At 30.7% G+C, this 72,089-nt stretch overlaps 1 protein-coding gene across 1 annotated transcript; it reads right to left on the bottom strand.

Moving 5' to 3' along the window:
* Nucleotides 1–11,947: 11,947 nt before the first annotated feature.
* LOC121126197 (uncharacterized) lies at nucleotides 11,948–70,046 on the bottom strand. Its single transcript, XM_040721505.2, has 3 exons — nucleotides 69,672–70,046; nucleotides 30,581–30,742; nucleotides 11,948–14,301 (listed from the first exon to the last, which is right to left on the bottom strand). Exons 1-3 carry the CDS (start codon nucleotides 69,942–69,944, stop codon nucleotides 14,041–14,043), a joined length of 696 nt encoding a protein of 231 aa, XP_040577439.1. The 5' UTR covers nucleotides 69,945–70,046; the 3' UTR covers nucleotides 11,948–14,040.
* Nucleotides 70,047–72,089: the final 2,043 nt, after the last annotated feature.

Below are 72,089 nucleotides of genomic sequence, written 5' to 3'. Positions count from 1 at the left end.
CGAAAATTTCTATAAAATATTCAAAAAATTATTTTCTTAAATAACACACTACAAAAAAATTAGTGAGGGGGGTAACAAAATGACTAGGAGTTAACATCAAATTTTTACCTTAAAACCACTCACCAAATTAAATTAAAAAAAGAAAACTTATGTAAAAGTATTTTTTATGATTATGAAGTGTTTCTATTGATACTCTATCTTGTTTAAAACTCAATATATCTCCATTTTTCAAATAATAAATGACACCCTTCTCCAGACTATTATAATTTATTCATCATAAATAGTGATAAGGAATATCATAGCTTATATTATAAAAAAATGTTTACTTTATAATTGAAAAAAGGATATATTTTAAAATGATGCATTTCCAGGGGTTTTGTTCGATTTAGTATTTTTTAAGTGATCACATTTTTTATGGGGGCATACAAGGAAATAGGTAACATTATCATGATATTGTCTGAGATTTCAATGCCAATTTCATGACGTCATATGCTATAACAAATAATAATAATTAATATCACGTGACTGCGCTTTATACACATTCAAATAAAATAATTATTAACTATATTTGAAATATTAAAATTCCCTAATCATTGTGATTTAATCTTTTCAATTGATTCTTCAACGTCACCTACATTTCTAGAAGAGATACATATGTTCGTAGTGGAATTTCATCGGAAATGGGTCTCGTCGCTGAAAACTGATTTAGATGAAGTTAATTTTATTTCGTAAATACAAATATTTTTACGAGACAGATATAACAATCAAAGGAATGATCCTTTGATTCTCAACAAACTATAGGTACACCAAACGTCATTTAGTTTCATTTTCCAATGATCCATTCACATAATTTTTTTTTACGAGAGTCATACAATTTGTAAGGTGCCCATGGTTTTGTTTAATTTCCAATTGGTACTGAAATAGGACAAGAAAGCTATCTTATTTAACTAATTGATATCACTATCCAACATAATCACACTTTTTTTTAATACAGCATTTGCTCAATTTAATATAGTTTGATCCCCTGATTCCGAATATAGCCTTATTTTTTTTCAATACTAGTCTTGTGGACTTTAGAAATAGGTCATATATATATATTTTGTTGCTTTTTTTTAGGTTTGAAGCATATGTAAGCGCTTGGTGTTGAAGATAGGGATACATTTTTGTTAATATATTGCACAGCCCAATGTCAAATGTAAAAATAGTAATAGAACTATATGCTCTTGATTGAGGATGGAATTGAATTAAAACGAAAACTGCCATATTGAAAGCTGGATAGTTTTACAAAAAACGGAGCTTGTAGAGTTGTAGAGAATGTTAACATCTTAGGTATCAAATTGAGTCGCAAGAGGTAATTGGGTACGATTAAATATGATGGTCTACAAGCAGATCCAAAAATGGAGTCATTTATCTGTACAAAAACGCATTGATTTATATAATATGCAAATTGTTTCTCTTGCATTATACAAAGCTACCTCAATTCCTTCTCTAGCAGAATCTGCAATGATGCAATAAGATGCATGGTTTCAGGGTATCATTCATAAAAACTATATTCCTGCTTTAAATCGTCCTAAGCACAAGTAGGTAGTGTGCTTTGCTCATGATCTTGTATAATCCCAAAATGTGACAAAAAGTTTGTGGTCCTTTACATATTATGAATGGATCCAAACTAATCGGGGTTTGGAAGTTTTTTTACCACTTTTAGCGTCTATTCAGTTAATTTTATGGAAAGGAAGGCCTACCTATAGTTCAGATTCAACAATTGATTTACATCATTCACGAAAATAGGACTAAAATGCCTTTTGTTAACAAGTTTGGGAATCCGTTTTTATGAGAGAAGATTGCTCACCATCATAAAATTTTACATTACCATTACTTAAGCCCGGAATCTATCTTTTGGGGAAGGAGATTACGTTTTCTTCTTGAACGGTCAGGAGTAATATTTTACTCCTTCGAAACTATGGTTTTTAAAAATGAGCTTTTATCTAAAGTTGTCGGTGGAAGTGAAGTCTGTGTTAGATAAATATATGGAAGTACTCAATATTCCTCCTTCAAACGAAGTATTTACGGATAAGAGAAATCAAATTACTTCTCCGGTCACAAAGCCATGGACTTTGCTTTATAAAAATATTAAATCATTGATTGCTAAAAAATAAACTATTGACTCTTCCTTACATGTGGAAGAATTAAGAGCTATAACGATAAGTGGAGTTGCTCGATATTCAGCACTTTCTATCAAAATCCTTCTGTCATCATCTTCATCGTATACATGGGTCGGAAATATCCTCTAATTTGTTCCATCGAGGTCTGTACAATAGTTTAATCTCATCAAGTCTCATAAGTAGACATCGTCGTGTTTTATGAACTTTAGTTGATGTGTAGACTTTAATTTAACTATAATATCCATTTATGTTTTTTTTAAACGTAATTGTCCCGTTGTTTTTTATTTATATGATGTGTATTCATTATATATATAATATAATTATTTTAGCCAAAAAAAAAATGAGGCGATTTTAAACAACTTAAACTTAAAAAGCTTAATTACAATCCCTCTTGAGAAAAGGATACAGAATTCAGAAATAGATGCATTTGCTTTTAGGGTCATAAGTAAAGTCCATATTTAATATATTTTGACCATGATATAAGGTTTTTATGTTATTTTCTCAGCAGGGCATGATTGTAGAAGAATAAAAGTATTGCAAAATTAAACTGAATTTGTGCACAAATGTTTCTATGACACGTTTCTTGACTGCAAGGTTCATATTGTAATCATATACATATGTCTTTCAGTATAAATATAAGTGGACATTAAGGTTATTTAGAAATTTATAATATGCATGTCAGATTGAATTATCTAGGTAAACATGGATAATCTGAAAGGGTAAAGGTATGGTATAGCTATCGTATTAGACATAATTAAAACTCTTGTTGATACGAATATTAACAAAATTAGTTTACCCAATATCTTACACCATAAACCCCTTCTAAATTAAGCAACATTAAGTACAATAATTCAGATTATAGCAACTTTCATTAATTTATTAACGTAGATGCTAACTAGGATATATATTTAGACCAAACGAAATTCACACCTTCTGAATAAACATGAATCGAAAAATGATTGCCAAGAAATTCAGGTTGACGAAATATTGATAGGGTAAAATCTCTAGGAATAGCTTGTTACGATCGACACAATTCATGCATTAGGTATGGCAATCACAGTGTTGATGAAATTAATAAAAAAAAAATTAATTAATCTATAATTGCAAAGCTATATTAAATAAATATGCCTTAAAATCAATATTATATTGACTCAGTATGTTATGCAGGTGTATGAAAAATATGACTTTCCATGCACTTTGGAAAATAGCTAAGTCTAGATCAAAACAACATTTTTTTTCGTGTCAAAACAAATGTTTTAATCTAGATTTATTGATGCAGGTTGATAAATGAACCAAATATTAATTACAAATTATATAAAATATCTTTATTAGCATTTAAACAATTACATTTTATTGACAATTATTATACATTTACAATATAAAATAAACATATTTATAGCTCAATGGCTTGAAAATTCCACAATTATCACATTTACCATAGGTAAGCATATATTCGTCAATATCTAAAACTATGATAAGTAGTGATGCATCCAGATAATTAAAGTAATTTATGCAAATCATAGAACAAAGATTCAAAACACAAAGAAACTTTTCTTCAGGATAATGATCATCCCTCATCCAGACATACATTCATAATGTCTCGATTTCATATATTCATGAACTCACACATCTTTATTTCAAGCTTCATAGACACAAAATGACTTGTTGCAGACCCGTAGGGAGTGAGGGATTCCTAGAAACAGACTTTCAAAAGAATCTTTAGAGCAGACCCTCACAAAATAAAATTTTATGGGGACAGAGAGAGCTCAAATGCACACTTCTTTGTTGATAAATAATGTTCCCAAATTTTGGATCTTACTGTAAAGAGAGATTGTTTTATAACTTTTAAAGTTAAAATCACCTTGTTTCTGTTTCTCTTTCCTTCTTTCCCTCTCTTTCTTTTCTTCTCTTCTTGCTAGGGCATACAAATATATTATCACCTTGAATATTTACAGGTATAAGATTGTCTACTTGAGACCAGGACTGTCAGTAAGCTTTTCAAAAAAAAAAAAAAAAAAAAAACTCTAGACGTAGCTACATAAAACCCATAATTGAAAAAATCAAAAACTAATAGAACGTTAATATATTGTGTGAGTTTCTTACATTCATTGAAGAATTATAGCAACTGTATCCATTGTTACCATTGTAGCTAGAGGTGTACTGATGGATGGAAATCCATATCAGAATCGGAGTTAATCGGATGGTAAATAATAAAAAGTTTGATGGTAAAAAATATTTTAATTCCGTTAAATCATTTATTTCATAGATTCGGTCTTTATTGAAGTATTAGAGTTGGATAGCGGATAATATGACTTGTTGGAGCTCATTTTTGGAGACGAAGTTACAGTTACAAAAAAAATAAAAAATAAGTAGACTTGACAAACTTGTACAGAAAAGCTCAAAAGAAAAGAAGGGAAGGGGAGAAAGTACAGAGAGGGATTATACAAATTTGCAGGTATGTACAGTAAATGTACTTGAAAGTCAAAACTTAGAAATAAACACATTTTTTGTGCCCCATACCTTTAAATTATATCATGAGTTCTTCAAAAAGTTTGTGGGAGTAGTAGTTGGTTTGAGCGGTTTACTCTCCAACCATTATGTATGTTTTTCACTAAATGTTATTTTTGTTTGTTTGACGTTTTTTTAATAATATTGTTCATAGCAAAACTGAAGTGGAGTCCATATTTTCTAAGTCAAATTTGTGTCATCAGTATCTTTCCCGGGTCCATTAAAAAAACCCACACAATTCATGACTCGAGCATAGGCTTATACATATTTCAATTCCCATGGGAAGCCTGGAAAACTCAGTTAGGAACTATCGACAGTTCAAACCCATTTGATCTCATTTTGTCGGAACCAGTAAAAATTGAAAATAAACTTTTGTCACTGACGCAACAATTTTTTCATGTATGAGACTGTTGAAATTAGATCAAAGGCCGAGGGCAAGGAGGCCTACTTTAAATATTTAGAGGGGCGTGAGATTCCCTTAAATGAGTCGACCAAAAATTGTTTCCTAAGCACAGAGAGTAATTAACTTTTAAAAGTTTAAATTTATTAACAATAAATCAGAATACATTTTTTTCACATCCGTAATTATTAAAAAGTTACAATAAAGTAACCATTTTTTTTAGATATGATGCATTTATTAAATCTTATTAAGCATAAAATTATTTACTTTTAAAATAACAATTTAATTATGTTAATTATTGACATTTAAACCTACAAAAAACAAATATTTATGTACATATTTTTTAATAAATAAATTAATAGTTCAGTGGAGTATAACTACAACTACTCCATGATTATAATCAAGGTGTACATGCAGCTTTAGATTTTAGGGGGAATAATCCCGTTCGGGTGCTTTATCGCGTAGAACATTTACAGGACAATGGAATAATGTTCTCTATTTTGAGGCACTCATCATATGAAGGTGACGTGACAACAAACCAATCCAGCTGGGTGATTCTCACTTCAAATGGTGCCATACTATGTCCTCCGCCACTCTCAACATGGGAACAACCATTTGTTAAAAGTAAATAAATGAAATGATGTATCCATCTCCTTCATACAGAAGGAACGCTTTCTATCCTCCGGACACACTTTCGATATATTGGTTTAAAATGAGGACGTTGCTAACCTCCACCCACGCCACTTTTGGTGAGAATTGCTGCAGATATTTTTAAAATTACTAATTTGTTTACTTTTTTCATGTCTCTTTCTGGGTTCAGTCTATCCATTCTTCTCTAAACTCTAAACTAAAGTGGAGTTTGCTTCCACAGAATGGCCGTTGGAGAAGGTTCTATTATTTTTTTAATTGAGATAGTTTCTATAAAGAGTTGGAGGCCCTGAATTATTATTATCCACCTTTGACTCCGGAACAGAGTTTTGGACCTTAGCACCAGTATGAAATTGTTCAAAACGATGTCATTTTAGTGGAACTGACCAATGGGCGTTATCCCTTGGTGTTTGAAATACTCATCACGACTTCTCAGACAAGCATTAAAAATACTAGGCTCATCGGGCTCCAAAAGTGGGAGTAATTTGGTTATTTGTGGATGAAATTCCTTTGAGCATAAACAGGAATCGGGATCGTTTACAAAAACAGTATTTGAATCGGAACTGGACTTGGGTAAAAATGTGGTATCGGTACATCCCCAATTGTAAATGTCATTGATTTGTTATTCTATAACAATGTCAATTTTAGCCTTAATTTTTGTATCCAAAAATATATTATTACATTATAGAAACCTCAAAATTACATTGCCTTATATGTAATTGATTATTTTAGCAAATTTTAGAGTAATTTTATAGCTCTGTTTCGAAATATTAAGCATGTATTTATACTGACGAAAATAAAGTTTTTCTATTCCATTAATAAATTTAGCAATGTTCACATTTTTTTAAATAACAAGAGTAGACTAAATACTGAATGTCTTAAATGAGTGGGGGGAATGTGAACATAGCGGTAAGCCGTTTTAAACAATACACATTTGAAAATATTTCATTGAATGTTACACCGTTTCAAGGCATGCACGTTTGAAATTTTAGCTAAGGTGTATTTAACATAATATACAAGAGTGCATCCACTATATACACTTGAATTAAAAAGTAATTGTAAAAATATTTTCTTATAAAATAAAATAAATTAGTAGTCCTTGTATGTATTCTATAAACATTTCTTCTCCCTTGACATTTTTTTATCGAGGCTGTGTGATTGAGTGAAGATAATTAAGGTACATGTTTTTCCTTCAAGATTAGTAGAAAGTAATTTTTTTGAAAAATTACTGAATAATGATAACAGTTTTCTAAAATAAAAACAAAGCATTTTTCTCTTTGCTAACTAACGAGATATGTCACCCGCGTTCAGGTCATATTTAATACAACTCTAACCACATGTCCATTTTCAGTTTTCTTTTTTTCTACAAACCAACAGTTTCAAAGAAATTACAAGTATAAGCTATACGAACAATGGTTAAATTTATATTATAGATTCATTCTTTTGTTCGGTAAAAGAGTGTAATGACTGGTAATAATATTTAAAATGCAATAAAATGAAAAAAAACCAAGAACAACATACCTTTTTATGGTTTTAGTGTGCTTATAAATGAGGATGTAAACTAATTAAAAAAACTTGTTAATGATCGATAAATTACATGTAACGATGTGTCATTAAATAAATTCCTCAAATAAGATATATCACACTAAATACAAAAACATAATTGAAAATCAAAATGGTAATCATATCAATTTGAAGACTGTTTTGAAGCAGAGAAGCTTAGAGTTCTTACCGTCTAATTATATCAACTACAATCAGCTGTGATAAAGGAGGAGAGGGCAAATGAATAAACAAGGACATTAGAAATAATTACTCCGATATCAATGCTCATTTCTACTCTGAGTCCAAATAGGACTTTCAATTTTAACTCCGCAAAAAGTCGTCAAAATTACTCTCTTCTTTTATGATATAGTTCAATCAAGTTTTGAATATAATTAAATGTTAAGGAATAGAAAGTTCACTATCAGAGTCGTCTAGAGGATTATATATGGTTTGTTTTTTGGAATTTTTTGGAAAAAAAAAAAAAAAATCATACAAATAACTTTTTATGGACAAAATTTGAAATAGTAAATTTCTTTAATTTTATCGAAAAAAAATTTCAATATATATTCGAATATTAAATTTTTTGGAAAAAAAATTTCAAAAATTAAATATTTGGAAAAAAAAATTCACAGCCATTTATACAATTTTTTTTTTTTTTTTTTAGAGGGGCATACAACCCCTTCAGTACACAATCTGCAGGCACCCGTAGTTGAATATCAAATAGGAGGTGGGGAAAAAATGTTGTCGGATGTAATTTAAAACGTTAGGAAACTTAATAATAATGGCGTCTAATTGTATAATACAGAAATAAGATTAATAGTTTGGTTTCTCTCAGAGTAAAGCCTGATCGGATCAACTAGCTGAGGCTATGAATATGACCAATTATATTCAAAAGGTCATAACAGGGTTAATTAAAGTCACATTTATTAATAGAAGGCTTAAATTATAGCTAATATTCTAGAATATATCAATCCATCCCTCAAATCTGAACATAAATCCCTTAAAGGAACAAATAAAACTATTTGCCGGTTAATATTTATTAACTTTTGCTTCTGTATTCGAAACTGCCTTAATTTGACCAATAATCTTTTTTTCAGTAATTACATCCTTTAATACTATTTGACTATTTTAATTTTATCAATCCCATTTATTTTAATTCCAGCAAATCCTTTATCATCTATTTGGGATTGCCAAACTCTTTGATAATGTCCTATTCTTCTATATCGATTACACTTATTTCCATATGCCGGATATTTACCTCCTTCTCCGTGATTATTACCCCCACAATAAGAATATCCCATGTATTTTAGAATTCTTACCTTTTTAACATTTAGTTGCTTCATATTAGATATAAATCCTAATAGTTTTCAAGCCAATGACTTATCCCTGACTTTTCCTTTCTCTTCAATGCGGCAGATCAAAAATACTTCTGCAAATTATCATTCCAGAGGGATTATGATAATAACTATTTCTTCGTACTTGATCAGTATTATAATTAAATTTGACATCCAAGCATCTAACGTCATCCCACGTAACGCAGCGTTTTTAGCATGACAACATAATTAAGTGTAGAATGAATACAGATTTTTATTCTCTATTTGTCTTCTTTACAATAATTTTATTCGTTCCAATACCATATCTGTATATAGCCTAAGATAATTTTCTTTAAGTACCATGATCTCAACTAGTCGAAAAAAAAACAACATTCCAAAACTAAACTAGATTATAAAACAAATGGTAACGTTAGTTGGAATAACTTACTCTACTTTTTATAAAGTTGTGTAAATATACTTTATCTATAACCTCATAATGAAGTTATAATTCATTTTCTTTATAACTTGTGGTCTACTTCAACATGTCATCAAGTAGTAATGTTTAAAACACTAACATAAATTTAAAAGTAACTTCATTAATATATTAATGTAAAGAAAAAAGGTATATTTTACTAATATACCTTTGCTAATTTGATTTAAACAATATAATATATAATTACATATATTTTGTTTATAAAAACACTTAAACATGTTATATAAATTTCAAAAACAAAATAAAGAGATATGAAACACAAAATAAGGAAATTTAAAATGAAAGAAATAATTATTTTAAAGTGCATCTATAGTTGAGACTAGAAGACATAGAAAATATACAATATGTAAATATATATGTAAAGGAATCAAGAGTATTTACCCTAGTAATATACCTAGGATGAACATGCTGTGTTAAGTATTTAAGTTTCAAGATCAATAATTATAAATCCTTTGTATATCCTGGGAGTAGAAGGTTGGGTATTTTATCCAAGCAAAGAGATAGTTGTATTGGAAATACAAATAGTTCTGGAGTGACGAATGTATTCATTCTTGAGATGGATTAGAAGTCACTATCACGATCCTTGATATAAATTTGTTTCTTTGTAAAAAATTAATTATGATTCTTTTAATTTTTTTGGTTTTTTTAACAAAAAAAATGCAAAATTAAATAAGTAACATATTGTATTTTACAAATATGGATAATTTGTTTATTAAGTAATTAAAACTTGACAATTCTGCGAAAATCTTAATATTGTTGAATAAATATGATTCTAATTATTTCGTTTCAACAAACAGTAATAATGTAGAATTCCTACAAAACTATATATCTGATGGTACGAATAAAAACTCTTTAGCACAATTACATTTGAAAATAATTGAATAAGTTTGAAGATTTCAAATTATGAAAATAAATTAAAGAAATTAACTTTTTTAGAACGAATAAAAACTAAGGAACTATATTTTGTAGCATACAATTTATATAAGTAATAAGTGAAATTGTATTATCCTAAAGATCATGAATTTAAACTAGCCTCATATATGAGAACTTTTAAAGGTTAAAGAAATATCGGACTTTTTTCCCTGATCTTAAAATCGTATAGTTTTGTTTAATACTTAATTCCACTCCAAAAATCAATATCTATATTGAACGTATAATCTATTTATCTTGATTCGTGAATGGAACGACACATGCAACAGAGGGGTTATTCTGCAAAGGGTTATCTCATACGTCTTTAGGTAGCTAACCAATTCTTCTCAACTATAGACCTATTATTTTATGATTATTGACATTACAGCTTAAAAGGAGATAATTATAATTCAAGGAATCAACGTTCAGAATACTAATTTGGAGAAAGGAAGCAAAATCATCGACAGCTGACAACAAAATACACTTTATATGGTTGTGATGGCGAGGTAACACCGTTTACACAAACACAGAATTGTACAATGTATTTGGTTGTCAACTGTTGAAGTGTCTTCTTCTTTTCCTCTAACCAGTGTTCTTAACATAGATTGGTTGGATACAAATTAGTGATTATTAACGAGTGAGCAGTTTTCAAGTATTATTCAATAATAATTCCGTAGTTGGAGAACATGGCCAACTACTAATTGACGGATGACCTTTGTCTGTTTCTTTTCAGAGGAGAGTTTGCAAGATAGAAATTAACACAACTATTTACGTATAAAAATCTGAAAGGACTCAGATCCATCATATCTTAACATAAAACTGGACAATCACAATTAATCTTTTTTCTTTTCTTTTATTTCCTTACTTTTATTCTCTTCTCTCTAATTTAGAGTGTAGTATCAACCCTCTGTTGGCTTCGTGACGCAAAAGTTCATCTCGTTTATTTAATTCAACCCAGAGAAGAAGAAATTTCTCGAATATCTCTGGACTAGAATATCCTCTGTTCGGTCGATAAACTCGATCACATCAAATCTCATCTTCCTTAAAAGCGTCTAAAATAAAAAATAACTTCCTCATGAGTTTATCCAGGCCCATGGATTTATTGAATTTGCAACTTCTGCCCACGTAAAGTACAAAAAGACTTTTGTTATAATAGCTTCTTGTTGATAGTGATTTTTATGACTCAGAAAATGCTTTACCAGTCACTCATCTCTATGAGATTGGAAACCCATATCTCCATGGATCAACTCAGAGGATAAAGCTAAAAAAATGAGAGACTCTCGGGGAATCATTAAATTGATGCCTCGAGATTTTTATTGCCACGCTCCTAAAGGAACACATTATCTTCTCTTCAACTTCCACAAAATGACGAGGGTGGTCTATAAAGTTTCCAACATAAACGTAAAGATGACAGAATTCGTAAATAAAGGCTAGTCACATCTATAAGGCATCTTGAGACAGTTACTCAACAAAGTTTTCGACATTTAGGACGCGCATCCCCTACGCAACATTTTTTTGATTGAGGTGATGTTATTATTTTTTGTAAAAATAAACAAAATCTGTTGGTGCAATGATTTTGACGCAATCAACCCAAGTTTTTGGACCGATTAATAATTGTAGTTGAAAATTGGCCTGAAACACAAATACAGTCCAAACTGTGGACTACAATTATTTTCATCAAATAAAAAAGTAAATCACCTTCTTAGACAATTTTTTTGCAGAAAAGAAAGCCGAGAACTATTTGGATGGGTTACAGATAAAGGAGCATTACTCGGAGAAATGTTACAAGAAGACTATGATGAAAAATAAAACTTCGAAAAATATGTTTTCTATCTTTGTTAAATTGGAAACTTTTCTGACCGCCCTCAGAAGGATATTTCATATAGGGACATAAAAGGTCAAGTCTCTTTATTTGGTTCATTTGAAAGTATACAATATATTTTTGTTGGTAATTAAATAATGGACGTATATAGAATAATATACATATATTTTATACGAAAATAAAACTGTATTTACAAAATAAAATAATTTGATAAATGATAAAATAAATTAAATACATTGTGATACAAAATGGGTTAAAAAACTCATACAAAAAATAAAAGTTATTATTACATTTAATACATACGAGGTCGGATAAAAAATCGTTCTTTTCTATTTCTAGATTCAATTTGTTATTATATTATTTTTATAAAAAAAGGTTTTCTTTGTTAGTTTTTATTGATCTTTAAATAGTTTAGATATCTTTTGGTTTGCTTCGCCATTTTCCATTATTGAAAAACAGAGAAAAATAATAATTAAGAGGAAAATTCTTTTTGATTCTTCAAAATTTAGCACATTGTATAAAATAACTATTTGATACAAATTAATCAATCTTTCTAAAGTTTTTGATAAATATTACAGTGAGTTGAGTACTTCTTTCCATTTAGTAAAGCATACTTAATGCCGTCTAATCTATTTTAACTGTCGAAAACAAACTAACTGTAAAAAATAACTGTATTGCCAACATATAGAATTACAAAAAAAAATTGATTTCCGAATGAGCAAATTATAATTTCTTTTGTATCAGTGAAGTATATGTTTAATTTTAAGAGTAGGCTCACATACCAATGATCATCTTGTAAAATTGCGCATAATTTCACTTATTAGGCTTATGAATAAACAAAAATAGGTAGGAAATAATTAGGAGTAATAATATAGGATGGTTATCAATTTTGCTCACAAGTCAAAATTACTTTTCTATCTCGAAATTGGAGACTGTGTATTTGGAACGTAGAACTTCGATTATCACAACTTTTTTAATAGTAAGGGAATTACTTTTCTTAGCGATGTCAAATTATATATATCATTGGAGTAAAAAGAGAAGTCACTCCATAATTACGGGAGTTTTTGAACTTCCTTTCGCAAACTCGATGTACTAATAGGATAGAACAAAATTTTTGCGAAAAAAACAAACATATCTTAGATAGTCTTTTGTAATTTTTCTTATCGCCAACTGTGAATTACATTAATTATGTACTGTTTTGTAATCACTAAGAAAGAAATATTACTTTATCGATGGATATTATATACCATTAAATTGAATTGAAATCCTGCATTAAAATTTAATTAGTGGGAAAATCAAAGCCTATGTTATATCCTTTTTGAGCTGATAGTACGTAGAGTAAACTGCTTTAAACCATATCAACAAATGAAAACAGCTGAACAGAAAAAATAAAATAGTTTGATTTAACTTCAATTTTGTTGGTTATCGATTTATTAGAAGAAAAATGTCGCAAGAAATTGAGAAAAACAGATTTGCACGCAAAATTTCCTTGAGATAACAAAACTTTCCACTTGCACTTTCTACAAACTTCCCCATGGAGCAAGAAAATATTCTTTGTGTGCAAAATTCTTAACATACCTCAAGCAGGTATTAAAGGAAAGAAATAAATACAAATCCCACTTCATATCTTGCAGAAGCTCGTGTCTAAGGGTGCTACCCACACTTAACTTAAGGCTTGTAGTTTAATTTGTTGAAGACTAGGGTTTTTATTATATTTCTTAATTTATGTAACAATTTTTAAACCAAGAATTTCCAGTAATTTTTATCATATTTAAGAAAAAAAGAAATGCTCAGAAAACTTACTATACAAACTTCAAATAAAAAAAAAATTTTTTTTTTGTGTATTTTGAAAAAATTTAATCCGTGGGCAAAACTGTCAACCATACATTAATAGTTTTTGAGTCGACGTTTAATATTACACAACGCTCCCCAAGGTGTGAATCTAAAATAACTAAAATATTTCAACATATTTTTATATAAGAGCGATATTTCCCCATATAAAACAGTCAGATATATACAAAAATAACTTTTTTATTATTATTTGTAATAGCATATATCAATTCGTTTGAATTAAAATTTCATTATTATTGTTAAGTTTTTTTTTTGATAAATTAATATTTTTTACAATAATACTATATATATTTTTTTTTTAAACGTTTATTTGTACATTAATAATCAATTTAATCCAGGAAAAATCCTGCCAGTCTTTCAGGTCTGCTTAGACCTACATATGTAGAGTATTTTCACATTTCTATTCCCTTATTAGATACGTATTGAAATCCAACTTTGATCCAGTAGATAATAAAATCAAAAAATTTACTCCAGGCTGTCCGAATTTCTGCGTAGTCTGGATACTCATTAAATGGCAACATGAAGGACTCCATAAAAAGCTTCCCAAGGAGCTCAATATTACTTCGGGAGGCACCATAGGAAAAGTGCTTCTGTCCAAGATCTTGAAGAGTCTGAATAAGCTCTGGATCACATTTTTCGGGCGGAAAGTTCAGCTAAGAAAAAAAAAGTTGCTATAAAACATTAAAAAAGTTTAATATATTTAATGGTTAATTCAAACCAGATATCATATTATATATACAAGAAAAGATTTACCTCGGATTGCCCAGACATCAAGAAATTAAAATTAATTAAGAACTCTTCCTTTGGATATATAGAAATAAAGTTTCAAGAATTATTCTTACTGCATGTTGGTATGTATCTTTGCACCCTTTCTTATAAAATAGATGGATTAAATTTGCCGGGGTTTGCCCGGGACATTAATAAATTGAAGTTTTTGCTTTTTTCATAGAAGATTATAAAGTTTGGAGAAGAAAAAATATTCAATTTGAATTATGCTATTGAAAGACTTCCATGCCCGTTAATATTAAAAAAAAAAAATTCCAGAATCGGTTGTGGAGCCATGAGAAGCTATATGAAAAACTTCAGCAAAAATCCATTTAATAGTATGGGGTTAATTTCCGGACAAACATACCAACACAAACAGTCATTGTTGCTTAATATATAGATAGAAAAATTGAAGGTGTTTATTTTTTTTTTTTTAGAGCCATGACTTCACCTTTGAACATACCAATATATCAATCGTTTCAACAGTTGATATGGTCATTTAATGTTAATTTTTTTTCATTTGAAATAAACTTGATTATATTTTCCCTCTTTCTAATCTAAGATAAGATTTTTTTTCCGCTCAAGCCTCCAGATTTTATAGCATCAGTGGAAGGTGCTTGATTCATCTAGCAAAGGACTTCATTCCAAGATCTTTCATAGGTCTTTAATTTTTGTGTTCTTATTTTGATTATAATCGTTAATATGGACAAGAAATTATGAATCATATCGATTATATAATTTACTTATGTACAATGTACAGAAGAGAGAGAATAAATAAAACACTCCTTATCTGACAACTCTGTATTTATGTGTCAACAATTTGGCATTTATTGTTTGTATTGGTTATTTAAATCTACTAATGTTAATACATTTATTTCTAGTGATATCCCCCCATATTATAAAGTTAGTTTTGATTCAGGTTAATTCCAATCTAATAGGATGCAAGTCATTTATACTTTGATTAATTCGTCAACTTGTATCAATTAATGATATTTTCAAATGTCTTTTAATTTAAATAATATTACTACAAGTATATTTTTTGTCTAATTGTAACTGTTTTATAAATATAAAATACAGCCTGCTAAGAATATTTTGATAAGACCTGAATAACCAGCATTTATTTTGAGTAGAATATATGTGAAAACTAACGAATAGTGAATGTCTAAAGGAATTGAAATACATTTTTTGGGGTATTTATTAGACGAGGTACCCGGCAATTGTTTAAAAAATTACTGTATCAGAAAGTACACAACCTTTAAAATATATGTTTTATGTTTTAAGGCGTCATGTTGTTAGTTTTGGATTGGCAGCCATCCGTAGTGAACATTGCTAGTAAAAATAGAAAAAAATGGTCCTCCTTTTGTTATATAAAAATTTTTATTTGAAAGGCCCAAGCCCAACTTATATAAAAGTTAAGAAGACTTTTACTCTGGGTTTTTTATCTTTTTCCCCTTCTTTTCTTTAATAAAATATCAAAAACCTAAAAAAAACTTAAATTTGGCAATGTAAGTGTTCCTCTTTTTTCAAAATACATAAACATTTTTGGATGCAGACTATGAAATTAAAATACCAGTGACAAAGATTTCACAGAAAATACATGGAACCTTATACTTGTATTTGAACAAACCCTATATACATTAACTGACCAGGAATCTAGAATCATAAATGGACAGAATAGTTATGTAAAGAGATGTTTGGACAATGAAATAAATAAAACAATTCATGATTGGGCGTAGCTGTGTTTGTGTGTGAGCTCAATGATAAGATATACCCATAGTCACTGAATTTTCACACTCTGGGTGTGTCTGGTTCATCTCTTGAAAATATGTACAAGGTCGTACAAAATGCCAAGACGAGCATCCCAGTGATAAAAAAATGAACTCATGTCTCCATAAATTTTAAAGAAAATCCCCAAAGAAGCACTGGTGGATCTACGACTGAAACGGTGGAAAGTAGCAGATATTGTAGGCAGTTCAAGAGGTAAGGTTCATTGATTGTTATATGAAAATTTGGACATGATAAAGCTGTCTGGAGGATGGATGCTGCATTTGCTTACATTTGAGAAGTGCGTGAATAAGTTTCAATTAAGTAATTAACAAAGTTAGAAAAAATATTTTTTTTTCCATTGACAGAAAAAAGAAAAAGTTGCCTGTATTTATTCAAAAAAGAGAGGGGTTGAGTTGTATAAAATATGATTTAACCTAAAATTAAGTTAATAACCCTGAAAACTTGAAGAACGGTACATAAAACAACAGCTTCATGACGTATTATTCGATTAACAACGAGTAGCAAGAAAATAAACAATTCCCACTCTGTAAGGACATATTCAGGAATTACTCTGTGGTCGATCCTCAATTCAACTTCAGAGTCATTCAAGAACTCTTACCTCATAAATTTTCAACCAATCCTCAGTTTTATTCAGGTCTTCTCTCTAGAAGAATGAAGGAATAATGTTAGCCGCTAAGTAAAGTAAAAAAAAAAACACTCTTCACATTTGGAGTTAGAAAAAATATTATATATAAAAATATATAACAGCTTTGGAAAATAAAAATTAATCTTCAGATTGCAATTACAAAAAGAGAAAAATCTTCTTTTATCATATTTGTTTAACTTATAAATAGATATGTCATGGAGTTATTACACGAGATTGTACTTAAACAACTGTTTATTACGATTCCCCTTGACTCAATTAGTTCTCGTTTGAAAGGTATGAGGGAGGATGGGAAAATTGTCTAAATCCTCGCGAACACATATTAGAAAGAAAATTAAATTTTGGCAAGGTTTATAAACAACATATCAGCTGACAGAGCTTACTATAACAGATATAGTGGTGCCCTTGCTTGGATATAGCTTTAATTCACAAAATAAGGAGAAATAATTAATAAAATCATTCATATCCTGAAGGTAGGTTAACAATATGAAAGTTTTTTTTTTTTTTTTTAAATATATGCTTGCGAGGATTTTAAAGTGTAAAATATATTTTTTCTATTTACCATTCCAAATATTTATATATATTAGGGAATGAGCTCTGAGGATTTTGAGGGGAGCTTTAAGTTAAAGTAATTGTTGAACTATGCCTAAAATGGAGGATCGAAATCTCTATAGCTCTTGATTATATCGTTGCTAGGTACAGAGTGGAATTTGTGTTTCTTTCCTTACTCGCAGCTGCTTGCATCTAAATTAATGTGGCTCTTTTCCTAAGCATTCTTCAAATTATCAGGGTGACCACATTAATTTACGATTTCTTTTATTTAAATCTCTGGTTGCAAGCCAATTCATATCATCACAGTTTATGAATAACTATCAATACAGTATGCATTCTTTTGAAAATCTGTCGCATTTTTAAGTATTTTTTTTTGGGGGAAGGGGGGAATTAGTCATCTGAATAGTGAATTTTCTTTTCATCAACAATTGTCGTTATTACTTAACTTATGAATAGTGAACTTCCTTTTCTACTACATTCAATTATGTTGAAAACCTTATTGACCATTCATGTGTACTAATAAAAGACGGACTGCAATCTTGTAGATTCTTTACAGAGTTATAATTGTAGGTCCTTGTTGGACTCAGATTAGTATTGAAGATCGACATTGAAGTAATTCTATGCAATGTCTTTCTATATTTCTTTCTCTCCAACTTATCACAGCTGTTTGTAGCTGATCTAATGAAATGTCATGACAACTAAGCTGTTCGCCCCAAAAATATTCTTCAAATTGTCAGTGTGGCCTTGTTAATTTTCAACTTATAATTTTATTCTTGTCAGTTGGTAATTAAAAAAATAAACTTTATTTCTTTCTTGAACCTATGTTGCTATATTTTATATGACATTCTCTCAGGAATTGTTTTTATGATTTGCGTAATTTACACAATATTACCATTCCTACATACATAAAAAGTATTTCTTGCTTGAGACAACGACCAAAGATATAGATAAATATTTTTTCTATCATTGTGAACCAATATAATGAAATAGATGAAAAAAATAAAACTAATATAAATTCCAATTTATATTTGAAGCTATATTGAATCAATAAAAATAGTAGTAATAAACTTTTTTAATGTTTATTTTTTTCTGCAAGCAATTGTATGGTGATATATATTCGAGTATACTCTAAGAATGCCAATAGGAATGACAAAAAGGGATCAAATAAGTTGTCTTTATGAATATTTATTTTACTCTTTTGTGTATTAGGGTGGCTTTGATTGAGTACTTCGAAAATCAATGGTATCCAATTTTGGATTCTATAGTTTCTCAAAAGGATCATATAATGAAAATATATTCCTATGCAAAAAAAAATCTAACAATTGAGCAAGATTCAGAGGTACCTAGGTTCCTTGTCAAAACATGGATTACACAAAAAAAAAACAAATAGGAAGAAGATCAAATACTTTTCTAAGGAATCTAGGGACTAATTAAACACCGGCAATTCTTGCCCAATAATGTGCAGCGCTAGTATCACCCTAAAAACTCACAAGATTTGTAATGATAATGTAACACATGGGCTGAAAGGTCCCAGGATTCATATATAGATGGCGCTTTTTTTAATAGACACATTTTTTTATTAGTACCATCCTTCAAAAGACATCTCTCAAAATTTCATGACGATCTGTATTTTAGTTTGGGAGTTATATTGCTAGTTGCGACACTCCTTTTGTAAAATATTATTGTTTATGGGATTTGTTTAATTTTTTTGGATTTTCAGGGGAAAAAACTTGGGGATGTAATAAAATTATGATTGGCATACCTAGCCAAAGGGTTAATATAAATAATTTGTAGATATATACAGGGAGCGGGGATCAAATTGTCGCCAAAATATTTTTCTACAAAAAACAACACAAAATATACATTTTTTAACTTTTTTATTGAAAATCAAAACTATGACGAGCATATAGGTATAGAGTAGCCATTCATTCGATATAATCACCGTTGGCATCAATAACGGCCTCAATACGACCTCTAAACCAGCCGCAGGCTCTTCTGACCATCTCATTGTCCATGTTGCCAAATACCTCCTTGATGGTGTCCATCAGGCTGGCCTTGGTGCTATGGGGATGTCTGTTGGTCTCTCAACATAGCCTCAGACAAAATAGTCCAAAGTATTAAGGTCGGGAGAGTCAGGAGGCCACAGATCCTTGGTTACGACGTCATAACAGTTCTCGGTTAACCACTGCATGGAGATTTTTGACACATGGCAGGGTGCTGAGTCCTGTTGCCACACCCAGAGCCTGTCTCCGGCCACCCCTTGGCCTTCATGTACCTGGTAGGGTCATCCTCAACCATCTTCTTCACCTTGTCGACAAAGTCGGTGTCCCTGACCTTCCTGTCGGCGCCCTCCTCCTTGGGTGTCCTCTTTATGGTGGCATCAACATCCCAGGTGTCCTCTAGCTTCTTACGGATACGCTAAACAGTCCGTAAATTCACTCCTAAGGTTGAAGAAATCGTTGAATTGGAGATTTTACCTCCATTATTAACCAATGCTATGACTACGGCGGACCTCGAAAGCTCCTCGTTCCACTTATAGCTCTTTATCTCCTCATATGATGACGGCATGATGCTAACTGAACTACGTATCGTCAGCTGACAAGAATAGCTTTCCTATTTGGTAACCGGTTTTTTATTTGATAATGTCGTCTTCAAGTTATCAAGGTTTAAAGTAGGCAACAATTTGATCCTCGCTCCCTGTATATAGTCATGGTCATAGATATGGTAGTCAAATAATACATTTTTAATACATATTCAATTTTTGAGAAATATCATTCTAGCTATATATTCAACATATATAAAATAACACGGCATGTGGAAAAAATGAATACAAAAGGACTTAATAAAGAAAAATTAATTTAAGAAATAAAAAACTATATATAAATTTACCAAACCTTGCTTACAAAAATGTAAAACACACGAATAATCCCTGAGGAAGACATCATTACAGTTTTTTCTTTGGAGAAGAGGAGTTTGGAAGTTATTTTTTCAAATTTTTTGAAAAGACATCTGATATCTTGCAACTCTTATATTAGGTGGCTTTTCTTAACTAAAAATCCAAAGCCTTAAATTGATTCATCTATGATCAAATTACTTTTTTTAAGTAACCTTTTTTTTATTTCATTTTTTAATGACCTTATTTAATTTCCAAAAGCTCATTTTTTCTGAAATACATATATTTTTTCAAAAAGGCACTCATTTTTTTAATGTTCCTTTCATTGATTAGATGGAGTTGCACAAATTAAGCTTAAGTAAACATTATAGTATTACAATTACTCCATTTGACATTTGAAGGGCATATATATAATGTGTATTTTCTTCTCTAGGAACAACAGGGGCGTAAACCCACGCAGATTGAGATAAAGATAATTATTTTCTCCGAGCACGACCTAATTCACCTACGTCATTCACCTTCATTTCATTTTTTTTAATTCACTGACAATCAAATCAAAAGATCTGAATTATATCCTATTTTTTCGACTAAAATACTCCCTATAGGATTTGAGATGTTTTTTTATGGTAAGGGGCTTAATATTTAACGTGAAAATGTTTTTACTGGGCCTAAATTTGAACAAATGACCTTTTTTAGAAAGATGCCTTCAATGAAAATGATATGAAATTAGGTGACCGGAACTTTTGATGTTTCTTTTGTACTTTTTAATCAAAATATAGAATGTTGATTAATATAAAACTCATTTAAGTTGTTGCTTTCTGTTATATACTGTCATAAAACTCACTATATTATAAGTTCAAATCAGAAACAAACCATGTATTAACATTAAAATAATAAGAAAAATAAAAAAATGGATTTTTATTTTTTCAAATTAAATTAAGTTTTTTGATAGTATGCATTGTAATTTTGGGGTTGAATCCCATTATTATTCCAACAGAAAACAACCATTTAATGATTTTTAGTATCATATACACGACATATTTTGATTTATAAATTCAAAGGAAACAACAATTTTAACCAAAAATAAACAATAACGACGTATAAACCTCATCTTATCATTCATTATTGCGAAATATCCTTCAGGCAAAATTGATTTCAGGCGAAATAGCTTAAGGCAAAAGTACCTAGTGCCATGAAATTACTTTATGTAGAGCATAGTAAGCCTACTAGACTTAGTCTCATGTAAATTATGAAAAAAAAATGCAGGTATATGTTTCATACAGACAAACAAAAATGTGGTATCATTAACTACTCATATAAGTTCCTTCAAACGACTTCATTTGCCAAAAAGACGCTCTACATAGTGCATAAAATACACGTTATGTTATTGTGCATGAAAAAAAAGTGAAAAAAATGACTGGGTAATTGTGTTGGAGAGAAAATATCATTTTTATCAAAGTAGATATTATTACATAGGACTACATCCAGTGGGCTCAAGTCTTTCATATGTGAGCTCATGTCTGGCCCGTCAACACAAAAGTAAGATAGACGAATATTTTTCAAAATGTAGACCGGATATCCAATATCTCGTCTATTTCAGTTTTTATCATTGACCCTTTGTAAATTGCATTTAATGTAGTCAAAAATAATCCTCAAATTAAAGAACCATAAATTTATTGGTATGTTATACGTCCGATATTAGGAAGCAATATAAGTCTTTAAATACAATAAAAGCTCACAAATACAGCTAAAGTTCTCGGTATTTTAGTAATTAGTAATGTGTCCAAGAAATATTGGGATGTATTTATATAAATGCGAAGAAAAAAAAAATATATAGGAATTTCTCCTTTTTTTATTATTATTATTGAAGATCGTTTTAATGTTGAAGCACCAAATATGCCTATTATCATCATTTTCTAGTAATAAATTATCTTTATTACCCAGTGAGTGTGTCGCATATACTACATAATGTAGCCAAAATTTAATTTATAGTCACACCCAATTAATTGATTTAATTTGAAAGGGTCTCTTAAATCAAATAAAGGTTCACAACTATAGCTAAAATTATTTAATTATCTTTATTTATCCAGTAAATTTAGTTACATAACAGGATATAAAAGGATACATGAAAAGCAAAGGAACGATTTAAAACCAAACAAATGAATCAAATTCATGAAATCTTTATTAAAAATTGCAAAATGTACCATTTCTTCAAATGGTACATCGATAACAACAAAATAATTATGTACACTATACAAAATATTAAGTCAAGGAATGTCAAAATGATCTTAATCCTTGTTATAATTGCTATCAAAATTTATATTATTTATAATAATTCTAGAATAAATGTGAAGGTTGCCCAATATTGTACAAAAAAAAACATATTACCTTTCTGTTACAAATTGGGCATTTACAAAGTCTTATCTGAGGGGCAAGTCTTTGTTGCTTCTCACGCTTTTCCTAGAAGCTTTTCTCAATTATCGATGGCAACCGAGTCAATTTGACGGATAAGTTATAAAGAAGGCAGGTATACATTTGTTCTAGCTTTCATGTGTCACCAGGCTTGAAGGGAAAAACATTACTGAATTGTTTAATATAGGGCATCATCCTATACATGTATCTCATTATCTCTTCATAGAAGACTGTTTCTGTGTCCAGGAAATAAATTCCTCCATACTGTTATTATATTTGTTAATTCGATCAGGAAAGTTTGTTCAAATGCTTTTCTCCGCCTCTATTTTACCTTCTTGCCTTAGAAAGTAATCATCATTGAGGGGAGAGGCTTAGCCCAAAAAAAATTCGATATCGTTAGACTTATGTAAATAAGTTTGTTATATGCAAATATATACGTATACTTGTGAGGTTTGAAAAGTCCGGGCATAGTCCGGGAGATGGAAGTACTGGAGCGTAACGATGTTATGTCTAGTTATCTTCTGTTCAGCCAGATCCTTCAATTTCTTTCTGTTTGACATTTGTTTAAATCCAAGAATCGTCCAAACAGAAAGAAATAGACTGTGTGTGAATGAGATAATACTCACTAAACATAACCTTAATACGTGCCAGTAGTACCATCTCTCGGCCTTTCCACGTACATTTCAAACAACTCTGTGTATGTATACGATTAGCATTTTTTTGTGGGATGGGAGGGGCATTGAGTCCCTTAAAACATAGCTAACGACTCCCTTGCTACACAATTATATGACCTTGAGTATATGCGATTCTTTACGGAATTCTTTGTAGTAACCGTGGTCGTTTTTAAGTGTGCTGAGATATTATATTTATCTTACACAAATCCAGTGGACTTGGTGTGCAATTTGGGCAACCAAGAAGACTATTTTATTGTTGACATCTGTAGATGGAAAACTATAAGCTATTTCTATAATTTTCAATCCTAGCTAGGAGTGAAGAAAATAAAAATATAATTCGGTCTGTAGAACTCTAAGAAAGACTAATCATTCCAATCTTTATAAATGCTTAATAAAGATTTGACCGATATAAAAAGCAGACTGAAAGTTTGGGGCTGAAGGGAAACTGATTAGAAAATCGATCCATCTAACACTATACATATAAGAATGAAAAATTCGGACTTGAGCTTACATTAGTCTGAACACTAGTGAATATGATATCCTTTTCACCATTCATTTTTGCAAAAGAAAGTGACAACAATATTTTTTATGAGATTTAATTGATATGTTGTCGGTAGGGGATTCTCCTTTTTTGTTTACAATAATTATGTACTTTGAGCCCAAAGGTGTAGTTCATTAATGTTTATTGTTATAAGGAGGAAGATGATACATATATAATCCTTAATTAAGTAATGAGTCTAGCCTTAAGTTATTATTTTGAGCGGAGCTATCGGAAGCTCTCTTTGAAGAAAGAAAATAGTAAACTTTTATTTATTAAAATAGCAATAATTAGGATGGCAGGTATGGTATTTTATCACTAGGGATGTGATTTTTGGAGAAAACGTATGTTATTATTGAATTTAAACTAAAAATGAAATTAACATTATGATGCAAGTGGGCCATATTTTTTGTATTTGCTTCTTAAATATATCTTATATGTCTTAATTTTCTTACACATGGAATCCAAAGCAGTCCTACAGATCAGTCTGAAATATAGAAAGTAGACATTTAAATAATCAAGCATATTCTTCTGCTATACTTTTGTGACTTCAAAGTGATTCAGAAATAGTTTTTGACAAAAAAAAAAAATCTTCTTTCTTTTTTTCACGGCCTTTATTATGAAACATTCTCATGTAATTAAAAATTGTTCAACAAAACTACAAAAGAAAACCCCAAAAAACAACGAAATCACATCACATATATCACAATTAAGCATCTCAGGTGTAAAATTAAAAACAATATCAAATTAAAGTTTCAAATTAAAAGCAACTTAAAATACTCGAGTACAAAGTTAAAATAGGAATTATTCCATTTACCTATTGTCTTCCATAGTCTTGATGATTGCGTTATTTTTAGTATTTTTACTGGTTGTTAGAAAGTTAATCCTTCCAAGTTTCATACCATGTCACTCCTCAATGACTTTTATAATAGCCATGGTGGTCAAATATAGTTGGACGTATTCCCACATGATGTGAACTGTCATTTCAGGGATTTATTGGCAGAAAAACAGAAATTCTTCTCGCCTTTAAAAATTTTTTTAGGAGAAGTTAACAACTATTTTTTCTTCTTTATCTTTTTCTTTCTATCATTTTCTCTCTATGTATCTTTACACATCCCTCTTTTTGTCTATTTTCTTCAAACTTCATCCATTATTTCTATTTCCCTTCTATTCAGCCCTACAACGCGTGCACCCCCTTGCTTGTGTTATATATTTTCCAATCCTGTTGTCATTTTTCTTATATTCTTGATAATACAAAAGAACACTCATCAACCGTTTTCCCCTTCTAACTACTAAATTAAATTACTTTTCGACATAAATCCCTTCCCAAGGTTATCAAAAAACCAGTTTTGAGCATAAATCAAGAAAATGACCAAATTTTTTAACCATTTATTATTGCTTTGTATTTAAATTTCTAAAATTGAATAAAGATACCATCTTTACACATTTGCCCAATCAATTCATTGCTTTGTATTTAAATTTATAAAATTGAATAAAGATACCAAATAAAAAATGTATCAAAAATATTTATAGTTGGCATTTGTGTAAACCAAAAAGCTATTCTACTTCGCCTTTAATATGACAAATTACGTAGAGGATCATCCGTATAATCTGTGGAAAATGTAATTCATTAATACAATCAAGGACACTATTTTTACATTCTCAATCCAAATATCCCCTTTATGCCTTAATAACTATTTTCAGAGTGGTCCAGAACTTTGTGTCAGAGTTCTTTGTTCGATTCAATTCCACCCATTCGCCAAGGAGCATTTACAATACATTTAGTTTGGGTATATTTGGTCTTGGATTGAATGATAGAATCGATAATGGCAAGGCTAAAGAATTATCACAGAATAAGCCATACATTACATTATTATAATGCGTTTGAGTTAAGTCTGACAGTTATCTTCGTTCCTTGCTGCAGTCCAATGTAAGAGAGTGATTCTAATGAGTCTCTGAGACTTTGATTTATATGGTTCACTGCGACATGAGAGATCCTCAATGAGTTTAACCTTTTTAATAGAATGAAGACTAAATTCTTTCATTATACTTCGCAAGAATGCAGTAACTATGTAAAGGGTATATTGGTGTAACTATGAAGCTTGAATTGTCTCTCGGTTGGAAACTTCTCATAGGAGGACACTTTCATTTCCTAAAGATATTGTGGTGGACGTTCGATGGCCAACCTCAGTCATTGATAAAATGGGTGAAAAGTCCTTTAAATGAAGGTTGGGTTATTTTAAGGGCGTCGAAAGACACCTGGCATCATTCAAGATGAAATCCTTGATTGTTTTCTACATCAGAGATGTGGAAATGTTTCGAAAAATCCGCTTTGGTTCCTAATAAAGACTATTTGTGAAGGAGAAACATCAATAGAAGTGCATATAACAGCATCACAGTAATAAAGAGTAAATATTAGACATCTTCTCAGAGATGGTTCAAATATTGAATATCTCAGGAACGTTGGAGGTTACGCAAAATTTACCTGTTTTTCAATGAAGCAAGAGAGACTACTGACCATCTCTTCTGGAGCTGCAGGCTTGTAAGCGTAAGTTATGAGTGGATCTCATATGGCCTGCTGTAGAATTTTGGAGCAATAACTGGTAGAGATGATTTTTAGGATATTATTTTGGGAAGGGGGAAGGCAAGTTCATCGACATTATTACAAAAACTCAACCATTAGTAAATACAAAAAGGACTTAAACCTTACATACGTCACCCCCCACTATTAATGTATATATCAAAGTCATTAAAGATATGAGCAAGTTCCTCAGTTAACAGAAGAATATGACACTAACGTTACTTAATTTTTACTTATTATTCTGTTTCATTTTATCTTTATTGTTCAATTAATAATTTTCTTATTTTTATCGTTGTAGCAATGTGCAATGTTCTAAGCTTTGTGATCCTTCAAAAAGTTTATATTTGGTTATGAATAAAGTTTCGCCATGTGTTCAAAAAGAAAAGAAAAGAAGAAGACCAAATTGTAGAATCAAGGATGTAGATTGTAAAGAGAGGCCCGAAGGAGGAAGACTCAGGACTTCAATTCTTTGAAAGAAATGTGCGTCGATGGAGTTGTTTTATGATAGCCCAACCCAAGAGACGAATGTTTTCTGAAACACATGGTACAAGAAGAGAATGGATGCAATGGGTGACTAAATGGAATAGAAGTAGACATCGACAGCTGAGACGCTTTCTATATCTATCAAAGAGGCATGGATTGAAGTCAAGTTATGCAGTTAGTCCCCTTTTTATATGCCCCAACATTAATATAATTGGTAATTACAAATATGAGAGATATGATATTATACTTTGATTGACACTACTGATAGTGGTGTAATTAATCATTACTAATCAACTCCTTTCCTTTAGCTGATGTAATATGCTTTTATATCCAAAGACAAAAAAATATACAATAACACTTTGACATATGAGTTAGATTCGTTTTTTGACGTAGCTTTGAAGTAAAAGCAATATATCATCAAAAAAAAAAAAAAAAAAAAGCTAAAAGAGATTCTCACGTTCTGTTGCCATCTCATATCTTAATAATAATTCGTATGTTGTGCGACTTAAATCTTTGTTTCTACTCTTTGCCATAGGCGACGTTCATTCCTACCGACTGATTATTTTAATTAACTACAGACTTAATATGATGAACATAGAAATAAAGTCCCCTTGTCATCTCTTTGTGTTTCTTTCCCAATAAAGCCAAACTATTCATGCCGTATTAGAATTTTCTATGCTTCATAATTGCATCAAACTATTTCTTTATTGAATCTTATGTATGTATAGAGAGTTTTCACGAGACGTCGTTATTGTTGTGGTTTGATTCAATCTAATGCACTATTATTGACTTTTAAATAGAATTGCAAACATAAACAAGTTTATCATAAATAGTTATAGAGTACATATTTTCATGTGATTTCAGTTTTGTTTTGATGTCAGACATTTTGAGAGCATATACCACCAAGTTGTATGATAATCAAACATCTTTTTTTATTAATATTAAAGGAAATAGTGAACTATTCGATCATTTCAAGATGAGACCAACCAATACAAGGACTTGAATCTTACTGACCATCAAAGATTTACAAAATCTTCTTTAATAGTGTAAATTAACTTTTACAATGGAAAAAATAAAACATTTTCCCGTAATGATTGTACATTTATCGTCCCTAATCAAAAGAAAAAATTCTACAAATCTAACCATTTTCATTTTTTTAGTACATATTAAATTGATTATACTTATATATTCATGGATGAGCATTGGCATCATGTAGTTTTAAATGCATATTTAAGTATTTTTATTAATAAATCTTTTGATGGCCTTTAACAAAAATTTATCGGAAATTTCTCTATTTTATTTCGTAAAAATATCAACTATGTGCCTAAGATGGCGTCGTATTCAATTATTATGCCATTGATTACGTGAGTGAAAACGCACATTAATTATCATCTATGTGTAGAACTTATCTAAATAATATTATGTAAGAAAATAAATTATCATTTGTAGCTTAGAATCACAAAATATCTTAGTTATAAATTAGATGGATATATTTTTTTAAATTCAAATAAAGTAAATATTATAAATAAAAAAATTACTTTTTTTTATTAAATTTTTGTTTTATATATATTTGTAGAATCATCAATTAATGTTTAAGTTCAATGATGTGTTTCCAAATAATGGAAAATATTAAAAATTATTTATTTTTAGCAATCTTTATAATTTGAAGAATTATTATTGAAGGAATTACTAGTTCTGTATTCAAAGATTAAATAATAATTACAATTGCTGAAGGAAAAAAAAAACCCTAGTGATTGCCAAATACAAAAATCCGTCCGTACTATTAAACACACATGGCGTCATCAAAAACTCGAATATAGAATTGATCTGGACCAAATTTTATAGAATACTGATCAAGAATTAATTTTTATTCGTGACTGGTCCTGATCGAACTTCTATGCAAGATATAATTATGTAGATTTTTAAGAAATATCATGTATATCCCCTAAAATACTGTTTATGTGAGCACCTGGGATAGATGTAGAAAGTATCTTTTATAGTGTACTGTTGGAAGTATTATTTGGCGCCGAGGAACAGATAATAAGACAAATAAATATTGTTTCAATAAAATAGACTTTCCAGCACAAAAATTAAAAAAAAAATTACTTCACTTTTCTTTTCCTATATATAATGTGACCAGCGGTGTTTTAACTACACATGCTTCTGATAAAAATGAGTTATCTACAGACAAATAAACATATAAAAACTTATATATTAATATAGGAAATTTTACGATTGAACTCATTTGTTTTAATTTATAAAGCATTTTCATATAATACCCCATCAATTTCGAAGTCGTGCATTTTGTGATGAAGTTATACAGGGTAAGGGTTTTTAATTTGGAACAAATTTAAACCTCAAAGTCATGGCAACCCTAAGATTTATGCGTATGAAAGTGTGCTCATCTGATTAACTGACAAAACTCTATTGAAAAAGATGCTAAATCCATGAAATGGAATTTAGAAATACGAATGCCATCCGGTCATTATTGTGTTCCTCTGTGGGGGTGTATGCTGGAGATCTTAAATTGATATAAACAGATATATTCCCTTGCCAGAATTTTAAATTGATTCAGTTTATTCAAAGTTTGCACAAGGGAAATGTGCGATCCTAGCTCGCCGTATCTGTACCCCTTGGACTAATGCGTTACTTTTTCTCCAAAAGAGAAAGTCCAATAAACGTGCACGTAACACTGGAGACGCCCATTGTTGAGCAGTGACCAACATGGACAAGGAGTTTCTCATCCAGCCCTGTTCTAGGTTTAGTGCCAGGCTGGTTGAGTTGAGTGATTGACTTGACTATTGTCTCCTACATTTATGAGTAAAAGATTTGTAAACTGCTTCATTACTCTTAGAAAACAAATTGCAATAAACTATACCCTTAAATTTTCCATATTTAAAATCCCTAACTTGTATATATATATATATATATATAACACCTATTGTATTCTCAATTTTAAAGATATTGGATCAAACTTCTTAAAGATATGCATTAAAGATGGCGCCCTATACAAAAAAACGATAATAACAATACAAATTGATAAAAACCCAGGAAAGGCATAATTTAAATAAATTTTTATAATAGGTCCATTTTAGCTTGTGGATACCTCGCAACTACAGGTACATCAATAACAAGCAAAATAGTTTTTTCGACAGATGCTGATATTGTGACTGCAAATCGGTCTTGTTTAGATAAGCATATCTTTTTGCAAATAGAAAATATTTAAAAAAAAAGAAAAGTTTGTTATAATACTTTATTTTCCTAAAGAAGTTAAGTTTATTTGTACAGAAAATAAATTATTCAAGAATAAAATATGGCAAAAAGCTTCATAAATTCTTTTAAAAAAAAATATTTTATGAAATATCTTACCAAACCGCGTATCGTGAAGGGTGTACCGCAGTTTCTACTGAAACGTGGGGTTAATGATCTGTTCCAGTCCTACTAAATAGGTAAACTAAATATCACCCCGCTTTACCACAGACGTTTCCCTAAGGCTCATGTTTATTGTGAGAATAATTAAAATTATCAATAATTGATAAGCACAATAAAATGTTTTTTGTTACTCACGTAAAACATAACTTAAATATATTATTTTAAAATTACCTGTTGTACTAATATATTTATTATTCCCATGACTCGGATTGAATGGTTTTTCAGAACGAGAAATGTTTCATATTCATCCTTGGAGATACGCTTAAGAAAGGGGAAATGGAGAAGTATTTGTGGGTCTCTTTTGAAGAGTTGAGAGTAGGCATTCATACCAATCTGAAAAAATAAATAAAGATATATTCAATATGGGTTCAAGTCACTCAAATCTCAAATACAATTTATTATAAAGAAATAACTCTTGTTATCACTTTAAAGTTTATTATTGACATAAATGGTTAACAGGTTGTTGCTTCTTTGTATCACACAACCTTTCCTCCGAAAAGAAACGTTTACAATAAGATAATAATAAGTTTACAATCAGAGGAGCAGAAATATCAACAGTTGACAACAAAACAAAGTTTATAATTTTCTGTTAGAGTAGTAACACCATTTTAAAAATTAAATTAAATCTACATATAAGTGGGTGATGGACATTTGTGTATGAAAATATGAAGGAAAAAAATACTAGTTTCCAAATAAGACAAATTATTTTATTTTTTGTAGGATTAGACCCATTTTGTTAGAACTGAATTCAAGATAACTTAAACTATATTGGATATTCCTATTCTTAAATGTTTTTAGCAACTGTATTTACCTTAAAGTGTATTCCTAAAGTATGTTGGTAGTTTGGCAATTCTTCCTAACCATAGAATTATTGTTGAATAATTATTGGCAATGGCTCACCACTAATCATAAACTAATAATTCGAATTACACCAATCAACGTAAAGTACTCTGTTATTCTTTTGTTGTTATCAATATTCGAACTAACAGATTGGAGATATAATTATGTTGACAAAATAAAGAGAGTTATTCGTTCATCTGTGAAATACCTTTGGATTACACTAACCTCTATTTGTATCTACATATCTATAGTCCTTCAACAATAAAACAATCTTGGAAAAAAAATTGAAAAAGGAGACAATCCCATTATATTATTCATAGATATATTTGAATCAATTATAGACTTTTTAATTCAAATATGTGGGATAATTTAAGATATCCAAGTATTTCAACCATATTTAGTCAATATGTTTAAATTATTTATTTGATTTACGAGCCTCAATTGGTTCTCGATATGGTTTGTCAAATAAAATCTATCAATTTAATATTCATATGTAGTCACAATTATTTTTGTCCAATTACAATTTGCCGTCTACTCAAAGAGTAAATAAAAACAATTTGACAATAGAAATTGAGGATAATTTCTCATAAATACAATTGCTTACTCAATTTTATGATGACAGGCTACAGATTTATTTTCTATGACTATAAAGAGATACAAAAATTTCATTCTTTGATGTTTTCTTACGGTGGTAAACCCTTTGTTTGTTAATTGGGGTATTTTACAGCACAGGATTTATAAAAATGCTTCTTATTTCTTTGAACCTACATTTTAATGCTAATACTTTTTGGTATGCTCCTGAAATATTTAATCATATTATAAGTAATGATTTATTTATCTTAATCGAGGTTTAGTGAAGTTAATCATCTGTAATACTTGAAAGCTGTCGCTTCTTTTTTCCATTTTTTTTTCAATGAGAAAAACTGAGGCATATAAAGAAGTTATTATATTGTGGTTATTATTTTTTATAATGGACGCAACTTCGTCAAAACTGAAAGGCATTAATTTGATTCCAAAAAATTTCAATAAGAAATGTGTATTTTATAAATGTTTTTTATCAATAATCCAAACTTAATATTTTGATTATAAACATAACAAATTAAATTTTGTTAAAGGCCAAAATACATGTTTTTAAGATTTGTTTAATTTAAGGACTTTTTGGTCACTGTCATATAGACATATTTTTTGTATTTTAATTGAGATTTAAGAGTGCAAAATAGATGGAATAATTACAAAAAACATACAACATTTGAAAAAAAGTAATTATTAGAACCGTTCAACTATTTATCATGTTGGTAAATACGTTTTATGTTTGGATGTTGATTTTTTACCAAGTTTACTAGTTACGTTATAAAAATGATGTTCACTAATGAGGAGTTAAATATTTGTTATAAGTGTTGCAATCTATTATGGAATACAACTATGATGACTAGAGTTTTGATAATGGGGGTATTTTCAAACATGCGAGAATAGAACTCTATGGTTTTCTTGTACAAGTTACAACTGGAATTGTATAACGTGTACAAACAAGTTATATAATTGTATCATTATACGAAAACTATTATATTAAAAATACACCTATTTTCACATCTCTAATAATAACACATCTATGACATTCTTGTATTCAATTATTACCTCCGCCATTAAAGTTGAAGATAATTTATGATTTTAGCTTTGTTTGTTTGTCTGCTGGTCGACGGGACTACGGAAAAAGTTACAGATCCATTGATCAAAATTAGTACAAAGCTTAAAACGGTCACAATAAGAGGCTATTAAATTGAAGAGATGAACGTTAAAGGTTAAGGTAACATAAAATATAAATTATGCATAATTGTGATATGAGTACATGACTCATTTTGATTTTAGGGGAGGTTTTACATTCTACTGAGTGTTCATTCTAGTAAAACTAAAGATTATTGAAATATTTAATCCCATGGTAAAATCATTTATGTATAAATTTGATAAATTATTTGTTTTTAATACAAAATAACCAGGGTATGTGAAAAATACAAACTTGTAACACGTCAAAAATGGCCTTCAAAATTTGTTTGAAAATTCTAACATGCCTGATTACATAATTGTCTAACGTTTTATTTCCACTAATACATGACTACAGAAGGTTTGCCCAACTTTTCTTAGGCTATTATGAAATTCAAATTAATTTTCTACCCTTTGGCTTCATAAAAAAAACCCGTAATATTAACAATTATTTTTACTGCATGTTGGTATGTATCTTGACAGTTTGCACTTTTTTTATGTTTGGAGAAGAAAGAATATTAAAGTTTAATTATCTTTGCTCATTTTTCATATTATTGTAAAAATTCTTTGTTTTATTCTCTATTTTTTTTTCTACTCATATTCTTATAATCGCCCTAAAAAAAGATGGCAACATGCAAAAATTATTTAAAAATGTTTACAATTTTTATTTTTTTATTTATTTGAATTAGTCGTTTGTTTGTCAAAAATATTGTTATTAGAAAACGCTATTTGAAGGCCGCCATAGTCTTGAAGGGCAAAAAACAAATGTGCTGAACCATCTTCTGAGCCTTAAAAGCACCAAAAAAATAAAAAATTCAACAATATGCTTTTTTTTTGTTGGTTTGGCTGTGATTTCTAGACTAAAATTATTGCTTAGCTCAAAATAGGGTTTTTTATAATTTATTATCATTAATAAAAATGCATTATTAGAGGAATATAACGTTATGAAGGAACCTCCTGTATAATTTATTCTTAGAGACATGGTATATTAGACCCAAGTTTAATCATTTTCAAATGGTAGACCAATTTTTTTTTGGGTCACAATACATGGACCTATTTTTTGATGTCCTAATATATGAACCCATTTTTTCCAAAATTTGATTTATAAGTTGTTTAAATAGTATTTATGCAAGTCCTTTAACTAAAAATAACGTCATCGAATGTTCCTGCTCACAATTTTGAAATACAGTTGATGTTATTGACAATTCCAATGTATAATTTATAATGATACCGATCACGACCAATTTTTGGACTGTTACTTACTCAACTTCTTTAGATAACATAATAATAAGGTCCAACAATTAATCATAACGGTCTTAGACCAGTTTAGGATTTTTAAACCTAAAACCAACACTAGTAATTACCTTCATTAGTAAAATTATCCCAATTAGATAATTCCTTACATTTGTTAACCTTATTTTCTTACAAATATTCATATGGTAATTAGCCAATAACCCCATTATCAATTTATTGTTTTGATTGAACATCAAAAAAGTTAATTAAAACGATATATATATTTGTTTTGCATAATATAATGTTGAATATTGTAAAGAAATATTGGGAAACTTTTGTTTAAGATCTTCAATAAAAACTTGTTTACTGTTTTTGCTGACTATAATCAATATCCATTGTTATAATTTAATATAAATGTCAAATTAACTCATTGAAGAGAAATTTGTGATACTTTAACAATGAATACAAATCAGTTTTTTGTAATAAGTTTTAGAAATTGCCTAGTATTTCTAATTAGTCTTTAATATTGCATATATTTACAATTCACAGCAAACGTGTGTTTTAACCGGGGGAAGGCTCTTATGTGGGTTGTAAAAATGAATGTTACCAGTCCATAATATTAATTGTCACCCTATGTACAACATTACTTTTCTCTCTTATAATGCGGGGCAATCAGGCTGCAAAAAGTAGTTACAGAATGGGCGTGGTTTCATTCTATAGTTGAGATTTCAAGTTTTCTTGGAAATATGGGTTATTGCGATCATGCGTTGGAGTACTTAGGAACGTGTGTTTACCATCTAAAATACATTAGGTCGTTGATAATGTATATCTTGTTTATTATTGGTCATATAGGATCATATGATAGAGCGTTGCAAAGGTGTGAGTAATTACTACAAACGCTTTTTTGAAAGTATTGTGCTTTCACAGGCTTAGTTGTGAACTTTCGTGCGTCGACCTTAGAGGTATCAAAGGAAGAAATTCCTCATATTTTACAATTTTACTATGTGAAAGGGAAAATCGCGTCAAATCCACCAAGAAAAGTTGTGGCGGTCGGTCGTGGATAATGTCGTGAAAAATATAGAAAATATCGAGATACACCAACATGATGTTAGTAGTCATAGCATAACCCAGGACACATCGATAATAAAACCCTTTTGAACAATTTTGAGAAGAAACTTGAATAGGAGAGGAATCGTTTTTTATCTAGATAATGGCCGGGTCTTTAATGACGTGGAAGAAGCTGAGGAAGCCCAAGATGGACTACTACCTGTTCCTGTCTATGGATAGTGCGCTTGTGGGTACAAATTTGGCCTGAGTAGAGACTTGTGAAAATGGGTAATACAAGTTTTTTTGCCAATAGAGAGAAAGGGAAGAACAGTTGGATTCTCGTTGGCAACAAATTAATAAATAGCACAAGATTTCAATACAAATATGAGAGTACTTTTCGCCAACCTAATACCGGTAGTTGCATAAATACGCAGACTATTTGTGGCAAATAATTGAATGTGTAATAAAATTCGTATGACATATTTTTTTTTGGGAATTATGTAATAGAGAGTTTATTATGGTATAAAATTTAATATAATTACTGAATATAATCCCCATCAGCTGCTATGACGCCCTCCAAGCGCCCGTTGAAGGCCTTGTACACATTGATGATGTAATGGTATTCCATGGCTGCCCATTGCTCATTGACACTGCCCTTCAATGCGTCCCAATTCCTTCTTCTCAATTTGCCACCACACACTGGTGGTGGCTAGCACAGGCCTTCTTCTCAATTTGCCACCACACACTCTTGTCAAGGGGATTCAAATCAGGTGATTGATGTAGCCAAATGTTTTTGTTCCAAAATGGCATGTTGGCAGTCCAGAGGTATGGACAGGTCGTTCAGATCTTTTCCCTCCTTGACAAGCTTCTGGACCTTAAACACAGTAGTCCTGGATAGTCTAGTGCTCTTGATTATCTCCTTGACAGACCTACCGGCGTGGAGGAGAGTGGCAACCATATGACGTTTGGCCTCGTCATTCATCGTAAACGACTTTGTTTGATGCGAGTAAGAAAAACAAAAACAAAGCCAAAAGATTTACCGAGTTACTTGTGCTGGATTTTTTTATTTTCGGTCATGGAACCTCGAGATGTAAGCGTTTAAAAATTAGTCCGCGTATTTATGCAACTACCTGTATATTTACATGTATTACCCGCATTACGCGTTGCAGTAGCCCATTTCTATACTTATACCTATGTTTTCTGTAAATCAAGAAATAAAAAAGATGAAAAATAAAATATAGAACAAGTACCCAAGCATCTACTGACATCATATTGACTCGAAAACAAACTCCTCATTAAAAACTTCTTTCCTCAATACATATATTATCTATGGGTAATTGTTATTACATTTTGAAATGATAGTTTCTCAATACAAAACTTCATAATTACCTTTTAAATAATTAAATGCCTATCCATGAAGACTTGTTTTAGTATACGTTCCCATTTCTTCGTCTTTATTACTTATTTTCACCATGCTTTAATCATTCACATTATAGCTCAAGAAACAAGTTTGTTTAAAATATAAATGAGGTAGGATTTTCGTTTTTCAAAGAATAATAAAATGTTTATTCTAATAATTTTGTAAAATGTTGTGTTAAAGTACGGATTTTAATTTCAAATTATGATACCATTTCTAGTGATGACAATCGTGTTTATTGAAGGCATGTTAGATTAAAAAATTAAGTATTTTCACTAAAAATCTTATCGGTCTCAGACCAGTTTAGAGTTTTCAAACTGAAACTCAAAACTACTAGATATAATGATTTTTAACTATACTGATTTTGATCAATATTTCGGTCCCTACTGCCATCTCCGGCCTTTTACTGAGATTTAATCATTGTCAAAATATCAGCCTATTTTTAGTGTCAATAAATGGAGCGATTAACCGGGTGTCCCATAATTTTGTTTTAAATATATAGGCTCAGGACGTGTTTCATTAAACTATTGCGCCTCCATGATATTTGGCCTTCTCCATCAGAATAAATAAGTTTTATGCGTCATTATTGTTCGAAATTTGGTTCCCTTTGAACTTTTCTATATAAAAAAAATGTTATACTGATTACTATAAAATGTATTAAATGTTTGTTATCTGCTTAAATAATGATGGAATCATGCACTAGTCTCATATTATGCTTGCTCACCAATCCATCAGTCGTATGTAGTATGAAGAATCCATTATGACTAATGATAATTATCGACAGAGAGGTGATGAGCAAATTCTTCTATTCGAATCGTTGCCATGTTTTTTTTTTTTTTTTTTCTTATTATAAAAATGGTATTAGTTAAATTCATTGTTTTTGATATTTTTTGGGAAATTTGAACTAAAAATAACAAAAATTACTTAGAAGTATCCTTTTATATATTAAGGCGAAATATCATTGAGACGAAATAGCTTTTAGGCAAAATATCCTAATGTAAAAAAGTTTAACAGCAAACTTACCTAGCGCCCACAGCCCAGTCTGGGATTTTCGGACTGAAGTCCAACACTATTTCATACATCTGCTTCATACACATAGTAATATTTACATTGCAAATTAAATCAATATAAAAAACTGTGAAATATCTTTTTGATATAACAAAAAACCAATGAAAGGTTCTTTTGACTTTCTTAGCAAGGTCATGCATTCAAACCAATATTGAAAATAGGCATATTTGCATTATTATAAGTGCATTAACTGTTTGAGGAAAATCATTAAATGTTAATAATTATTTACACACCTATATTCATAAAAAATACCAATATCAAAATATCAAGGAGTCATTCTGTTCATTGACTCATAAATATTATTAAATTAATAAATGATATTTTTGTAATTTATGGGGGCGGTATTAGCATTATACTAAATATATAAATTAAATGACCTTTTCTTTCAATATAATAAATTCTTAGCAAGGTTACACAAGAGAAAATATTTTCCTGTGGCCAATACATTAGTTTCTACAACAGGGTGAGGACTCAAAATTTCGAGTCCACCTTGAGGCGGGTTATACTCAGTTCTAAAGTTCTCACAATTGTGTTTTTGCCGTTATTCAAAAGAGCTATCCAAAAGCTACAATTTGATGGGCTTTTTTTGGTTTTTTTGCGATTAAAAATGTCCAAGCAACAAGCAAAACGAATCTTCACGCTTTTATGAAAGGAAAAAGGATCGCTTCTAGGATGAATCAAGAACTCAAGGTCAAAGAATCCTTCAGAACCAAACATCCAGCTCTGGGCATGGTCCTCAGCGTCGTGGCGTCCGACGGGAGCAAGATTCTTCCCTACTTCTGTAAGGCCAATGAGAAAGTGAACGCGAACTCACTACAAGGTCCCCAAGTCCCATCTAGCATTGGTTGAACTGCACGTTCTCCAATTACAACTATGTGCTTACCCGATATAGTGCTTTGGACACACGTCCCAAAAAGTACAACATATCTGCCTGGAGAACATGGCTGTTTTTTGGCAGGCAGACTTCTGGCTTTCGTCCTCTCCCGACTTGAACCCCCTAGATTTCGCTGTTTGATGCGTATTGAAGGGCAAGAGGAATAAGACTTCCCTGCAAATGTGGTTCCTCAGTAGGTCGTGATCCCGGAGGAGTAGAACGACTTGTTCTCAGACTTCATCAAGGCCAGCTGTGCTTCTGCTCATCCTCATATTGAAACCATTATTCAGAATGGAGGGATACATATTGAATAGAAGGTGTAGAAAATTGTTCAATTACCAACTTTTGCCTAAAAAGTTTGCCATAAAAATAGCTCAACATAAAAAGTAAAAACTACTATTTAAATTTTTGAGCTTCACCCTGTACAATCCAGTAACACAATATAAAGGGTGGCTAGGAAATATTCTGATCAATTAAATAGATTTTTATCATTAGAACATCATTAGAATCCTTAGAGGATGAAATGTCTTTCCTCTCTAAAATAATGTAAAGAGAGATAAGTTAATTGCCTGTCTTTATGTGAACCGAAAAGAGAAACTATATTACAAATTTTCTCTTTTACTTATCATCATTTCAAAATTAAACTTATCCTTGATAAAAAGTATATATAAGCAAATTGTACGGCGCCAATGAGAGCTTTATCAAGACAGTATAACTTACTTGGTTTTTCAAAAAAAAAAATCAAAATTTATCAGCTTTCATACGCTGTATTATTAGTTTGCAAATCGTCAACAAACAACAACGATGGAGAATCTGTGCCTTCTCATTACTCTGTTGAGTTTGTCTCTAAGGTAAGGAGGCTCAGTAATAGTGGCGAGAGCCTATCTAGGATGAAATGAAGTGGAGGACACAACAAGATGGATCACCTGATCACTTCTTGACCAGTTTTGGCGTCTTTGAAATTAAAGACAATGACTACCAAGAAGGGATGAAATTTGATTTTAAATTGGTAACAAAACTCAGCCTCCCGCCATAACAACTCCAGCTAGGTTCAAGGAAAATTTTACCGATTACCCCCCAATCACCCCACCGATTGTCATTGTAATATGGGAAAAAGGGCTTGTTGGAGAGCAAAGCCTGCAAAGTCCCCAAGTACAATATATGTAGATTCCCTGAAGGCCTCATTTGAGAAGAAGTGGGCTGACATTTCCGTTGATGACTACATCATTAGAGTGTGCAAGGCCTACAGGCCCTGCCGAAGGGGGATACTTTGAGAATAATTGTTGATATTATCAGATATAATTATTTTCCAAAAATACTCCGGAAAATATTTGTACTTAAGGAAAAAAGCTTAGTTTTAAAATGTTCAAAATATCAGGCTCTTAGGTAGTCAAAATTTTTGATTTTGTTTAACTGCAACACTTTGTAGTTCAAAAATATTTTGTAAAGCCCATCAATGTTGTTCTTTTTTTAGACTTTATTAGTATTCACTTAATTCTCTGTTTAAAAATCTTGATTTAAAAATTAGGTAGCACTTCAGTACGAAATAAAACAATAAAAACTAATTGGTTTGCCAATATGGTAACTGTTTTTCTTTTCAAACTCAATTAGATTATTTAATATTTATGGTCAAACAATGTACTTCACTATTAAGTGCACTTTTCTCTTATCAATCGTCGATAGATTTTTATTCATTCTACTCTTTATTTATTATTTTTTTACAAATACAAAAGTAAGCAAATGTAGATATTGTTAATATTTCAGTCAAAATTGAAAAAGCGCAAAGCCAGAATGTCTCTCACATGTTATAATTTTTTGAACAAGAATTTAAATCCAAAGATTGATGTTTTAACAACACAATAAAACACAAAATTTGGGGACTCAAAAGTACCAGTGAAGCATGAAACAATTACTAATAATGTGACTTTTTGTAGAATCACGAAAAGACAACTCCAAACCAATTTGTTAATTGTTGAAATACTAAATTTAGCTATATTTTTTATTCAATACATATTTTTTCACCAGCCACAACTGACTGTAAGTAAACGGTAGCAAACAGATTGGCAGATCTTTTTTTATTTATTATTTTCTAATGTAATTTATTTTAGTATACATTTACGTCAAGATAATAATAGTTATTTTTTATTTAATAACTGTAAAAAGAAATTAAAATATGTTGACAAAATTAAAAAATTGGGACTACAGCAAGGTTAATAGAAATAGAAGGTTATACCATAACGTGTTTACGACTGATGTATGACTTCCACCATCGCTTTTAATATTGACGTCATAGTAGTTGTGTGTTCTGTCAAAATCTGTTTTTCCTGCCATGACGTCGTTTTAATACGTTAAATTGACAATTATAGAATAGCGATGTTATAGACTATGAGTGGTTGCGTGTTTTGTCGAAACCCACCTGTTGTCGGTAAAATACATCAGATTGACATTTCTGTCAAGCTCGATTACATGATGGTCTAACTTTATATTTATATTCACCTTGGGCTGTAGAAGATACATTTTATATGTTTATATAGACATACACAAACCATAGTAATAAAGTCAGGCTGCGCAACCTAAATTTATAGAATTGTTCCGAGGGGAAGGAATTTTTTAATTTATTGTCTTTTCTCTCCCATCGTTACATTTCTTTATCACTACTTATCATTAGGATGATGCCCATGGCTATAGTGTACTACGCTTCACGATGGCAGTGAATCTAAATGTAGACTAGACTTGAGGCAGATATACTTCTTCAAGATGCCCCAGTACTCCAAGTCCAAATAGGACTTACATTTATAACTCCACAACAAATCCTCAAAGTTATTCTGCCTCTTTCAACAGACTGTGATTATTTTAGTAAGCATTTTCCAAGAATAGATGAATTGTATAGACACATAAATAACTAATTGGATTACAAACAATGAACTCGTGTTTTTCAAAGGAAATTTATTCTTCTTCTAGAATAAAAGGGGCCTTATCTTTGGAGTTCCCTGCAAAGGCTCATTTAACAAAAATAAGGTTATCAATAAAAGGATTATCTTGTTAAAATAATTCATTCTTACATTTATAAAGTAGATACTTTCACAACAATATGCATGAGAACTATAATATACTTTAGGACAATATTTTGCAAATTATTTGAATTTTGTTAGAACCAATTTAAATATATTTAAAAGTATAATTAATTGCAAAAAAATAAATCCATGGATATGTAATAAATGCACTTTCAAGAGACTAACAAAGCTTTTATTATGGATTCTTAGATGTTCTACATAATAACTAAAAAAAACAGCAACTAAGATTACCAATTTTTAATGGGGAAAAAAAGAGGTTGATGTCAGTGTTAACATCACCTTTATTTGCAGTAAATTAATTTAACAAAGCATGCTGAAATATTTACATATACATGGATTTAAATATAACTATAATATTTTTCTCCGAAGAATACTAATTTTTACAGGTTCAGGATTCTCCACTTAATAGCAGTATTTCATTTTATCCTTCCAAAATCATAAAATAGGCAGCGTATATTAACAAAGGTCGAAATTCAGAAACACCATATGTATTGCTCACGCCTTCTCTTCGCACTCCTACAAAATTCCAGCTTTTATTATGAAATATACCAAACGACCATCAAAAATTACAATTAATTATTTCTTTAGTTAATATTTAATCACTGTTATAATCAACAGCTGCCCTTGGGTCATTCCATGTCATGTTTTGATTTTGTAACAATATGCCATAGATTAATATTAACTTGTTATAACTAAACAGACAAGAGTCAATACGAGATATTAAACGAATAAATATATGAAAAATGGACAAATAAGAATAAAAAGTTTTCAAAAATTGGAGACTGTGATGGAAGTAAAAAACTCGGCTTTTTCTTCAAATCCAAAAGAAAATCATTTTTTAAGGTAGAATTTATAACTTTGGAATACTTTAATAGTATTAACCAAGAAAGTTGTAATTGATAAAAAAATATTCATAATGCGTATTCTGAACGGAGAAAGGAAAAACATTTTGAGGAAAAAAAAAATTTAACCTACAAAACCTCGATAAAAACGTTATACATACGTATAAATCTAATACAAGGCATTATTATCAACATAAAAAAGAGTTGCTGATAATCTGATTTTATGTAACAGGAACATTTAGCAAAATATTAGCAATCAAATGTAAATTCAAAGGAATAAGAAGCATTTTTATTTATTTTGGGGTTTATAATATCCCAGGTCATATCGGGGGTATAGAAGTTGAGATATTGTTATATTTAGATAGAATAACATAAGACTATGTTACTCTCACATAATATCTAGGGGTGTATCAATGCATCAGAATGAGCAAGAATTGGCATTTTTCAAAGTATTGGAATTGGATCAAAAGGTAATTTCTACTAATAGCTAGTCATCATTATTTATATTTATACTATGACTTATATTAACTTATTTTTGGAGGGAAATTTATGGATACAAATCAATTAAATGACTACGACGTCATTCAGACAAATTGAAAAAAAAAAGAGAGAAAGTTCGTAAAAAGATTATACAAATTTCCAGGTGTTTATAGTAATGTACTTGAAAGTAACAATTTAAAAATGTCCACTTTTTAATGCTTCCTACATTTGAATTGTATCATGAGTTGTTGAAAAAGTATGCAAAACTAGGAGTTGTGTTCAACATTAAGTAACTTTTTCACTACATATTTTATTTTTTATAAGCCTGTTGAATAATATTGATTATAACAGATCTCAAGTCAAGTCCATATTTATGTATTTTATTACTTATCTATAATAAATAGTAAACTATTTTCAAATTATGATATTTGGCAAGTGGCATTAATTAAGTATGTTTATAATGTTTTTATTATGCAGTGAAGGGTGTATGTAGTACTATAACCTGCCTTTACTAACCTAAAAAGAAGACGTGAAAACAATATATAACATGTTTAAATTATTATGCCTGGCATTATGTTATTGTCATAAAGTCGAACGAATGATAAATATAATTCAAATTAAAAGATTTGGCAAATTAAGCCAACGTTTTTTTAACTTGTTTAATTTTTACAATTATTTATCAAAAATCATCCTGTGGCATCGATACAAGACTCCGATCAAGGTTGTCCACTACTCCCCAAATATATATCGTATGCCTCCAAATGACTTGTGAAAGGATTCAAAAGCCTATTCTTCTGCAATGATTGATTGCAATGTTATGAAAATTTCAAAAAGTTTTTGTGATATATTTTTCCATGTAACTTTTTATTCATACATCACTAAAAAGTCATTTAGGTTGTCCAAACTAGCAGTTTTCTGCTGCAGACAGATTAACTTAAGTACTCAAATCATTAGCATTATTTATTGATCAAGTTTGAAATGACATCAAAACATGCATGGTTTCAAAATCGTTGACTTATAGCCAAAAACTGATAAAATCAAGGAAAGTGAAGTGACAAACTAAAATTATATCACAAGATAATTTTTATTTGATTAAAGGATTATGGTACTTTTCAACTGATTTTTTATAAAACACATAGTAAAAAAGTTTTGTTTCATACACTTTGAGAAATTGCAATTATGATAGCAGTACACGTTAAACAAATTTGAAACAATTTTATCTTGTGATCTACTTAACTAGCTACAGTACCAAAATTAGGTTCTGCTAGTGCTGATGAGGTCGGGGTAACTGAATCATCCTACTGTATATATCTATTTATGACTGTTTATAGAAGTTTTCTGTTTCAGAAGTTAGTAGATTTGATAGAAAAAAGGGAATCTCTATTGTACCAGTCATTATAAATTAAATATTCAGACAATTATCTTTATTCAGGATCATGAAAATGGTGGAAGGTCTCATAATGTGGAGGAGGTTATGAGTTTGTTCCTTTATATGCATTTTTCTTGGATTGGGCAATGAGAGGGACTCAGAGTCTATCTGTCAACTGAGGGATGAATCTGGAGGATATCACATCTTATTCTGAAAGACACTACGATTTTTTGATTATTTTTTTGTATCTATCATTAATTATAGCAGGATCGATCACAATTCCCCAAATAAGTTTCCACATAGACTTAGATATTCATTAAAGTTTTACTGTATATTTCAAATACCTTTCATAATGGATTGAATACCATAGAAGCTCCTATCCATGAATACTAAAATTTTGATCCAGGCTAATCCACTAAGTGCACCCTAATGATTCATCACAGATACAAGAAAAAGTTTGTAATGCCTTACATAATGAGATATGATATCATCTAGTCTACTCTGAGTCCTAGAACCCGCCCCCTCACATAATACCCTATAAGGGGATAAACTTACAACTTCCTCTATATAATGAGACCTTTCATCTAGTTTCATGATCCTCCATGGTCCTAATTGTCCAAATATCTTCAAAAAAAAAATTCAAGATAGGAAAATTGTTAGAAAAATAGATAGTTTAAATTCAAACTATATTGAATTTAGTACTTTTTGCAAGAGTAAAACAAATTATTATTATTTTTATATCTAAATTATTTTAAAAAGGATTTTACGAGACCACATCTGTTATATTTAAGCAATTACTAAGTCTCTTATAACATTAAAGAAAAATGAAGATACTCTTTTTTTCATATTAAAAAATAAATATAAATGTTCAAATTTATGACATAAATGAACTTTTTTTTAAAGAATTAAACCTATAACAACTATCAAATTAAGAGATTTGAAGAGTCTCTTTCTTTATTTTGAAAATAAAAATTAAATCTTCAATATACGTTAAAAAATAAACATTAATAAAAATACGCATTCGATGACAGGTACAAACGTCAACCTAAACTCATTTTAGCTAAAAATTAAGATTTTTTTTGTGACCTTCGTCTTAGCAGTTTTGTCCGGAGTTATAAGGCGTCAACAAACATGCACATTTTGTTTTTATTAATATAGAATGTAACACCCCCAACAAATTCTTGGTATTCCTTTCTCTTTTTCATGGACATTCACACACGTAACTTAGTATTCGTTTCTGAGACATTATCTTCCCAAGAATAAAAAAATAATAAAAGCAGATTGATACTTTTTTTAAGTATGACTTGATGAGCTAAAAAGTACTTTATCTCTTTGGTAAGCCTTATATTATGTTTTGTTCATTTTTTATATGCTACTTTTTAAATACTTATTCACGGCAATTCACAAGATTTTCTGCAAAAAAAATATGTTTCGCTCAATTAAGTCAAGTTTACTCAATTCACCCAATACTCAAATTGCTCCTCATAGTCAAATAATGAAATTCCCTAATTTTCTTAAAGGAACACTATTTAAGATAGAAGGTTGCATGAGTCGATGTTATTATAAATACCAAAGAGTGTAGCTAGTCCACCAAGTCTAAGATGGTCACCAGTGGAGAGAAGAAACGCCATATTTGAGAGTTTTTCGTCGAACGAAGGGAAATAGTGCTGTTTGTACTTATATTGCAACACCTCATCACACGAGATTTGGTTTAGTTGTTTTTGTTACAGTAATTTTGAAATCCTCGAGTACGACCATTTTGTAGTTACTGTTATGATTGTCCAGTAAGAAAAACTGGATTAGTTTTTACTTTACCATTAGTTTACAACGCTCATTCTCAATTTCTTAATTCATGTCAAGAGTAGATTCTTAAATTTAAATTGTGAATTATAAAGAATCCTAATAAATGATGACCTTGAAAACGGTTTCTTTATATTTTTTTTTATGGCACAAGACATAAACAATTTTGCTATTACAAAATTGATTGAAAATCCACGGTTGTAGGATGTTTCAACAATATATAAAATATTTAAGTATTTTAATGTATGGATTTATTGTATAATTAAAAATAAAATGGCTTCCTCATTTATTCGTAGGCTTTCTTTTAATCAATTTCATATAGGGTTGAAATTATATACCGAATGGTCCATTAAAATCTCACCACTTTGAATTTTAATCTTCAACCAAGTTACTTTATAACATTCAAAATCTATCCATCCTTCTAATATAATGTGAAATTATAACCAGAAAGTAAAATGAGAGGAAACAAAATTAACACAAATCTCACACGGTATGAACGAGGACTTTTGCATATAACTCCAAAATAAATCCTCAGTGTTTGCTCAATTATCCATGAGCTCACGCACACCTTTATGGTTCTCCTTAAGAATAATGATAAGAGCTTGTGGAAATATAATTATGGCTACTTTAAATAAAATTTGCAGCAGAAGATATAATAAGAATAATTAGTGAGAGGAATTGACGATATATCGTCAAAAGAATAGTAATTTTAAACCATTCTCCATTTTAAGAAAAATCATTCTAGCTTGCTTTTGTGTTTACGTTTCACATACATCTACTTTTGTTCGAACTTTTAGCAATTAAATCAAATTTTTGTTAGAAATTTACATTAAATGACTAAATTATAATAATTCATGAGAAATAACTAAGAACAGCCTTTCAAGATGTGTATCTATTATATTTCAAGATAATATAATCATTTCAGATCTTAAAATATTTAAATTTTAGATTAAATAAATTCTCTTTTACAAACCTTTTTAGGACTTTGACCTGGCTAAATAGCAACTGCAAGAGTGAATTGCAAAAAATTGCAATTCACTCTTTGTACGGAGGGCTACACGATCTCAAATCTATCATCAATGAGTGAGTTTTCAAATTTTATCATACTTTATCAATTAATAGCAAAATCATTTAGGCAAAAGGAATGGCTGAAGGTATTGCTTTTGCTCAAATTATTTGAAAATAATAGACATGGTATATGTGACAGAAAAACAATTCACTAATTTGTTAAAAAAATAATTGTCTCAATAAATGAATATACGGGTACAGAGAAGGTGGAAATGATTGAAGTTGTTCCAGGAATAAAAATATTGCGAACCGGTATATTTATCAAAGAACACAGTTTACTAATAGAATGAAAGAAATTTAGGATAAAATTAGAAAAAACAGAAAAAACTATGTATCTTATAGGAACGAACTTACCGAGCCGCATACGTGTATGGAATTCTTTGATTCTGCCCAAGACATTTTATTTGTTGAAAATAACACCAATCAATGATGATATGTCACAAATTTCTGAGAACGGGAGGGAAAGATACAAGGATAATCTGTAGGAGGCTTTGGACTACTTCTGATCAAATACTTTTGAAAATCATTTCTTTTTTCCTCGAGGAGCACCTTTGGAACATGCAAATGGAACATAACCTGGTGGAAAAAATTGAAAGTGAAGTTTATTTAATGAGAGGAGAACATCCTGATGAAATTATTAAACCGCTGAAGACCATAAATCTGTTCTGGAATAGTATTGTTAACATAAACAAAAACATATCTTCGAAAGTCATCTCACTTATGAATTGGTAAGCACCTCTTTAATCTGTATGAATGTCAAAACATGGGAAGGCGAAGAATGAACAAAAATATTGAGTTTTACAAGCGTGAAATAGGTCCCAGAGACATATTTTTCAACTATATAAAAGGGATTAAAAATCGAAGAGTTCGCTTCCTACAAGTTGACAACCCCATCAAAACGCAATACATTCTACAGATTAATCGCAAGAGAGACTCTTGAATGTTTATCTGTAATTTTTTGAGTATGTCCTTTATTTTTGTGTAGTTTGATATTGTATTCTGTTGTGGTTTTATTTTTTCTTTCAAAATGTTGATAGGATGACCTGATTGCAGGTAAAATAGACTGTAAATAAAGTTGTACGTGTGTACATACTTTTCTATAATTTCTATAGTTCATTTACTTCTCCCTTGTATCTACTCTCCTCCAAAACAATTTTCAAATTGTCAGGGTTACCATGTTGACTTTCGGTTTATTTTATAACATGCCCCAAATACACACTAATGTATACAGTATTTGGTTCAGGTGTCGAAGTACCTTCTTCTTTTCCTCTAAACAGTGTATTTAACATTGATTGGTTGAATACAAATTAGTTCTTATTAAGCTGTGAACAATTATCAATTATTATTCCAACTAATTTTGAGCATTTTCCTTTTCTTCTTGAGTGAGAGGTTGTGAAATACATCAAAGATAACAATGTGCCCAATGTTATTACAACAATCTATTTATAAAACAAATAATTATGTTGAAATAGTACAAACAATAGGCCATTTTATTTTTATATCAACGTAGGTATTTAATAAAGTTTTGGCAATTATATGATTGATTTTTCCCCTTATATATATATATATAATGGTTCATTAAAGTCCATAAGCACACATATATATATAATATTATAACTGGAATGGGGAATTGGAAGAAAGCAAACCTCAACTAATGGGCATTTTTCCTAAATTTGTTATATGAGCCAATTTGATTAAAACTATATAATTCTCAGAGTTATTCTTCGTTTTTCTTGAGCACACTCCATTGTAGTTACTTTTTAACATGCCCAAATACAAATGTAGTAAGTATTTGGTGTAGCTGTCGATATTTCTTCTTATTTTCCTCTAGACAGTGTATTTAACATTGATTGTTTGAATACAAATTAGTTCTTATTAAGCCGTGAACAATAATCAATTATTATTAAATAATAATTACAATGTTGCAACGAATTTTGGGCATTTTCTTTTTAAATGAGAGGTTGCAAGATACATGAAAAATAACAACGTGCCCAATGTTATTACAACATTATATATTTATAAAACTAATAATAATTATGTTCAAATAGTAATAAAATTAGGCCATTTATTCTTTTGACATCAGTAAAAAGTAAATCCGTACTTAAAAACGGTTATAAAATAAGAAAGAAGTATCCATCTAATTTAGGTTGGGGTACACAAAATTTACTCACATATTTGTATCTAATTAACTGAACCAACCCGTATCTGAAAATATAGACCAGTCTTGACTTTAATGGTGACAGAATAGAGAAGTAGCTAAAATGTTTGGAGATAGTTTTGTTTTAGTGTAATGTTTTTGGTAACGCGCAGGGCTTTTAGACATAATTCGTAGCCTATTTGGGCCGCTTGAGAACCAAATATTGTCTTAATATATATTTTTTTAAATCCTACGTAATATACAGAAGAAACGCATTCATTCAGTCTAATTTTGTCACAATAAAATAACTCTAACACGGATCTTCTGGGGATCCACGGACGAGGAACGGAGAGGCGCCGTAGTTTTGTGTCTAATTAATATTCAAGGACAAATCAGCAACTGTGAAATCTTCAACACCACAGCAGCCGTCCTTGTGAATGATTAGGATGACTCTGCACCCTGTCAAGTGTGTAACAAGTTTTTTTACCTGGCTTGAGAAAAACTGCTACGACGTCGTGATTAAGGATCAGTGGCAACCCCAGAAGCCCCGATGGATGGATTATTTTGTCGCGGAATACCTTGAGGCACACATACTGCCAATGTGTTTTCTGATCCCTGTTTGGCCATCCAGATGACAGTTAAATCTTTGCTAGTAAGTCTATAATTTGCTCGAATATATTCCATAAAATTTATTTTTTTAGGTATAGGTGAAGTAAAAAAATTGTATTTTCTCCTGTTCTAGTTTTGTGGTTTAAAAATGGTTTTAAAACATGTATGAAGGTATGATATTGTTACATTCCAACTTTTCATTAGAGATTATATAAATACAGGGTTCGGAAGCAAAACGTTGACTCTTAATAAATGCTAATTACGAAAATAAAATAGAGAAATTTTGTGATTGTTTCCTACACATTTCAAATCTCCTGTACTTTTTGCATGAGTAAACAATAATAAGGAACATTTAAAAAAACAAAAACAATAATAAACATTTCTCAAATCTTTCATCATGAGTGAGCAAGAAGCAAAAAGGCAGACGATTTCAGATTTTTTGGATGCCAAAATTGAGGTTGCCAAGATTATGGATATTGTGAAGTGGTCCAGGAGCCTCATTTTCAAGGTGGGCCAGGTAAAAAAGACATCTGAAAGAAAGACAGAAGCAGGGAACACAACTTGAAAAGGGATTCTGAGTTTCCGGGGGGACCTGAAGATTAAGGAGGACCCCACAAAATCTATGAATCGCCTCTTTAACAAGTTTGAAATAAGCGAGGGGACAATAAGGGGGGCCGTGTATGAGGACTTGGGGTAGTCCTCTTACACAAGTATACCACACCACCTGTTGATGGACACTCTGAAGGAAAGGAGACTGCCAAGGTGCCAAAAAGTTCGTATATGGATCAAAGCAAATGGATCCACAGTAAAAAAAAATTTATGACGAAAATATTTTCACCGTAGACCTAGTCTACAATCGTCGAAACGACTGTCGGCTTAAGGGATCACCAGAGGAGGTGAAAGGGGTGTTCCGTACAACACATCCGGCCCAAACAATGGTCCTGGGGGTCGTGGCGTTCAACAGCATGAAGATGTATCTCTTCTTTTTTAAGGCTGGGGTGATAATCGGCCAGGAGGCCTAGTACAAGCTGCTAAATTTCCCCATACCGCCATGGGTCAAGAACACCTACCCAGAGGACAACTATGTGAGGGCCCAAGATGGTGCACCCTCCCACACATCCACCAAATACCAGAAGTTATGTACCGACAACATTGCTGATTTTTGGCTAAAGGAAATGTGGCCATCATCTTCACCGGATTTAAATGCCTAGAACTTTTCTGTGTGGGGCACTTTGGAAGGGAGACTAACAGGACATCTCATCCGAACGTGGACTCCCCGAAGGCCGCCATTGTGAAGGAGTAGAACAACTTGTCTGATAAGTTCATTATCATCTCCTGCAAGGCTTTCCGCCGCCGTGTGGAGACGTCAACCCTCAACTTATGGGCATTTTTTCCAAAATTTGATTTTGTGTTAAATGAGCCAATTTTATTAACACTATATAATTTTTTGTGTTATCTTCACATTTGACCTCTCAAAAAATTTATGAACTCATATTGTGAACATATCAGATAATAATACTTGTACCAAGTTTGATCAAAATTTGATGTATAACTTTTGCTGTAATCCTTCTGACTAAGAAACAAACAGAGACAAAATAATAGGCTCCGTATAAGTTCGTTGCTAAGGTAAACATTTTAGCTTTAATATACGCATTTCCATGAGTAATTATGCGTCGACTAACATACAATGCTTGCTCTAATAATATAAAAGATAAGTTTCCGGCAATCCTCATTGTTACTCCCCGTTTTTCTTGAGCACACTCAATTGTAGTTACACAATACTTGGAGCAATCTCCTAATATTATGAAAAATAACAATTTCAGATTTATCTAATGACGTGGTGTGATGAGTATTTAAGTCTATGGAACATATCCGGCTAAAACACTCGTTGCTAAATCTAATCTCAAATCACAGTATTAAAATATATTTTTATATTTAATATGACCTTTGTCCACACACACTCGTTGTTGAAAAAATGAGTCATCAATTCTTTACAGTACATAATTATATAAAATATGAGTTTAATTAAAAGACTACATGATTTCAATCATTTTTATATATTGTTTTTACACAACTCTATACTAATTCTATTTAACAGACAAACAACTGTTTTTTAAATGGATTTTAGTCAATACTTATCTTTCGATCTTAATAAAAACCAATGCCAAATAAAAACTGAAACAAAAAAGTTAAGAAGGAATACTTTATAAAAGGTCGTATTTTTAAGCTTTTAATAGACAGTCAGTTTTATAAAAAAATGTACATTGATAAAATAGGGTATCTTGGTTGCAATAACTAAAAAACCAAAATATATTTCTCATTTGGTATCAAAAAACGAGATGCTAGTAGTAAAAATGAAGAGATACGTCAAAAAAAAATAATTTAAAAAATGCGTGTAATACGCAGTACCAAAGGATAATATTTATTTTTTGGCATCGTGTTTGAACTGAAATACTCATACCTAGAGGTAAGTTAGACAAAGATTGTTAAAATTTGCTTACAAAATACATGTTTTATCTATAATACTTATTAAAAAATATGTAACTGTGTTCAAATCGATAATTTTAAAGAAACAATATTTAACTTAATTTTTTTCGACATTTTAAAAATTTTCAAATTAAAACTCGTCAATAAAAGACCATGTTTTTGGACATTTGATGGGTATTTTCTTATTTATAGGAATAAAATACATGATTAAAGATATACATAGATACTAAATTTTCAACTTTTGTTAGTACGATATACCCTAATATACCTCTTTTTTCCCTTTTTTCTATATAACGGACACACTCGATTGTATAGAGTCTCGACATTGAGTTCTACTAATATTTGGAGTGAACCAAGGGTCAATCACTTAAATTCATGTAGAGGGAATTGTATTTTGTATGCTTAAAAATCCAATGGCAAAACCTAATTGAGTTTGTGAAATATCACTCCTTGTTTAGTTCAGAAACATCAAAGAATCTATGTGAAGTCACGGATCACAAAAGATATATCTTCCAAACTGACAACATATTTAAATTGAAATAAAAAAGTTTTTGAATAAAAAAGAACTGGCTTAAAGTAAGTGTTTCAACATAGGAGGGCTACATATATTTCCTTTAACATTTTCTTGCAAGTTAATTTAAAAAAAGTTATCAAAAATCAAGTTTATATACGTTAAAGTTAGCAATCATCTTTTTAGCAAAGGATGCACAATATATATATAACGTAAATATTCATTGTAGAATAAAGGCTATAGAGAGAAGCCGAAGGAAGAATAGATGATGATTAATTGATTTATGTGTTACAGTAAACAGTATTATGTGCGTGTCATTTTTTTTTCTACGCTGAGAATAGTTCATTAATTTTGATTTAAATAATAACAGCATACTTACTTCATATTCTTGAATGGCTAACTTTTTGAGTTATTATTCTATATTGTATTATCAATTGGGAAATGTGCACATCACAATATTTGGTATAATTAATAAGCCAAAAATAAATGTAAAAAACTAAATAATTATAAAAATATTGATACATATAACCAAATTTTGTAGTTATTTATTATTTTTTCCCCCCTGTATTCACTGAATTCAACCTGGTATATTTAATGACTAATCAATTATAAATCTAATATTTAAAACAATATTTTTGATTTTACTTCTTGAGTTCATTTAAAAGCAAAACTACCCAATAATAGTTCATAATTATGACTACGAAAAAGGTTTTGAATTAATAAGATGAACATGGGTTATAAAGGCATGTATATCGATAAAAGGTCAGAAAAAGTCAAACTTATAGTAATTTAACCTGCTCTATCTAGTTCAAGTAATAAATTGACCATTGTTTATGATTTTAAAAACATAAATTGTTTATAAAAATAATATTTCTTTTATGTGCAAACCGATAGACACACAGCAAAAGTGCAAATTATGGAAATTTCTGCTCTTTTTCACCATTTTGAAACAAACGTTAGCAAAAAAAATAGAAATATTTTCGATTGCAAATTTATTCAACTAAATTTATTGTGTTATAAAAAATTTTATTACAATAAAGATTTAATTGATATTTAGGTCAAAACATGGAGCGGTTGAGGTACCTCTAAATATTTTTAAAACCATTTGACCTCTTATTGTGACCATATATAAGCTTCGTACGAAGTATGACAAAAATTGATGATAACTTTTACCGAAGTCCTGGTGACTAACCAACTAACGAACAAACAAACAAGGATAAAACATAACCTCCGTTATAAGTCGTTTGCAAAAGTAATAAATCTAAATGAATCAAATATGTTAAAAGAAGAGATGAAATGCATCAAAAATTATTTATTAATAACCATTTAGTTATAAATTCAGAATATTCTTTTGTTGGTCTTTATTTATTTGTCTGGGTCTTAGGACCGGTTTTGGCAGTTTTTGGGACCGTTCCTTAAATGTTTGAACATTGAATTTCTAATAAAAATGTTGATGGTTTATTAAGCCTAATAAGATATATCAGGTATTTATTAAAAGTATTGTAAATATGTTGCGAAATATATGATAATGCAATATAAGACAAACATAGAATTAGATATTATATTAAATTAAAGAATAATGAAAAATATGAAGAAAAAAATGAGGGATCCATTTTCTTTTCTTTCAGGTCAGATAAGTGGTACATCGAATAGATCGGACTGTTATGAAATCTTCGATCCTTACTTAGGGTCTTTACAAAACTAGTTCAGAACACTGAGTAGAAGAAAAGAAGCAAAAATAAGGATAAAAAAAATTGTGTGTTAGCGATTTTTTTTTTTACAGCGAAGTAAAGATTGTTCATTATTCAAATAAGTCTTGTTTAATTCTTCAAATGAGAATACTATGTAGGAAATTTCATTGCCATATTAAATGAAAATCTTTTTATCATATCTTTCATTTCCCTCAAGATTAGACATCTCACAATATTTAACAGAGGGACAGGATTGATTGATTGTTTTCAATCAGGACTGGCATTGGGGCAAAATTAAAGAGAAATACAACAAAACATCGTATCTCTCAACAAAGAAAGCTGAGACGTTTGGAAAGCGTAAAGAAGATTTTAAATTTTTTCATGGCCATCAAAAATTTGGGCCAAAATTGTTCTTATCTGATAACCAATTTCCACTGTTGAATTTACTGTGAATTAACAGAAAAGCCGCTACATCACAAACCTTCCTCCAGGCAATACCTCAGCTTCAGTAAGACTTGTCTTCAGAACTATATATCCAGGTGGAAACATGGTCTTGGGCGTTGTGGCCAGAACAGGCAAAGTCTGTCATCCCATTCTTGTGGGGACAAAGGAGCAGCTTAATGGAGATGCTTGTTCGAACTTCTGAATAAGAAAGTGTTACCTTGTTCCGGACAACTTTATTTTCACTACTCAAGACGGAGTTGCTTTTCATCGCGCCACTAAGACCCATGTCTTCCGGAGAGATATTTTTCTGGACTTTTGAGCCCTTAAAATGTGGGAGCCCTCCTCTCCTGACACAAAACTATTGGAGTACTCTATCTACGCACGTCTGGAGGAGAGGGTTTTTGCTCATCCTCACAGGACTGTCCAATCTCTAGAGGCCTCCATCGGAAGGAGTGAACAAAGCTTGAGTCTGACTATTTTGTTAAGGTCTCCTAGAGAAAAAATTAAAAAGGATAAAATGTGTACCACTAGATTATAAAAAAAAATTATTTTTACATTTGATAAAAGAAAAAAAATATATTTACTCTCATAAATTGGCAAAGAAATTTGTACATTTTTTTTTTTTTTTAATTTGTAACTTTTATATAAGGAATTTTTGTAAACATCAATTTTCCTCAATTTCTATCCTATACCTTTAGTTTATATAGTGCATAAATTTAGTCTACTCTTGTTTGGATCTAAATATTAGCTTTGGTTTTTGGTTACAAATGAGACCGTTATTTTTTTTTAAAAGACTGAACTAATTAAGGTCTTTTAAAAAGTTTCGTCTGGACCAGTTTCTAATCAAAATTCTACCTAGAATAGTTAGCAAGAAAATTTTGATTTGTATAAATCTCATTTCCAATTCGATAAAAACATGAAAATTACATAAATTTTGACCAAAAAATGAAAGGTAGCTCATGTTAAAGTAACAAAAAATGTAAAAGACAGTCGGAAAATTTGAAAAAAAAAAAAAACTTCCATTCTCAAATAAAAAAATCCTCACGTTGCTCCTGGTCATTAGACTTTAGTCATTCAGAAATCTGTGAAAGACATCATTTGCAATGGATTCTAATATGTTTAAAGTATAATCAGTAGTTTTTAGTCGTATTTAGATATAAATCCGTGATTTTGTAGTAATTTTTGAATTATAAATAAATTTCAAATTCAATGAATTTTTGATTAATGAAATAAGTTTTAATTCATTGAACTTTTGAAGAACCTGACATGCAGAAATAAATGTTAAATATTATATGCAAAGAAAAAATAGGAGGAGAAAGGGGGAGTTTCTTGTAATACATTTTTTTTTTCATATCATACAATACAGGGAGCCGGGATCAAATTGTCGCCTACTTTAAACCTTGATAACTTGAAGACAACATTATCAAATAAAAACCAGTTACCAAATAGGAAAGCTATTTTTGTCAGCTGACGATACGTAGTTCAGTTAGCATCATGCTGTCATCATATGAGGAGATAATGAGCTATAAGTGGAACGAGGAGCTTTCGAGGTCCGCCGTAGTCATGGCATTGGTTAATAATGGAGGTGAAATCTACAATTCAATGATTGCTTCAACCTTAGGAGTGAATTTACGGACTGTTCAGCGTATCCGTAAGAAGCTAGAGGACACCTGGGATGTTGATGCCACCATAAAGAGGGCACCCAAGGAGGAGGGCGCCGACAGGAAGGTCAGGGACACCGACTTTGTCGACAAGGTGAATAAGATGGTTGAGAATGACCCTACCAGTTACATGAAGGCCATGGCGAGGGATCTGGGCTGCCATGAGAAAGCAATAAGGGACGGTGTATCTGAGGATTTAAGGTGCAGGAGCTACAAGATGCAGGTGGGCCAGATTTTGATCCAAAAGGCAAAGGACAAAAGGCTGATGAAGTCAACAAAATTTCTCAACAAGCTCAAGCACCCAAAGCAGCCCGGGATGCTGTGGTTTTTCTCTGATGAAAAGAATTTCTATCAAGATCAGAAGGTCAACAAGCAGAACAACAGGTGGATAGCCACCTGCGCCAACCATGTGAGGAAGGTAATGAAGACCAAGTTCCCTGCAACGGTCAGGGTGTTCGGGGTGGTCAGCAGTGAAGGTCATGTTATGCCTCCCCACATGTTTGAAATAGATCTAAAGGTCAATACAGAGGTCTACCTAGATGTTAAGGGGAAAGGGGGTTCTGCCCTTGATCCAAGGGGGGCCGGAGACAGGCCCTGGGTGTGGCAACAGGACTCAGCACCCTGCCATGTGTCCAAAATCTCCTTGCAGTGGTTAACCAAGAACTGTTATGACGTCGTAACCAAGGATTGCAACATGGACAATGAGATGGTCAGAAGAGCCTGCCGCCGGTTCAGAGGCCCTATTGAGGCTGTTATTGATGCCAACGGTGAGTATATCGAATGAATGGCTGCTCTATACCTATATGCTCGTCATAGTTTTGATTTTCAATAAAAAAGTTAAAAAATGGATATTTTGTGTTGTTTTTTCTAGAAAAATATTTTGGCGACAATTTGATCCCCGCTCTCTGTATGGTGGCCCGAAAAGTTTCCGACCTAAAAATTTCACAAGAATTTTTGCTGAAATTTTCTTTTTCAACATAGTCTTACATCTCTGTAACATGTCCAAATAGTACTCAACTATAGATGACTGGCTCACCAAGAGATGGCGTCCAAAAGATTTGATTTCTGATGTTAATAAAGGTCGATTTTTGCTCTTTTCAGAAGGTGGATACTTGTAGGGAGGAAGGGGGGGGGGATACCACAGTTTTTTCTTTACACAGATCCCTTCTCAACATATATATATATAACACTATGCAACAGGATTTCTGCCTGCTGGCTACAACCCAAATTTAGTATTGTTATTTAAGACATAAAAGGCAAAAAAAGTATCTTTAAAATACTCAACTTCAATAAATTGAAGCCTTTTTTTAATTGCGTTTTTGAAGGTCTAGAAATCAACCCAAATTACTGTTCCATATCTGTACAGAAATACCATATTTCTAATAGGGCAGGGGTTTTAAATCTTCAACCTTCCCCTGAACCTGGCACAGATCTTAATGAACGAACACATTGTACATGTTGACTACTGCCTCGAGAATGAAAGGTAAGAAGGAATCAATAGTACTCTATGCACGTTTATTGGACTCTTTTCTAGGTAAGACAGAGGGTTCAGGTCCGGGTAGCTATGTAGGATACCACAACTCCTTTACCTAATACATAAAGATTTTATAAATAGAGGTTTCCCTGAATAAATCCGGTTCCAATTACCCGATTTGAAGAAACTGAACTAATTAGGAAATTTCAAATAATTTCAGGTCTCTATCATTATTATGTATGTAGTTATTTGCGTCTTGGACATGTGTCCACAATAAGGAGGCACACAATAATGGCTGCATTGTATTGTATTCGAAGGACATATAAAGGATTTTGTATTATTCATTATAGAGTTTTGTCAGTTACATCCATAGAGCATACATTCATAAACATTGATTTGTGGGTGGCCAAGATATTGAGGTCAAGCTTTGTTCTGGATTTCAAATCCCCGCCCTCTTAACATAAACTTAATGTATTTTAAAAAAATGAAATTCTTTTCGTCAATAATATAAGGACAAAATAAAATCAAATCATTCCTTTAAACAAATACACCTTTTCACATATAAATAAGCATGGATATCTATCTTAAATGATACTGCACTCTTCTTCATAAAAATCATAACGATAGTCGTTAAGATTCATCATACGAGAAAATATGCATAATATGTATTCAACACTATAAAAAATGAAAGCAAAATGAATAAATTGTCGTAGTTGTACATTATAAGCTATTAATATAAATCAAGGGACTTATGACTGATAATAAGTAATGTTCCATGTGTAGCATTAATGTACCTAATAGGAATTTAAATCAATTTGATATGATAAATGAACGTATATTTCATATCGTATGCAAACATTTTATGCGTTATTTATTGCTCAATTGACTCCATAACGATACAGTGTGTTTCAGGATATCTGTTTTTTATAGTAGGATTTAAATCAAGTTTATCAATATGCATACAGTGTTCGAGGTACAACCTTGGACTAGAATTTAATCAATCTAGATTACTTTAGGCAGAGTATTTTAAAATATATAAGTATATAAGCAACAACATAAAAAAACTTTCAAAAATCAACAGTTGTGAGCATAATGGCGAAGAAGCAAGGAAGCGTCTCATTTGCTTAACGCCCAAGTCGCTGTTGAGGAGATAATAAAGGTCGGAGGATGCTCCCAGAGCCTTGTTACAAGATGAAAGGAATGTTAGATTCAGGTCAAAGCCTTAAGACATCCCTGGCAGGGGTAGACTCTGGAATATCAGAGGACGTGGAGACTACAATCGCCAGGAGTCCGGCCAAGTTGATGAGACAGCAAGGCTTTCAATGCCATTAATTGGACTTTGAGGAGGTATGTGGAGGATTTGAAGAAGACATCTTATGTGCAACGACATTGGTAACTGCTTTTGAGAGCAGCAAGCAAGACCAGCCTTTAATTAATGTGTCCAACAGAATTATTCAAACTTTATGGACTTTAGAGACGAGGGGGATCAAAACTTATTTACACCCTGTATATATAATAAATTGGCAATAGGATTTGCATATATATATATATATATATCACCTGTAAGATTCCTGATTAAATATTTATCTTAAACATATGCATTCCTTATATCCAATGCATGCAATGTAAAGTATGGCTCAAATACATAATCCTTGAATTTATGATGTAATTACAAAATATAAAAAAGAATGGGCAATATAAATTAAGGACACTCATGCTTACACAAGCTCACTAAAAATGAAATCTACTATGGAGCAAATTCACATATACTCCAACAGTTACAGTACATTAAAGGTATGCTAAAAAAGAAACAGGCAATAAACTTAGTAACTCGGGCATGTCATAACGTTTTGACATTGAAAAACTTGAATTGTTTGCTTACACAAACTGTTTCAGAAATGATCATTGGTGACTTTTGTTTATATGGTTAAAATTTCAGATATAAATTTTTTCGTTTTGGATGGATTAACCCCTAAGGAATTCCATGTGAAGTTGACAAAGACTCTCTTCTTAAAATGCCAACTGTTCAAAAGTGGGCAGCTGAATTTAAAAATGGTTGTACCCCCTAAAAGCTGAACCCCGTGAATCTTGTTAATTTCATAAATTATTAATATAATTAATATTTTTTGATTAATTTTTATTAGTAAACAAAATTATAATCAGATTAATTAGATATTAAGAAATGTGTGTCATATTCTAATTCACAAAAAAAAGTTCATCATGTTTAACAACTTGTAAAATATCCAATATTCGTGCAAAAAAAAAAAAATTTGTGTGAAACAATTCTAATTATATTGTGTGAAATACTCCTGAAAAGACATAAGCCAATAAAATTTAATATTCTTTTGTTAGATCGACCATTTCTATATACGTAAAATATTCTTCTATATTTTACGCAGAATTTTCCACGTAAATTTTTTCATAACAATAACCAACTTAACATATAAATAGACTATTTTATTATTTAAATTACGTTGTATCACTGAAATATCTGGAGAAGATTCTTCTGAAGTCTTCATCAATGTTCGATAGAGTTTGTAAAATTATTGAAGGGATCCTGTGATCGGATTGTTCTGAAAAAGGCTGAACAGCTACAGGGGGAATATTACTCAAAACTTCTTGGCCGGCTGAATGCTAAAATTTATAATTTTACGTGGCATTTGAAAATGTGTTATGAGCAACAATTAGGAAGAAGTGACTTACTTAAACCTAGGAACAAAAAAATCAAGACTCACTTGTCCCCATTCACGATGTTAAGGGGTTCGTAGCACAGCTTCAAAGATCTAATTTTTTACGACGCTCTATCAAAAGACAGTTAGATAACTTTTAATTCTACTATTCATACCTTTGTTGATTGTTTTCATGTTCGGATTTTAATGGGAACAATATGTATGTCAACGGGCAAGAAAACATCGAATCTAATTTAAAAAAAGCGATGGCATTGTTTGAATTATCAAATAATAAAGAATTCCTCTAATAATATTAAGGAATTGGGTTTTGTTTTTTCTACTGTTAAAGCTCTCATTGTGAATAAGTTAGGCACTTATCAACCTCTGGAAGCTGAAGAATTAGGAAAAAAATTATATCTGCTGTACCACGATACTCACCCTTCTCATGCAGAATTCCAAATATGTCGGGTTATGGATGGCAATAGGGAGTAGATTTGGTAAGATACTATCAGGAAATATCAGCAAGATATTTTTAGTTTGTTTGTTTTTAAAATGTTTTATTATTTATGATCACTTATATACTCGTCATATTCTATTCTTTTTTGTTTTGCTACATCTAATCATGTTGTATTAATTGCTTGAATTTTTTTATTGCCGTTTATGTTATGTAAAACTCAATTCCTCTACCTACATATTTTATATAATATAATATTAGTGTTTATGTGCCCAAATAATAAAAATTTAAAAAAATACAAAAATATGTCTGGCTTATGGAATAACAAATTATCTTTCACCAGGCAAACCCATCTGCACACAAGAGTACGTTGCCATCAGGATAACTGCAGGATTTTGCTCTCCATTCTCCTGATTTGACACCCTCAAACTTTCGTCAGTTGATAAACCAAAAGAAATTTGTTTCTTCCAGACTCTCAATTCTGGGAAGGCATATTGAGGTTGGAAAGGCACTGGATAAAGTAAGTAGAAGTCAAAAAGATGATGCAGACAAATAAAATTACTCTGTAGGCCTCTGTACGTCAATTTCCTTTTTATAAAGTAATTAATGAACTAGCTAAAAAAAATTCCAAAAATATAACATATTTAATTACTTGATAAACAGTTGAAAAGTTATATTAATTAAGCTATTTCAATATTGTTTCTTATTTTTTTTTTTTTTTCACAATTTCATTCATTTTACTCTCGTAAATATCAATTAAAAAATTATATGAGTATATTTCATTATTAATAAAATAAATCCTTATTATAAAATAATCTTGTAATAATTTGTTCTTCTTTTAGCAACTTTTTAAATCTGTACGTCTCAGACCTCACAATAAATAAAAAAAAAGAATCCACGAAATCAAAAGGAAAAACAAAGGATCAACTTTTAAGAAAAATTTTTATAAAATTAATTAAAACCTTGATATAAAACAGATAAATATGAGAATAAGTCATAAACTATGGCATTTTTAAGAGTAACACAAAATTAAATATATTTAAATTTAAAGTTTCTGAAGTAGACTAAAAAGTTTTGTGTCAAAAAATGTAAATTCAATGAAATAAGAAGGATTTTTATAACCCTCGGTGTATATATTGTCCCAAGTTCAAAAACAACAGGCAAACTATTAGTTGTAGTCATTGATTGTAGGGCTTATAATTTTTTCTTAAATATTTAGTTTGTGAAACTTTATATAATACATCATTAAAGTCTTACTTACTCTTTTATATGCAAAAACTAATTAAAATGTTTTATAAGTCAAAAAGGAATGTAGTTCTTCGTAAAATTTTGAGTGTATAAGTGGCTCGTTAATACAAAAGCAAGATGGAATAATTTTTCTCAATGTTGAGTATGGATTAAATTTATATTCTTTGACAAATAAATTCAATTAAGAATATCAAAAATTAGCTGTCACAATGACAGAATAGGAAATGGGGATAATTTATTTGTAAGGGCCCCCATATAAGTCTTAAAAACATTGAATTATGAAGAAATGTGTCTGCGAAGATACTATTTAATACCCTATAAAAACCCAACCCTAAAGTTATACAGTTGAATTACTGGACTCCAATACAGTTTAACCTCTATCGCCGTTGCGTTTCTAAGCATGAACTACCCCTCCTAATATGAAACTATGCATCCTTGCTCACAGTTTGTGAAGGTGAACTTCTGAACCCCAAGGTGCATTAAACACTAACGCAGCCGTGTGTCCTAGTTTATACAGCCTAGCCCACAGGATGTCCAGGTGAATTACTGGGCCCGATAGCAGATTAAACTCAACCACTGCCAAGATTCTATTCATCTATGACCCCTTTGCTAAAATATACTCCAGCCCTTGGGTTATGGAGATGGGCTCCAAGCATGTTATATTTCTACCCCGTGCTATCTCTGAATATCTAGGACAAGTTTCAATATCCCAAATAATAGCTCAACCTCAAACTGGGTATAGGAGGTTATTCACAGATATACAAATAATATGTAATGGCATTGTTTAAAAAAAATGAAGACTGCAATCCTAACAATTTGTAGAAAGCTTGGGAGGTGAGCAGCTGAGCAGTAATGACGTTTTAATAAAACAGCTGCCAGCAGTTATGAGATAAAATAAATTTTAAAAAAGGCAACTCCGTTTATAGCCTGACTTAGGCAGGAATTACAAAGATGTCGATCCTCAATTCTCCTTCGAGTCCAACAAGGACTCTCATTAACGAAAGTAGTCTGCAAAGTTTCTGACGTCAACTTGAAGATGGCTGGACTCGTAAACAAAAGCTAGTCGCATCTATCTAGCCTCTGTTGATAGTTAGTGACAAAGTTTCAGGCATTTTGGAGGCACAGTTGTTGTATAACAGTTGATCTAAGTGTTTTTGAAAATGGACCAAATCGAGTATGGAGCTGTTCTAAAATATTGGTTTTCCAAAATGGCTGAAACAGGTTGTTATACCTATCTAGGATTTTTTCACAGTTACTCATTAAAGTTCAGCCATTTTAGGCAACAAATATTTTTTGACAGTTCCATACAAGATTTGGTCTATCTTCATGATGACACTCATATCAACTCGCTCAATCGATTGTTCCATAACAACAAAGGTTCAAATGGGCTGAAACTTTGGCGGATCACTATCAACGGATGATAGATAACTTTTATTTAAAAGTGTTTTCATTTTGACTTTGAGGTTTGAAACTTTTCAGACCCCCCTCGTATAACCATAGATATTATCCAACGGTATGTTCAAGAAAATAAACAGAAAATGAAAGCTGTCACCCTGACAATTTTGAACGTTTGGGAAGAGAGCAGTTTAGATGTTATGACGTTTCAGAGTCACTTTTTAATATATCCTGATTAATTTTTTTTGTTATATCACCTCCAAGCCTTAATTACAGTCTCTACGCAAGGCCGATATCACGAGCAGGCCTTTGCCACTTAGTATTTAGAATTCTTTCTTTATCCAACTTTGTGCTGTAGTGGTTCGGTTGGTATGCTGTTCCATCACGACTCACACTAAAAAAAAATAATGGGGCTTAGATCTAGGGAGATGAAGTTGTCAAATGTTTTTCTTCAACACTTGAACTCAGCCTCACTTGTTGCCACCTCAATATCCCTTTCGAGGCCTCAAATTCCCTTCTAGCCTTGCTAACGAAGGTCTCAATGAGTCCCAGAATTCAAAAAACTATTATGTTGTCCTTCCCGGTGCAGATTCGAAGGAGTGTTCTGTGCATTTTCGAAATATTTGGGACAGCGAATTAGTTAACTGATTTCATTTTTCCATATTTAGAACGAAGAACGCTGGTCCAGTCTGGTGTCATCCAGTATATCCCACACGTTGGTTCCTAAAGAAGGTGAAATGTATCCCTTGGGACGTCATTGAAGGTGTTCTTCCTTCTTTTTAATTACTCTATTATATTATAGAATAAGCTATATTACTTAGTGAAATAAAATATCTTCTTCCCATATAGCATTATAATGAAAAAAATAAGTATTTTTAGCCAAATATGTTTAATATTCTTTATATATCTCTCATATATTTGCCTGGGTTAATAAATCATCGATATTATATTAAAATCTTCCATAGAACGGTAGCTTATTCTTATAGAGTATAGCTACTTTTTATAAGCTACACAAAACCTCATCCAAAAATGGGTGAGTACTGCTGTGAATGCCAAAAAGTAATACATTACTCCATTGACATTTTTATCAAATATAAAAATTTAATGTTTTGCCAATAAAAATAATAATAAATTATTTAACACATTAATTTATTCAAACAAGTATTGTTAGTATTTGAATTGATTTTTAAGATTACAAAATGCATCAAATAACAATGTAATTATTATTATCGTTTAGTTGTCTGCCATGAAATTTAATACCTTTATTTTTGGGGTTTCTTTTTTATATAGTTTTTTTTTGTGAACAGTTGTGGATTTTTGAAATTTTTTACATTAAAAATTTGATTCCTTGTTATCAGCTGTAAATTTTTGAAATACTTTCCCTAATAATTATATTTTTTCCTTAAAAAATGGGTAACTTATATGGCTATTTAACAAAAATTGAAGTTTTACTAAACAACTTTGCACTTTTGAAATTTTATTGAGAAAAAAAATAATGTTTGAAATTTACTTTTCAAAAAATTTGATATTTTTTGTAAATACCTATGAAAGTTTGAATTTTTTTCCAAAAAACTAAACAAAAAAATATATTTTATAGACGGTACTAAACTATCATTTAGAAAGTTGTACTATTTTGCCGCATTACAGCACCACTCAATGCAACTTTGTTACGTACTAATATAAGTAAAGAATGCACATAACCTATGGATTTTGATTTTATTTCAGAATGTTTGACATTTGCCAGGAATATAGGCCTAGTAAAAAATATTTTATTTATTCATAGTCATGTTACCATACAATGGGATCATTGAAGCATAAAGTTGGAACTATATATATATATTGATAACTTTTTTGTCAAAGGATAAAAAATGGTTGAAGTATATATTTTTCTCCAGATGAATATTTAGTTTTTTATACTCCTCGTCAAAATATTGAGCACGGTGGCTTTTAAGGTATACTCCCAACTTCAACCCCCAGTACCAGCATTTAAACACAGCTAGGAAATACTGTTATTTTTTTATTGCGCAGTACATTTCATTATTCAAATCAGTGCTTCCCAATCTTTTCATCACTTGAAAGACTTATTGCATTTTATAATATCCTGCAGCATATAAAATAAGCTTCTTTTTTTCTATTTTACATTTGCATGTAGTAATATTTGGTAATGCCGGAGTAATGGCAATGCCACTCAATACTTAGATATCTAATCCTAAATATATTCTATTATATTCAAAACATGATTGAACATTCGTGTATTCACATAAAAAAAGGAAATTAATCCTGCAGATTTGTTGTAGAGTTAAAATTGTAAGTCCTAGTTTGACTCAGAGTTGAATCGGTGATCGACATCGGAGTAACTATTCTATCAAATTTTCTTGTTTATATCATTTTCTCCTTTCTCTCTTGTTACAGCTGATTGTTGCTGATCTAGTGAGAAGTCATGAGATTTATTCTTTCTCTTCTCCAAAAAAATTCTACAAATTGTCAATGTTACCATTTTAATTTTTGTTTTTTTATGTACCCTTTGTACACAGGTTTTTCCTCCTTAGGAATAAGACTCTAAAAACGCCCGGTGGCTGTACTTTACCTAGACGCGCTCGTTCCTAAAACACACCCAAAGTCACACTCAATATTTTTAATGTTAACTTTTTTTCATTTTGAATGACTCATTCCTTAAACTGAGTCCTCATCTGGGACACAAATAAACAAATGGACAAACGTTGTCTATAAATAGCATAAAACATGAAAAGGAGGTAGAGCATACAAATTTATAAAAATTTTCTTAGGAAGAAATGGAGTTGAAAAAAGAGTGAGAACCTGAAATTTTCAGAGTGCATTTCTAAGCATAACAAGTTTCTAAAAATACTTAATATCCGTGATGCAATTATAAAGCATTGTATGAAGGATAATTTGATGAGGGAAGGAGTGTTTAGAAATATAACAGTATTTCTGCTTTTCAAGCCTGGCGATTCATAAAAGCTAGACGAAATGTTATATTGCTCCGGTTTCTATCTATTTTTGAGATAGGACGCTAGCAAAAGATTAGGAGGCGATAATTGTCTTCTTTCTGTTAGGTATATTGCCTTGTTAAAAGGTTGCTAAGATCCAATGTGTAAATGCAAATTTTAGGTGTTTTGAATACAGTAATAGGCAACATCTTGATTGCTTCTATAATTATCACACATACTACACACAATACAATGCCACTTTTACAATACATTTTGATAATGTAAATATATAATGCACATATTTGCGTATTTTTATTTAATTTAATAAAAATGAATCTAATAGTTTAAAAACAAATATGTTTCCATATCAAATATGTCTGCTTATAACTAAATACAAATGATAATGATGATAGGCTAATTAATTAACCGGCTCCTGTCCGAGCCCTAGAGATCTTTTGAGATGTTTTTAGGCATATAAATATCATACTAGAGTCGTATATATATAAACTTTATTCTAGAATTGCTTCTAACAATCGTATATAATTATCGCCTGTGATGGGTGAATCGAATATTATCTTATAAAGGTGTGTGTACATTGTCTTCCTACTGATAGACTTCCTGCGAGCATAAGCAGCTATTGAGACAACAGGATTTCTTATGATATTGTACAAAATCCTCCTCCCCTAATTATTCCCCTGTGTAATTTTTAAAGATAACCATTTTACCGGTTTGATATGTCCTACAATTGATCAATATTCCATCATTCCATATGTTTCCCCATATTCTGAACAACTTAGAGAGGACACCTACTATTTGGCGGGTAGGTAGTACACTAGTGATTTTGATAACAACCTATGCATTTCCCTCAAATATCTCAAATAAGTTAAATGGATATGGATAAGGTAAAGCAAAGTCCGGCACATTTTGTCGCAAATGTGCTGGAAATAGTCTTTGCACCACTCATAGACTTCATTTCCAGCATGGGCAGGCATTGGTTAATGAGCATTTGGTTAAACTATTGACTCTTAAAATCCCACAACTTCGCTATTATAAGCATTACCGTTTTGATTCCATGAATTATTTAATTTTATCATTTAACACATGGCACGAAAAATCTTGGGTTTAAAAAAGAAAATATATTTTTTTTCGTTGAAAATTGGCTTTTTCTAAATTATTATAATTATTCATTTCTTTATTTTTATTTGCTGAATGGAGTAAAACCTCCATAACACTTCACAAGCCATTGGCTAGCTTGAACAGTACTTTTACCACCAAGAAGCAGTGTAAATTCAAAACACGATTTTTGTATCCATTAGTTTGGAAATAACCAATGCTGTATTACACGGCGTACAATAACTCACAAACTGAAGAAAAGATTGACATGAAATTTTACAGCTGTCCTTTGGAAGTTGTAACTAACTGAAAATGAGCTTAATTAAAAAAATAGTGCCACCTATGTGTGAAACTCAGGCTTGCCAGCCCGCCGTATGTTATATGACATATGAATAATTTAATAGAAAGTAATGTATAGACTTAAAAAAAAGGTTCATCAAGAGATAATGGATACTCCGCTAAAAAATGTTTTCCTTCGATGATATTTAATAAAAGTTTATTCCTCCTTACTCACTAATACAGGAGATAGGGGGTTAAAAGTTAGATATGAAAGAAATAGAAGGAAATTCTAAATACAAAATCAGCTTTTTTTTCAGACCAATTAAAATCATACTTGATATTCGCTTTTAGACTACTCTTTCAAGTTTCACAAATGAAAAAAGAAATCTTCTGATAAAAGATTTCAATTTTTTATAGCTTCGTGATTAATTACTTAAATCAAACATGAGGAGTTTCAATGGAGAATGGGATAATTCACTTTCTCAATTTTACTTTATTTAATCAGTGCAACTCCATCTGACAAAATACAAACAACAATAATAAAATACCAAGATACATCACCTTCACTAGTAAAATCTAATGATGTATTCCTCCTTATGAAAAATCACAAGTAAAATCCATTGCCATTCTTAAAAGATTACATTTTTAGGGAAAAAAAAAAACTAAAATTAGATTTCAAGCATCAAATTTTCTGATATTTTTTTTTAATTTTTAAGAAAAAATTATAAAAAATCCAGAGTTATTCATTAAAAAATATTTTTTTTCCAAAACAATTTCTAAAATTATATGTAAAATATAAAATTTTTTGAAAAAGAAATTGTTAGTCTTAAGCTTTTCTCAAAAAAAATTCAAAAATCCAGAGCTGCTCACAAAAATGATCTGGGACACCATCGGGGAGGTCACTGCGATCTCAATCCTCTTCCCCCGTACTGTGCCTTTATAGTGGCAACAAGGAATATGTTTTCCTTGACAATTGACAGTAATGTACGCGGGGGGTTGATACAACAGTTTTTAGTATTTCTGGACCGTCTCCATAGTTTGGAGAGGGTCTCAAACGAAATTGGAATTAATCTTGCCCCCTCCCCCCTAATCGGAGGCACTATTAACGAAGTTTTGTGTCTGTTGTCTATTTAAACGATATTTCTATCTATGATCTAAGAAACGTCTCCACGATCCAAAGCATCCATTTAAGGTAAAATAGACTCTAATAGTATGGACCACCTATTAGCACACTGATGAACAAAGTTAGAAATACCAAATATCAGTCCTTACCTCTGCAATGTGCCTCTCGAGTATTACCCATGTTTTGACCACCAATTTCCTATGCTCAGTCTCAAGCTCCGGAGGTTCAATTACATAATTTGGTAGGTTTGGAGCCTGTAGAGTAGTGTCTGGAGTCTTTGAGGAAGATGGAGGAGAGCGTATTGTAAAAGAGTCTCCTGAGTTGTTTGGACTGTCTGAAGTACTTGAACTATATTTTTTTCCATTTGAAAAAGATTTTTTACGAAGGTTTGACTCTTTATTCTTTCTCATAAAGTTACCCATTCTGTGTTCATTTCTATCAGCGATTAAATTAATGGCGTATAGGTAAATATTTGGATGGACACCCTCAACAAAAAGGAGTCTTGACACAATTATTAAAGACGGGAAACTATTTTTTTAAGGGCAGAGGGAATCTTTGAAAAGAATGAAGTTCCTTTTTCTCCTTCTCCGACGATGGCAAAGTGAGTTGTTTTTAAAAGAAAAAAAGGGGGGGGGTGATATAAGCTTACTCATTTTGAAAATTTTATTCGACGACTTTTAATTCTTTGATTTATCACAATTTGGATTATAAATGTTGGGAAAAACATTTAGTCAAGAGTTTAATTTAAACACCACTTGAAAAGAAAACAAAATCAATTCCGAAGTCTGTTATTAAATTATTCCTAGATAATTTTTATAATTCCGGCTACTTACTTTACAGAATAACACACGGATTAAAAAGTCCCTGGTTTATCAAAGAAAATAAGTTTTTTGTTTCATATTTGTTTTTGTTTTTTCAATTTTGCCGTTTTTTAGTGTGGAAACACTTTTCAAGCCATTGCTTAGCTTAAATGGTATTTTATTCCATACAGAAGCAGTATAAAATTACAACACAAAATTGTATTTTATATATTTTTTAGAAAATAACAAAAAAAGCGTCACACTTAACACGATAGCTCACAAACTAAAGAACAGATTCTGAATTAATTATTTTCCCAGCTGTCTTTTTAAAGTAAGTTGGCTCTAACTGAAAATGAGATGAATTTAAAAAAATAGGACAATCTATGTGTGATTTCTAGAACTTTTACAATATTATTATAAATTTTTACTACACAATAAATTAAAATTCAAAGCAAGACAGTTAAAATCGAAATAAGATTGTATGGACCAAAGAAGCACTCATTGTTAAGAAAATTAACCATAGAATAAGTGGTGTTGGATTACGGTCTGAAAATCTAAACCAGTTTTAGATCACTGGTTTTGGATATACCAAAGTAATTCAGTTATCTACAATAACGTTATGTGAAGTGTTTTATCGAATATATATAAATAATATTGGTAAAACTCATAAATCTAGAATTGAGAAAATTTCCTAGTAATATTTATTAAAAATAAAGTTTTATTTTTTCTCTATATCTTATATTTATAGGATATTAATTTGATATTTACGATTGCAAAATAAATGAAAAGGTTAAAAAAATGATACAAATGTTATGTAGAATTATTATTCATTTAATTTATTTTGAAGCATTTCCAGAAGGTATTTATTAAATTAGCGTTCACGATCATTATAACCAGTGGTGTTGCTACCTTTCATCATCTTTTCTTTTTGAGTTATAATTTGTCGAAGAAAAGAAAAACTTTGTCTGAATAATGATGAAGATTACTCCCAAAAAAATATCAGAGTTTCTCTACATTTTGTAGTGAGAACACTCAAATGTAGTTACTTAAAACTTAAATCTTCTTATTCTAACACCTTGAGGAAATATAAGATTATGGTTCAGGTAAAAAAAGCGGAAGACTTAGAGGGTGCATAAGCTAACTATGCTAACACTTTGGTAAACTCTTTTGCCCAAACGTAGCACCAAGGCAGCCACTTTTTTTTTTTTTTTTTTTTTTTTTTTTTGTTATTAGACAGCTTGTTCAAACGTGAACATCGTGGTAAAAATGGAATTAATAGACAAATTCGTTATTCCAAATATTTAAAAGGGCAGGTAGCCCTCCGGGGAATCCGGACCTGAATCGACAATATAAGAATTACTTGATCTCTAGGACTCAGTGAGAGGTTCGTTAGTTAGGTTAGGAGGGAATTTGAAAGTCCATGAAGGCTATTGCTCGAAAGGTTGGCCGATCAGAGCCGCTGATAAGGGCCTACAATAATAAAAAAGTGTTCACTACTCATACAAGAAGATAAAGTGCCAGATCAGGACAAAAAACGCTGAGGAAAAGCGCTAAAAGTACATTCCCAAGCTCCTTAACCGCTTCAAGTACCCACTTCATAGAGCCATGCTCTGGTTTTTCTCTGATAAGGAAAAACTTTTGCCGGGACATTAGGTCAACAACCAGAACCAGATGTGGTTGTCCTTTTGCCCCAAGGGTGCTCCCTTTGTTCCCGTCCTGCATCATAATGTTAGGGAGGACAATTCTGAAGGCCACCTCATATGGTGC

Source organism: Lepeophtheirus salmonis, chromosome 11 (assembly GCF_016086655.4).
Source record: "Lepeophtheirus salmonis chromosome 11, UVic_Lsal_1.4, whole genome shotgun sequence".
Taxonomy (NCBI): Eukaryota; Metazoa; Arthropoda; class Copepoda; order Siphonostomatoida; family Caligidae; genus Lepeophtheirus; species Lepeophtheirus salmonis.
The sequence above is the reverse complement of the archived record's forward strand: the minus strand, read 5'-3'. Positions and strand labels throughout refer to the sequence as shown.

Excerpts from the sequence above, each read along its gene's own strand:
- LOC121126197 (XM_040721505.2), bottom strand. The coding sequence starts at position 69,944 with ATGGGTAACTTTATGAGAAAGAATAAAGAGTCAAACCTTCGTAAAAAA. Across the intron at positions 30,743-69,671 it reads TCGAGAGGCACATTGCAGAG|ATTGGTATGAATGCCTACTC; the intron begins GTAAGGACTGAT and ends TTATTTTTTCAG. Across the intron at positions 14,302-30,580 it reads TAAATATATTAGTACAACAG|CTGAACTTTCCGCCCGAAAA; the intron begins GTAATTTTAAAA and ends TTTTTTTCTTAG.